General features: G+C 50.3%; 2 protein-coding genes and 1 pseudogene across 4 annotated transcripts; all 3 read right to left on the bottom strand.

Moving 5' to 3' along the window:
- Positions 1–32,259: 32,259 nt before the first annotated feature.
- Positions 32,260–44,796, bottom strand: OPTC (opticin). 3 transcript variants are annotated; one of them, XM_043923456.1, is made up of 8 exons: positions 41,929–44,796; positions 41,488–41,589; positions 39,779–40,010; positions 38,915–39,050; positions 36,073–36,231; positions 35,190–35,392; positions 33,433–33,528; positions 32,260–32,993 (listed from the first exon to the last, which is right to left on the bottom strand). In XM_043923456.1, exons 3-8 carry the CDS (start codon positions 40,001–40,003, stop codon positions 32,823–32,825), a joined length of 990 nt encoding a protein of 329 aa, XP_043779391.1. In that variant the 5' UTR covers positions 40,004–40,010; positions 41,488–41,589; positions 41,929–44,796; the 3' UTR covers positions 32,260–32,822. The 3 variants fall into 3 exon arrangements, 2 of the variants coding, with proteins under 2 accessions (XP_043779391.1, XP_043779390.1); XM_043923455.1 differs by having other exon boundaries at positions 41,488–44,796; XR_006344885.1 differs by having other exon boundaries at positions 32,941–32,993; positions 33,433–33,760; positions 41,488–44,796.
- LOC122708366 lies at positions 40,992–41,077 on the bottom strand (annotated as a pseudogene).
- A 150-nt stretch (positions 44,797–44,946) lies between the features above and the next one.
- On the bottom strand, positions 44,947–58,623 carry LOC122707687 (proline and arginine rich end leucine rich repeat protein). Its single transcript, XM_043923454.1, has 3 exons — positions 58,456–58,623; positions 50,207–51,189; positions 44,947–47,513 (listed from the first exon to the last, which is right to left on the bottom strand). Exons 2-3 carry the CDS (start codon positions 51,171–51,173, stop codon positions 47,338–47,340), a joined length of 1,143 nt encoding a protein of 380 aa, XP_043779389.1. The 5' UTR covers positions 51,174–51,189; positions 58,456–58,623; the 3' UTR covers positions 44,947–47,337.
- Positions 58,624–69,837: the final 11,214 nt, after the last annotated feature.

Genomic DNA, 69,837 nt, shown 5'->3' with positions numbered 1-69,837 from the left:
GAAGGATTTTGAGCACAACTTTGCTAGTGTGAGTGCAAACATGTGGTAAGTTTGAACATTCTTTGGCATTGCCCTTTTTTGGGATTGGAATGAAAACTGACCATTTCCAGTCCTATGGCCACTGCTGACTGAGTTTTCCAAATTTGCTGACATATTGCATGTAGCAGTTTAATAGCATCATCTTTTAGGATCTGAAATAGCTCAGCTGGGATTCAATCACCTCCACTAGCTTTGTTCATAGTGATGCTTCCTAAGTCCCACTTGACTTCACACTCCAGGATGTCTGGGTCTAAGTGAGTGACCACACCATTGTGGTTATCCAGGTCATAAAGACTTTTCTTGTACAGTTCTTCTGTGTATTCTTGCCACCTTTTCTTAATATCTTCTGCTTCTGTTAGGTCCTCACCATTTCTGTCCTTTATCATGCCCATCTTTGCATGAAATCCTCATTTGATATCTTTAATTTTCTTAACAAAATCTCTAGTCTTTCCCATTTTATTGTTTTCCTATATTTCTTTGCATTGTTCACTTAAGATGGCTTTCTTAGCTCTCCCTCCTAGTCTCTGGAACTCTGCATTCAGGTGGGTATATCTTTCCTTTTCTCCTTTGCCTTTTGTTTCTCTTCTTTTCTCATCTATTTGTAAGACATCCTCAGACAACCATTTCGCCTTCTTGCATTTCTTTTTCCTTGGGATGGTTTTAGTCACTCCCTCTGTACAATGTTATGAACCTCCATCCATAGTTCTTCAGGTACTTTGTCTATCAGATCTAATCCTTTGAATCTATTTGTCATTTTCACAGTATAATCATAAGGGATTTGATTTAGGTCATACATGAATGCCCTAGTGGTTTTCCCTACTTTCTTCGATTTAATGCCTAATCTTTGACAATCACAGCGCTAGGATCAAAATGTATAGACTAAAATGTCCACGATGTATATTCTCAGTCCTTGACAAGTTCATAGTCTTCTCAGAGAAAAACGTATAGACAAACAAATTACAAATGCAACGTGGCAAACAGGGTAGTGGAAGCATGTGGGTGGTGGAGGCTTCAGCTGAATGTCTTGGACAGCCTATTTGTAAAATGAGGTCAATGCTCTCTTTACTGGTTTTGTGAATTTTGGAAATAATGTATTTAAAATACTAAATATAGTAAGTAGCACCTTGTTGGCACTCAATAAATCATAACTGTTAATAAGAGGCATTTAAAATTTTATTAATCTATTTATACTTGGGCTTCCCTTGCAGCTCAGTTGGTAAAGAATCTGCCTACAATGCCGGAGACCTGGGTTTGATCCCTGGGTTGGGAAGATCCCCTGGAGAAGGAAATGGCAACCCACTCCAGTATTCTTGTCTGGAGAATCCCGTGGACTGTAGCCTGCCAGGCTCCTCTGTCTATGGGGTCACAAGAGTGGACACGACTTAGCGACTAAACCATCACCATTTATACTTAGCTACAATAAATAACTCATGATAGAATTGCCCTTTGTAATGTATAAGGCACTTTCAATCCATTATCTCAACACTGGGAAGGAGTTATTTTTGGCTCTCATTCACCGATGAGGAATCTGGGGCTTAGCAAGGTGAGATACCTTGGCCAAGGTCCATAGTTCATGCAGAAATGCTGAGCGAGAATCACTTTTGGTTAAGACAGAGAGTACTGACGTTTTCAAGCCCAAGTGCTAAGAAGAGGGACCACTAGAAGGAAAGAAATTGGTGTGGCCTTTGCTAATGTAGGGCTTGTTGGAAGGTGGTAGAGGTCACATAGCCCACTTAGGGTGATATAATCAGAGGGTGGGAGCAAGTGGAGTCCTTACCTTTTCTTGCAATTTCAGAAAAAACCTTTAGACAGGAGAGGTCAAGTCTGTATAAATGGCCACAGACTTGGGAATTTTTGTCACTTTCCCTTGTTTGATGGTATTATCTCCTGCCCATCCATTCTCCTGAACCGTGAGCAATAAAATCCTAAGAAGAAAAATCATCTATCTGCATATTTTGGAGGCAGCAAAGAAACAGGAACTACATAGAAAAAGAAGAACCCCAAAGGATATGTGGCTAATGGCAGTTTTTCAGGGGGAAAGACTGAATCTTCAGGACATAGCGGAGGCTGGGAAAAAGTGAGAAGATCACAGGTGCTTCCGAGTGGGCATGGGGCCCACCAGGAGTCCTGGGATTTTACGGGGGAACAGCCAGCCGCCTGGGCTCACCTGGAGCCAGACTGCGGAGCTAGGCCACGTCACCACACCGGACGTGCCACAGAAATGCTGCGGCTCCCAGACTCAGCCTCAGGTGAGGAGGGGCTCAGTGGCAGAAGACCGGGAGCTCTCAGAGAACTTCTGAGGAGGGTCAGGTAGTCGGCCATTGGCTGCCTCTGCTGCCAGAGTGAGAGAGGAGGGAAGGCAGGGGAGATGGCTTCGAGTTTGTTCAGCTTGAAGTCTCCCTGAGGTGCGTGCAGCAGTTCCTCTCCAGCAAGAAGACTTGGGAAGAGCCGCAGCCTGCACCCTGGGTCCTGCCCCAATCACCGTCACTAACTCAGCTGTGCTGATTTTTCACACAACTCCCCAGGCCACCATGTCTTCACTTGTAAAACAGAGACAAATAATTCTAACTTTAACCACTTCATAGCACTCTGAACAAGAACCAGTTGAAGTTAATAGATATAAAAAAAAACTGAAAATTGTAACAAATTCTGAAGGACTAGAAGAGAATTTTGTGTGTTCTCATTTCTAATTAATGAATTTGAAAGCACCATCTAATCCACTAGTGTGGTGATGTGACATTGATTACTGACTGGGAGCTCTCTGATCTGGGTGCTCCAGGTGTATGCAGGCATCCAGACTGTAGGGCACAGGGGAGCAGCCAGTTTCCATGTCAGGACAGAATGGTACACGATTTGTTTGCAGCAACATGGATTTGGCTAGACTTTAGATAGATTAAGTTAACTGGAAGGCCCAGGGAAAGTAAAAGGAGAGACTGTGTGAAGTTTTGAGAATTTTCTTCTAAGATTTTTTTTTTTTTTTGGATTTTTTTTTCGGAAGCATTTTACAGTAGATTAAAGATATTATGATTTTTCATTCCTAGTTACTTCAGTTTGATGGTTTTTGATGATGAAGGTGGATTTTGTATGTGTGTGTGCAAGTGCAGGCAGCTCTTTTTGAGAGGGTTTGGGCACCCCTGCACTCAGAGTCAGGAGAATGGACTATATATATTCTCCTCACATCCCTCCTGGATTTTAGCAGCTGCCATCTCATGCTCAGCCTGGGTGTCCTGAAGCTCTCAGGGAAGGGAGGTGCCTGGAGCCGAAGAGAGGAGCAGACAGGGCAAGGTGACTCAAGAGAAATTCCTGTTTCTCTGTCTCCCATCACAGCCTTTCCCAGAGGCACTAAGTATCCAAAGCCAGTGACTCTATAATAATCTCTCACTGAGAAAACAGAACAAAACTGAGGGCTGAGTGTGGTACCCAAATTGCAAATCAATGAAGTCTGAATTAAATATTGATTTTCCCCCATTTTCTTTCAGGAAAGCTTCTTTAGAGTAATCGCCTTGCTGGTTTTGTTTTTTACTTTTAAATTTTCATCCTGCTTTTTAATCACTCCAGTGCTGAAAGACTAATAATCCTGTAAGGAAAAGCTCCATCCTCCCCACTTTCCTTTCACCTTCCTCCCAGCCCTCCTTCCTCCTCGCCTGGTAACTTTCCTCTCCAAAAATGGAATGTCAGGAAGTGGGAGATGTAGCTCATAACCTAGGACTGAGCACATCAGCCCACAAAGCTGTGCAGGGTGAAGGGCAGTCAGCCCCACCCCCAGGGCCCCTGTATGGACGCCTTGTCCCAAAAGGAAGAGCAAGGTATCGTCTCCTTAGTGTTTAAGATCTAATACATAAACTCTAAAATCCTCTAGCATAACTGACCATACATATATCAAAAGCATAAATATGTTTAGGCTATTTTTTCCTCCAGTAAGTCTCAATTTTTGACAATTAAACCCAAGATAGTAATCCTAAACACACACACACACACACAAGCTTGTGGCACAAGCAAGAGCAAGGCATTATCACCAAGGCCAAATAAGAGATGAAGACTAAGCATCACAGGGACTTGACTTCAGTGGCATTCACCTAGACTCTTTTCTTCACACTCTTCTTCAGAAAGTCTTCCCTGGTCTGCCTCTCCTAAAACCTAGGGCTTTTTTCCTTGGATATGGGCCTGCCAGAGTTGGAGGAAAATATTTAAGAAGTCTTGAGCCGTAAAAAGAGTCTGGTGCTTTCTCAACTGCGCCAACATCCTCATATAGCAGAAAATTAAACATAAGTTAAGGCAAGAATCTCCAAAATAGCTCTGACTCTCCCATAATGATGACTAGAATGTCAAGTAGGAAGTCACTCGAACTGTTTCTGTGTGCCTGCTTTGTTGAGTGTCCAATAAGTGGTGGAGCGCTAGGTGTGGTGAGAGGGTCCATTTCTGAGAGGCTGGAGTCTGCCTGGTGGCCTGTGATTCTCCCCGCCACCCCCCCCTCCCTCCAGGAGAAGCTGTCACTCCCAGGCTCTAGGCAACAAGGAAAGCACCCCATCCCCGACCTGCTTTCTCTCCCCCTGTGTGCCAGCAGCTTCTGGGCCTCTAGCATGTCCAGTCAGCCACTGGCTCTAGGCTGCAGAAAAAGAAAACAGTCTGGTCTCTATTCCCAGAGGACCAGACTGGAGGCAAGAATGTTCCGGGATGAGCTTGTTAGCAGAGAAATTTAATTATTCCCCTCTCACCAGACCAAAGGCTCTGTGTTTCCACAATGCCTCCCTCTTGAGCTCTCCAGTGCTGGTTACGAGCAGGTCTGTAAGTGTCAAGGTGCAAGTGTGGAGAACAGGAAGATAGTGTAGGCCCAGGGGATTTCAGAGTTCCTCCAGGAGGAGAATCGTCTATGTGCTTCCTTCTGCCCTGCTTCATTCACTTTTGCTGGAAATTCCTCAGACTTCAGAATGAGCCAAATCTGGGTTTGCATGGCAGCAAATGCATTCATTCACTGAACACTTATTGAGACCTACTGTGAACCAGGACTCAGGTAAAGAAGTATGGAGATAAAAATCACAACCTGTGATCTTAAAGACCCCTTTCTAGGGAGACAGACACATATGCAATTATAATATAGCTTGGTAAGGCCTGTGATAGGTATATCCACAAACACATGTAAGAGGGACATCTAAAGTCTATTAAATGAGACCAAGTGGGATCAGTTTTATGGGAGTTTGGGATGGTAATGAATAAATGAGATGATCTGTATAAAATGCTTCCCCTTCAGGGATCACAGTGTAATTATGGAAAAGGGGCTTTTGTAACTCAATGAGGCTATGAGCCATGCCATGCAGGGCTACCCAAGATAGATGGGTCATAGTGAAGAGTTCTGACAAAATGTGGTCCACAAGAGGAGGGAACGGCAAACCACTCCAGTATTCTTGTGTGAGAACCCCATGAAAAGTATGAAAAGGAAAAAATATATGACACCGAAAGGTGAGCCCCCCAGATTGGAAGGTGTCAATTATGCTACTGGGGATAAGTGGAGGGCAGTTGTTAACACTAACAGCTCCAGAAAGAATGAAGTGTCTGGGCCAAAGCCACTATGGATGTGTCTGGTGGTGAAAGTGAAGTTCAGTGCTGTAAAGAACAATATTGCATAACAACCTGGAATGTTAGGTCCATGAATCAAGGTAAATTGGATGCAGTCAAGCAGGAGATGGTAAGAGTGAATACTGACATCTTAGGAATCAGTGAAATAAAATAGATGGGAATGGGTAAATTTAATTCAGATGACCATTACATCTACTACCATGGGCAAGAATCCCTTGGAAGAAATGCAGTAGCCCTCATAGTCAACAAAAGAGTCAAAAACACAGTACGTAGGAGCAATCTCAAAAACAACAGAATGACCTCGGTTTGTTTACAAGATAACTCATTTAACATTACAGTAATCCAAGTTTATGCCTAAACCACTAACGCTGAATAAGTTGAATTTGACCAGTTCTTTGAAGACTTACAAGACCTCCTAGAACTAACATCAAAAATAGATGTCCTTTTCATCATGGGAGATTGGAATGCAAAAGTAGGAAGTCAAGAGATACCTGGAGTAACAGGCAAGTTTGACCTTGGAGTACACAATGAAGCAGGGCAAGACTAACAGTTTTGTCAAGAGAATACACTGGTCAAAGCAAACACCATTTTCCAACCACACAAGAGGTGACTCTACATGTGGGCATCACCATGGTCAACACCGAAATCAGACTGGTTATGTTCTTTGCAGCCAAAGAAGGAGAAGCTGTATATAGTCAGCAAAAACAGGACAAGGAGCTGACTGTGGCTCAGAACATGAACTCCTCATTGCAAATTTCAGGCTCAAATAGAATAAAGTAGAGAAAACCACTAGCCCATTCAGTTCAGTTCAGTTCAGTCGTTCAGTCGTGTCTGACTCTTTGCGACTCCATGAATTGCAGCACACCAGGCCTCCCTGTCCATCACCAGCTCCTGGAGTTTACTCAAACTCATGTCCATCGAGTTGGTGATGCCAACCAGCCATCTCATCCTCTGTCGTCCCCTTCTCCTCCTGCCCCCAGTCCCTCCCAGCATCAGGGTCTTTTCCAGTGAGTCAACTCTTCGCATGAGGTGGCCAAAGTATTGGAGTTTCAGCTTCAACATCAGTCCTTCCAATGAACAACCAGGACTGATCTCCTTGAGGATGGACTCGTTGGATCTCCTTGCAGGTATGACCTAAATCAAATCCCTCATAATTATATAGTGGAGGTGATGAATAGATTCAAGGGATTAGATTTGTAGACAGAAAGCCTGAGGAACTATGAACAGAGATTTGTAACATTGTACTGAAGACAGTGACCAAAACCATCCCAAAGAAAAAGAAATGCAATAAGGCAAAGTGGTTGTCTGAGGAGGCCTTACAAATAGCTGAGAAAAGAGACGTGAAAAGAAAGGGAGAAAAGGAAAGATATATCTGAATGCAGAGTTCCAGAGAATAGCAAGGAGAGAAAAGAAGGCCTTCTTAAATGAGCAATGCAAGAAATAGAGGAAGACAACAGAATGGAAAAGACTAAAGATCTCTTCAAGAAAATTGGAGATATCTAGAGAACATTTCTTGCAAAGATGGTCACATAAAAGGACAGAAATGGTGAGGACCTAACAGAAGCAGAAGAGATTAAGAAGTGGCATGAATAAACAGGAAAACTATACAAAAAAAGTCTTTACGACTTTGGCTCACTTAGAGCCAGACACCCTAGAGTGTGAAGTCAAGTGGGCCTTAGGAAGCATCACCATGAACAAAGTTAGTGGAGGTGATTGAATTTCAGCTGAGCTATTTCAGATCCTAAAAGATGATGCTGTTAAAGTGCTACACTCAATATGTCAGCAAATTTGGAAAACTCAGCAGTGTCCATAGGGCTGGAAAAGGTCAGTTTTCATTCCAATCCCAAAGAAGGACAATGCCAAAGAATGTTCAAGCTACCATACAATTGTGCTCATTTCACATGCTAGCAAGGTCATACTTAAAATCCTTCAAGCTAGGCTTTAGCAGTGTGTGAACCAAGAACTTCCAGATACACAAGCTGGGTTTAGAAAAGGCAGAGAAACCGGAGGTCAAATTGCCAACATTCGTTGCATCATAGAGAAATCAAGGAAATTTCAGAAAAGCATCTGAAATTGACTGCTTCATTTACTATGTTAAAGCCTTTGACTGTGTGGATCACAGCAAAGTGTGGAAAACTCTTAAAGAGGTGGGAATACCAGACCACGTTCACTTGTCTCCTGAGAAATCTGTATGCAGATCAAGAAATAACTGGACATAGAACAACAGACTGGATCAAAATTGGGAAAGAAGTATGAGCAGGCTATATACTGTGACCCTGCTTATTTAACTTATATGCAGAGTTCAATTCAATTCAGTTGCTCATTCATGTCTGACTCTTTGCTACCCCATAAACTGCAGCACTCCAGGCTTCCCTGTCCAATCACCAATTCCTGGAGCCTGCTCAAACTCATGTCCATCGAGTTGGTGATGCCATCCAAGCATCTCATCCAATGTCTTCCCCTTCTCCACCTGTGTTCAATCTTTCCCAGCATCAGAGTCTTTTCTAATGAGTCAGTTCTTTGCATAAGGGGGCCAAGGTATTGGAGCTTCAGCTTCAGTATTAGTCCTTCCAAAGAATATTCAGGGTTGATTTCCTTTCGGATTGACTGGTTTGATCTCCTTGCAGTCCAAGGGGTTCTCAAGAGTCTTCTCCAACACCGCAGTTCAAAAACATCAATTCTTTGGCATCCGGTCTTCTTTATGGTCCAACTCTCACATGCATACGTGACTACAGAAAAAACCATAGCTTTGAGTGTATGGACCTTTGTCAGCAAAGTAATGTCTCTGCTTTTTAATATGCTCTCTAGGTTTGTCATCTAGGTTTGTCAGATTGAAGGCAGGAGGAGAAGGGGACGACAGAGGATGAGATGGTAAGATGGCATCACCAACTCGATGGACATGAAATTGAGTAAACTTCAGGAGTTGGTGATGGACAGGGAAGCCTGGTGTGCTGCAGTCCATGGAGTCACAAAGAGTTGGACATGGCTGAGCAACTGAACTGAACTGAGGTTTGTCATAGCCTTTCTTCCAAGGAGCAAGCGTCTTAATTTCATGCCTTCAGTCACAATTTGCAATGATTTTGGAGCCTGAGAAAATAAAGTCTTTCACTGTTTTCATTGTTTCCCCATCTATTTGCCATGAAGTGATGGGACTGGGTGTCATGATCTGATCTTAGTTTTTTGAATGTACATCATGCAAAATGCTGGACTGGATGAATCACAGCTAGAATCAAGATTTCCAAGAGAAATAACAACCTAGATATGCAGATGATACCACTCTAAGAGCCTCTTGATGAGTGTAAAAGAGGAGAGAGAAAAAACTGGCTTGAAACTCAACATTAAAACCAAGATCAGGGCATCCAGTCCCATCACTTCATGGCAAATAGATGGGGGAAAAGTGGAAACAGTGACAGATTTTATTTTCTTGGGCTCCAGAATCACTGTGGATGGTGACTGCAACCATGAAATTAAAAGACACTTGCTCCTGGGAGGAAAAGCTACGACAAACCTAGAGTATATTAAAAAGCAAGAGACATTACTTTGTCGACAAAGGTCTGTCTAGTCAAAGCTATGGTTTTTCCAGTAGTCACGTATGCATATAAGAGTTGCACCATAAAGAAGGCCAAGCACCAAAGAATGGATGCTTTCAAACTGTGGTGCTGGAGAAGACTCTTGAGAGCCCCTTGGACTGCAAGGAGATCAAACCAGTCAATCCGAAAGGAAATCAACCCTGAATATTCATTGGAAGGACTGATGCTGAAGCTCCAGTAGTTTGGCCATGTGATGCAAAGAGCCAACTCATTAGAAAAGACCCTGATGCTGGGAAAGATTGAAGGCAAAAAGAGAAGGGGATGGCAGAGGGTGAAATGGTTAGGTAGCTTCACCACCTCAGTGGACATGTATTTGAGCAACCTCCAGGAGACAGTGAAAGACATGCTGCAGTCCACGGGGTTGCAAAGAGTCAGACACAACTTAGAACTGAACAACAACAATGATATAAAGTACGTAACACAATGTCTAGAATGTAATTACCATCTATATATTTTAGCTGCTATTATTACTGAGTCATATGACCTTGCAAAAGTTATTTAACTCTCATCTTTAGTTTTCACATATGTAAAAGGGAATTTAAAAATCTATTCAACTGTGAGCAGATAGAGGGCTTGTCCTCTTAACTTGGACCTCCCAGCTGCTAGGCAGTGCCTGGTACACAGATGCTGGTTTCTTATTTCTCTTCCTTCCCTTGGTTTTTCTTCTGCTAGCCCCACTTAGGGCCTAAACACTTGAAAACAGTGGCAGCTACTTTTTTTCTTTCAGTTCAGAGTCCATTTTGCTTTAAATTCACCTTCCAAAAATAGATCTGATTTTAAGTTCAGCCTTCTTTCCACTAAACTCTAGTTGCCATGACATATTTTTAATCTAACAATGACACAGAGATTTTTGCCTAACAAATTAGCAATGCATTAAAAAAAAAACAAACCCAGTGGAGGTAGGAATACAGAGAAACAGACACATGTATTCATTGCTGGCATAGTGTTTAAAATGTAATATATAAACTCTAAAATTATTTAGGATAAAAGACAATATATATCAAAAACATAAATATGTTTCAGCTGTTCTTTTCCCCAGTAATTCTCGATTTTGACAAACCCAAAGTAATAATCATAAATACAGACACACAAAAGCTAGTTGCACAATCGTATTTGTTGCTGCATTACTGTTGGGGAAAGACTGGAAACAATCTGTATGATTAATCCTAAGAGAACAGTTAAATTATGATAGAGCCATCTACCCAAACTTGTGCAATTATGAGGGTAGAAGAGCAGTCAAATTCACAGAGGCTGAAAGTAGAATGGCAGTTACTAGGAGTTGTGTGGGGGAGGGAATAAGCAGTTGTTAAATGGGTGTAGAGTTTTAATTTGGGAAGATGCAAAAAAAATCTAGAGATGAATGGTGCTGATGACTCAACAATGTGACTGTACTCATTGCTATTGAACTTTAAAAATGGTTAAACAGTCAGTCTTATGTTATGTGTGCCTTACACAGGGCTTCCCTGGTGGTTCAGATGGTAAAGAATCTACCTAGAATGCAGGAGACCCGGGTTCAATCTCTGGGCTGGGAAGATTCCCTGGAGAAGGGAATGGCAACTCACTCCGGTATTCTTGCTTGGAGAATTCCAAGCAGAGAGGAGCCTGGTAGGCTACAGTCCACAGGATCACAAAGAGCTGGACTCCACTGAGTGACTAACAGTTTCACTTTCACATACCTTATACAATAAAAAAAAGTGCATCAAAGAAAACTAAAAAGATATTAAAAATTCTCTTTCCTAAAATCCAATTAATTTAAACAGAATTTGTTAGGGTTTGGAATACGAGATAGTGAATGAGAACAAGAATACTTGTTCGTTCATTTGTTCATTCGTATCATGAAACACACACCTTTGCACCAGGAACTGTGCTTCTAACAGCATGCACAGTGGGACAAACACAACTGACCTGGATGCCGACCTATTTTTCTCCTCAATAATGATCAGAACTAGGGGAACTGCAGTTCTAGGGGAACCAGTTAAACTGTTGGAGATCATATAAACTGTGATGTCTTCTGTGCCCTGATTTTGCTTGTTCGGGCTGGAGAGGTGGCTAGGTCCCAGGTGGATGACGTGGATGACGTGGACATGGCCATTTCTAATTAAGTCCTCTGTACTGTCCCATCTCTAAGAAAACTCTGCCTCTGGAAGATAGCAGCTTCCAGCTCACTTAGCTTTAGGCTTCTGAGAGAATGAAGAGCCTAGCATGTACTGGGTTGGCCAAAAATTTCATTTGGATTTTTCTGAAACATCATATGGAAAAACTTGAATAAAGTTTCTGGCCAACCCGTAACTCCAGGTGGCTTCTGGGTGAGTGTATGGCCCCACAGCAATGAGGAGGGAATGGCGTGTTTTCATGACTTAGCCAGAGTTGAGGAGCAGGGATGCGAGCATGCTCTCCCACAGGCCTGGTTCATGCTTACCAATGCTGCTGGAAAATGTTTTAGAACACATCCAAGCTCTGGAACAGGGTTAGAAACAATAAAAGTGTGCGTGAATAGTGCTAAATATCATAACTGGGATGGACTAGGGGTAGCATATTAAAAAGCAGAGACATTACTTTGCCAACAAAGGTCTATCTGGTCAAGGCTATGGTTTTTCCAGTGGTCATCTATGGACGTGAGAGTTGGACTGTGAAGAAAGCTGAGCGCCGAAAAATTGATGTTTTTGAACTGTGGTGTTGGAGAAGACTCTTGAGAGTCCCTTGGCTTGCAAGGAGATCCAACCAGTCCATCCTGAAGGAGATCAGTCCTGGGTGTTCATTGGAAGGACTGATGCTGAAGCTGAAACTCCAGTACTTTGGCCACCTCATGAGAAGAGTTGACTCATTGGAAAAGACCCTGATGCTGGGACAGATTGGGGGCAGGAGGAGAAGGGGATGACAGAGGATGAGATGGCTGGATGGCATCGCCGACTTGATGGGCATGAGTTTGAGTAAGCTCCGGGAGCTGGTGATGGACAGGGAGGCCTGGTGTGCTGCGATCCATGGGGTCGCAGAGTCGGACATGACTGAGCGACTGAACTGAACTGAACTGACTGAGGGGCAGCTTAGTGTTCCAGACAGCCAGTGAGTTTGGTAAGTGTCTGCTATGTGTCAGACAGGCGTCCCTGGTGGCTCAAATGGTAAAGAATCTGCCTGCAATTAGGGAGACCTAGATGCAATCCCTGGGTGGGGAAGATTCCCCGGAGTTGGCATGGCAACCCCCTCCAGTATTCTTGCCTGGAGAATTCCCATGGACAGAAGAGCCTGGCGGGCTTCAGTCCATGTGGTTGCACAGTCAGATATGAGTGAGCGACTAAGCACAGCACAGCACGCGTGTCAGACACAAGGGTTACAGGCTACAAGAAAAGGAGTTCAGGGCACAGACAGTAAAGCTGTGCCACCTGGTTCTACGGGCTTCCCTGAGAGCTCAGTTGGTGAAGAATTCGCCTGCAGTGCAGGAGACCCTGGTTTGATTCCTGGATCGGGGAGATCCCCTGGAGAATGGATAGGCCACCCACTCCAGTATTCTTGGGCTTCCCTTGTGGCTCAGATGGTAAAGAATCCACCTATAATGCAGGAGACCTGGGTTTGATCCCTGGGTTGGGAAGATCCCCTGGAGAAGGGAAAGGCTACCCACTCCAGTATTCTGGCCTGGAGAATTCCATGGACCAGTCCATGGGGTTGCAAAGAGTTGGACACGACTGAGTGACTTTCCCTTTCACTTTCAACCTAGTTCAAGTCCTGGATCTGCCCCTTCAGGCTTAGTTACCTTAGGCAAATTATTTAACCGGCTCTGTGACTCACTTTCCTCATCTACAAAGTGAGAACAGTAAGAACATTTACTTTGTGTGTTGTTATGACACACACAGCTACCAGGTGGCTCTGTGGTAAAGAATCTGCCTGCCAGGCAGGAATCGTAGGTTCGATCCCTGGGTTGGGAAGATCCCCTGAAGGAAGAAGTGGCAACCCACTCTTGCCTCGGAAATCTCATGGACAGAGAGGAGCCTGGCGGGCTGTGGTCCATGGGGTCACAAAGAGTTGGACACAACTTAGCGACTGAGTACGGAGCTCTTCAGGTCCTCTGTCCCCTCCTCCCATTCGGGCAGGGAACTTCCCTACAGACGAGTGAGTGAGGTGGCGTTGGGGCTGCGGATCCCACGGAGGCTGGGAGCAGGGTCAGGCCGGGCTGCCTGCTTTGGCAGCCAGCTCTGTCCCTCCAGACGGGCTCCAGGCACGGGCGTGCCAGCAGCAGGCAGACGCAGATCGAGATGGAGTCAGATTAATATCATCGCTGTATGACCAGCCCTACTCATTCCCCCACGCTTTCCCTAAATGGTGATTATTATACTTATTAGGGGCTCAGCTGCCAATGGTTATTGATTTTCCCTGCTGCAGTGTTTTAATCAGGGATCTGCATCTATTGTAACACAAGCCTCTGAGGACCCCAGGACAGAGGCTGAGCTGGGCATCGGGACCTTGTCAAGCACCCAGACGGGGTCCCTGGGGCTCCAGAGGTATACAGCACGCTTGACCCAGAAACACCCTGCCTCAGTCTGGTGTCTGGGAAGCGGGCTCCTGTCACAGATGCTGGATTCACATTCCAGCTCGGGGCCCTGATCAGGGTGCTTTCTCTCCCCCGCCTCCCTCCTTGGCCATCCCGCTTCCTCAGCCACACCTCTCCCAGAGGGTGGTGGGGGTGGACTCAGTAGTGTTTGGGTGTCTGCAGAGCCCGGAAGAGGCCATGGACGGGGTGGACACCTTGACCGTCTTCCAGAGTCAGGGGTGTGCGTGAGAGCGGATGTGCGTCTTTTTTACCGCCACTACGTGTCAGGCACAGTGCTGGGAGTTTTGCCCATGATATTCCCTCTAATGTCACACTGGCCTCTTCAATGGTGCATTATTCCCACATTATTTATAGAGGAAACTAAAGCTCAGAGAATTATAGTGACTTGCGAAAGGTCACTCAGCTAGAAGAGGCAGAGCTGGGATTGGACTCAGGTCTTGGATCTGCGGTTGAGAAAGACTCCATTTCAGAGAATGGTGGTGGCAGAACCTTCTAGATCTCTGCTGATGTCGGTCCTGCGCAACCCAGCCCTGCTTTGTCCAGGCACAGAGGGTGCTCAGTGAGCTTTAGAGGCATCATGTACTTGAGCCCAGGAGAGTGAAACCTATACCATGGGAGGCCACCAGTGTGGGCAACGGCCCTGAGCTGCGGGAAGAGCCCCTGTGGCCACCGCCCTGGCTTCAGCTCTGACTTCTGCTGTGCCTTCCAGGTCCCCGCCTCCACTGGAGTGCTGATGGGAAGCCCATGCTGGTGGGCCGAAGCCCGTGTTCATCACTGCTTTGGAGCCCTGTGGTCCTAGGGCCTGCCGCAGGCTGGCACCTGGCACTGTTCCATCAGCCAGGATGCCATCGTCTCTCCTGCTGAATTTGTGCAAACGGTGGCCCTGCTCTGTGAAGCTCTTGCAGCAAGTGCAGGGGAGTAGAGTGGCCAATAAAAGTCAAGTGAAAATCCAATAAATCAAAAAATATTAAACATAGATTTCCTACTTCCACAAACAAATGGATGTGTAATGTGAATATTTTTCAGTTCTGCTGAAAATATTAAGTGGCTCAGGTGTTAGCAGTTACAGAGGATGGCAGGTCTTTGGTTGATGCTGGTGAATTCTAGGTCCTTCTGGGAGACCATCCATTGGCCTGTTTGTGGCAGAGGGGCCAGGAAGACAGTATCACAGACCCTCTGCTGCTGACTGCCTGTACTGGAAGCGTCACTGGAATCTTATAACTGGGCTTTGTCCCTGCACAGAGCTGTGCTCTACTGATCTTCTGACCCGCAGGCCCCATACTTTCAGAGAGGGCCGGATAGGCAGGCAGCGTGAGCTCCTCCAGGGGCACTCCTCCCACCTCACCTTGGCCTCATCTACGTCACCCTAAGCTTCAGGCCTCAGTTCCCGCTTCCCACCCCCAGGATGTGGTGTCTTTGGGTCCATACGCCTCTGTGGCTCCTGATGTACCCTGAGACATGGAGAATGAGTCATGGCAGTTGATAGCATGGAAAATGAGAGAAGCCAGCATTATGATCTCAATATGATCATGGCATCATGGAGCTTGGAAATGAGTCAGAGAGGCCGGCTGCCCCATCCTGGCCCTCACCAGCTGGGGCTCTGACAAAAAGGGTCTCTGTTAACTGCCCTCTACCCAGACCTGCTGCTCCTGGGCTGTTCCTGTGGTGCCACGGGGAGGCTTGGAGGTCTCCTGGGAAGGGAGCCTTTCAGGAAATGGGGAGTCTGGGATCCAGGCTCCAGGAATTGTCCTGCAGTCTCTCAGAGGCCCCAAAGTAGTCTTGGTCACTATGACTGATTCTTGGGCCCTAAGGGAGCTGAAAGAAGGAGGATTTAGAGCCCGTCATACTTCTTTTAAAACACAATAGCAATCACTTCTGTTTATCAAGCTCTATGTGTTAAATAATGGTAAGCATTATGTGTGTGTATGCTATTTAAGTTAACCCTCATAACAACCCCGGAAGCAGTGGTATTCCCACTTCACAGATGAAAAACGTGAAGAGCAAGAAAAACATCCTGTAGTAGAACTAAGATTCAAACCCAGATTCGTCTCTAAGATAACCAGACTGGGCCTTGTTCTGGGACTGTTGTCAACACATCTTTTTTCCCTATTTCCTGCTGGTGAGGAGAGCAGGAGCGAAATATGCACTTGTGGGGCTGCAGCAGAAACGAGACGGTGTGTGCACCAAGGTGGGGTTGCAGGAGACCAGGGAGAGAGGGTGAGACACCCTGAAGGGCCGGGGAGAGCCATCCGGAGACTTGGAGAGAGCGGCGGCTGCAGGCGGCTGCGGGGAGTGGGGCTGACCGAGGACGGGGGGGGGGGGGCTGCACTGTCCTCCGCTACCGGGTCCCCAAGAGCTGGTCCCCCCGGAGCCTGACGTCCAGGCACCTGGCTGGTGCAGGTTTAGAAATCAGCCTTCCAGGCACAGAGCTCAGAGCAGGCAGAGCAGCGGGGAAGGCAGGAGATGGGGAGAAGGGCAAATGGAGGCTGGTCACTGCAGGCTGCTTCTGGAACTTTCTGAGAGATGGGCACTGCCTGACGCTCTCGGAGCCTGGCGAGGGTTGGGCTGGGGAAGTCGACAGTGCTGTTTGGCCTGCATCTAGGGCAGTGGCTTTTACCTGATGTCCCGGGTATGAGAGCCACCGGGGAATGCACCCATTCCTGCCCCCAGGGGCCCTGGGGATGCTCCAGGTTTGAACAGGGGCCTCCCTGGAGGGAGCCAAGCAGAGATGGGGAGGAGTCCTGGAGAAGATGCACCTTGGAAGGGAGGAGTGGGAGCGAGGGAGTGGCGAAGGCCAGCTACCCGGTCATGCTTCTTACCTTTAGAGGTACACGCTCAGCGCCAGCAGCCTTTTCTTCTCTCTGTAACTGTGTGCTGTGGACTGTGTAAGGCCTGTCCTTGCCACGTAGCGGTGGTACTAAACAGCTGTCTCTGTGGGAATGAGGAGGGGCGTCAGTTCACACACCACCTCCTCCGTGCAGGCCTCCAGCTGAGCTCCACCCCGTGGCACCCTCCCTGAGCTTCCTTCTGCATCTTATGCTGTTAGCATAACTGCCTCGGCTACGGACTCCAGGGTAAATGCCCCAGGACAGGCTCATGTTTGATTTGCCAACACAACCCTACTCCTAGAAGTCAGGGAAGTACCAGGCATGGAGCAAACATTAGAGATGCTCTAATGTTAGAGGTTTGGAGAAGGAAATGGCAACCCACTCCAGTACCCTTGCCTGGAAAATCCCATGGATGGGGGAGCCCAGTAGGCTACAGTCCACGGGGTCGCAAAAAGTCGGACACAACTGAGCGACTTCGCTTTCACTTATGTTAGAGGTTAGAGATGCTCTATAATTCTTGCTGCCCTGTGCTCACCTCTAGAAAAGAGAGACGTGGGGCACAGCCCCAGACCCTGCCCCTGTACCCAGAATCCTCTCACATTAGCTGCCTGCAAGGGTGGCTCCCACTGCCTTCTGTTTGTGTGATTCCCACCCCCACCCCCTTATCCAGCAGCTGCTGGAGAGCCAGAGGGCAGGTGTAACCTGCCAGCATCCTTTCTGATCTGGGTACACACGGGCGGGATGGAGCACAGCCCAGAGGTCTGGACAAGTGGAAGGCAAGGGCTGGAGGAGAGTAGGCTGAGGCCCTGCTCGTCACATCTATGGATTGTGGAGCCTGCCGGGCAGCTTAAAAGGCTGATTCAGCTCCCAGAGAGATTGGCTGCAATCCTACTGTACCTTGGGCCCTGGGATGGAGTCCTGATTGGACTGAGTCCTAGAAGATGTGCGTTTCCCTCGGCTAGCTGCTGGCCCCGGCATCTCCTTGTGTCTAGAGGAGTGAGGTTGAACGGGAGTTGAATCTCTGCCAGGAGAGACTGGGCCTGGCCCATTTCTGGGGCACTAGGGCACTGGGGCAGGGACCAGCCTTGACTGCTGGGTGAGCCACTCCACAGCCAAGAGCCTTCCAAACCCATGATCTCAAAGGGAATAGATGAGCCTTTGTACCCTTGATTTTTCTCCTTCCCCTGTCAGCGGACCCCAGGCTTTCTGTGTCATTTGTGTCATAGAACTTAGGACCTGGTGGGAGAGGCAGGTGGGTGACTGGGTGCGTCTGAGGGAAGGGCCTAGCTCCCTACCACTGCCATCCAGCCCGAGTGTCTCTCAGTTGCTTGGCCATATTTCTCTCCCTGCTCAACCCCACTAGTCTCAGCGACCCCGAGCAGCTCTTGCCTCCTCATCCATCTTCCTGACTGCAGGGCACCAGAGTACATCTCCCAGGGAAACCTGCCTGCCCTAGGCCTCCGAGGAGAGAGAGCCTCCGCTGTCAGAGAAGAGAGTGGTTTCCAAAGGGGTCAGAGCCCTAGGCCCTGCAGGGCTGACGGGCTGTGAATTCTGGACGTCCTGCCCCAGTCAGCCCGCGGGGTGTCCCTGCCTGCCTTCCGGAGTCAGCCTCTTCTCCCAGGCGTCCCTTCAGCACGCGTTCACTGACTTTAGGTGCAGTTCTGATTGATAGCACTTTGTTGGCTGCTTTTGTACTGGATGGAGACTTTGTGCACACACAAGCTCCCCCACTAGACCAGGGGCCTTCTGAGCAAGAGTGCTGTGCCTGTGTGTCCCCTTTGATGACAGCCTGTAGAAGGCCGGCCTGCTAACTGATGCTCAGCAGTCACTGTGATGGATGGTGGGGTTGCCTCCAGGAAGGCCTCAGAGGCAAGGGGAGCGGCAGCAGTGAGCCCAGGCTGCTCGCACAGGTGTGCCTGGGGCCAGCGTCCTCCCACTGCAGGACTGAGCAGTGCTCGCCTCCTCCCTGCTTCCCCCTCCTGCCCGCCTTCCGTCTGGGTCACTGGTTTCTCCCGCTGCTCTCTCAGGCTCCTCTTTGGCCTGTACCTGCAGGCCTGGGGCTCCTCCCGCCGGGCGTGCTTGCCAGGCCCTGGCTGCCCTTCTCACGGCTCTGTACTTAGTGATCATCCCAACCCTCTCCTGGATTCTCACCCAAACTACTGCAGGCTCGGTCTTGAATGGCTCCTGGGACATCTTCACTCAGAACTCACTTCTGGTGCTCGTGCCATTGGCCTCCTGACCAGGCTCCCTCCCCGAACCCGGCTTGTCCTCAAAGCCACCTTTCTGAAACCCCAGCCTGTCATTACTCAGAACTTCTGAAACCCCAGCCTGAGCCTTCCAGTCCCCGGCCGGCTGGAGTACAGCCCAGCAAGGGTTCCCTTCATGAGTCTCTCCAGCCCCCTCACCACCCCCCCCCGCCACTCTCACCGCCCCCCCAGCCCTGGACCCCAGGGGCCGCTGGGACCCAGGCCCCCTGCCCCGCATCACCGCCTCCCGCCAGCTCCGCCACTCGGGCCTCTGTGTCACGGCTGCCCGTTACCGCTTTGCACTATAGTGGTTTCCTCTGTGCCCCGCACCCCACCCCGCTCTCCCATGTGTCTCCTACCCCAGCGCCTGGAGGCCCTGAAAGCAAGGACTGTAAATTGCTGAAGGAGTGAGGTGACCTGAATGAAGGAACGGGTAGGAGCGGATGGGTCCTGTGGGCCCGGGCTCAGTGGGGAGGATCAAGAGAATGGGGTGCCCGAGGCAGGTCAGAGGAGCAGGCTTTGAGGAAAACGCTGTGCCTGACTCAGCCACGGGCATGGGGCTGAGGGAAGGTGGGGAAGGACAGACGGATGCTCTGAATACACAGGACACCCTTTACCTAGCTGTTCCTGTCAGCGCCTTCTCTAAGTGAGAAAAAGAGAGCTGTTTTCCTTATGACAAAGCCTCATTTGATGATAAACCCGCTCAGTTTCTCAGGAGGTGGCAGCGGCTCTGAGGGCTGCGGAGGAGCCGGAGAAAGTGGGAGGAGGGGGGAGGGGAGGGGGAAGGAGGTGGGGAGGGGAGGAGCAGGAGAAGGTGGGAGGGGGGAGAGGGAGGGGAGGAGGGGAGGGGAGGGGGTAGCAGGAGAAGGCGGGAGGAGGGGGGAGGGAGGGGGAGGAGGGGGGAGGGAGGGGGAGGGGGAGGGGAGGGGAGGGGGCAGTGGAGGAGGGGCTCTGGTTCCCACGCTGATTACTAAGACAGTGGAGAGCCGTGTGTCTTTGCAGGAAGGCTTTCTGTGCTGAAGGAAGCAGGCCGTCTGCTAGAGCAGCTTTGCCCAGGCTCCTGGGGCTGAGCTAGAGGAAGCAGCCAGGAAAGAGCGGACTGACCAAGGTGTGGAGACTCTGCTTGGCCCTGAGTGGGAGAAGGGGCCTAAACTGTTGACCACCAGGCTACCCCAGGCCTCTGCAGAAGCAGGCAGGGCTCTTCTGCTCCCCAGGGGGTATCTCACCCACTGAGGTCAGAGCTACCTTCCTTGGGGAGAGGTGTACATGGTCTACCTTGCCAGGGGTGGCATCCAACCCAGTCCTGGCATGGAAAGACAGGCGCTGATGGAAGCTTCTGAGAGTCCTCGTCCCTGAGGGAGGTCAGCTCCTTGGAGAAGACTGGACCTGAGGAGTGTGTGTGGGTGTTAGGGAGAGGATGGGCCCCTAAAACTGTCCTCCCTTGGTGCCAAAGGCAGCAGACTGGCCTGCTTTAGGGGTGAGGCCGCCTTCTGGAGGTCAGTTCAGTTCAGTTCAGTTGCTCAGTCATGTCCAACTCTTTGCGACCCCATGGACTGCAGCACGCCAGGCCTCCCTGGCCACCACCAACTCCCGGGGCTTGCTCAAACTCTTGTCTGTTGAGTCAGTGATGCCATCCAAACATCTCATTCTCTGTCGTCCCCTTCTCCTCCTGCCTTCAATCTTTCCCCACATCAGGGTCTTTTCCAATGAGTCAGTTCTTCGCATCAGGTGGCCAAAGTATTGGAGTTTCAGCTTTAACACCAGTCCTTCCAATGAATATTCAGGACTGATCTCCTTTAGGATGGACTGGTTGGATCTCCCTGCTGATCTTCTCAAGTCTCTGTTAAGAAAATGGATGAACCTGTGGCATCTTGGAGTCCCAGACTGTTTGCACCTTGGAGATGAGGTAACTCAGTCGTCTCAGATCCAGAGGAAGGGAACAGAGAAGTGACTGGCATGAGGCCACACATTCACAGCAAGTGAGTGTCCCAGCAGGGGCCTTTTCACCTGTGCCCCAGTCTCAGAGTGTACTTAGTACTGGGCCTCTCCTGAGGCCCACTTCAAGCTAGAGACTTACCCCAAAGGAGCAGACATTAGTCTCTAAAAGCTTTGAGACATAGTACAACTATTAACACAAGGCCTTCTTAAGAGGATGACCAAGGGAAATTAAACTGCACGAAAACCCAACTTTCTTAAATCCTCTGTCCCCCTCATCAAAGCGCCCTGGCTCCTGGGGGCTGTTCAGGCCCTTCGCTCTGTAAGCTCCCTGAGTAAGACCTGCTCTCAACCCTTGCTCAGCTCCTGGTGTCTCTCTTCTCACTCGGCTTCTGTTCCCATTTCCCCGCATGATACTCCCCAGGCCTGAGAGCCAAGCAACAGACCCTTCCTCCCTGGAAGGATGCACTGGCTCTGGTCACTGTTATCCCTAGTGAATCAAGCTTCCTTCCCCTCCTTCCTTGTGTTTTTAGTTTAGCATCACTAACAGAGAGACAAGGGGGTAATAGTGTTTGAGTTCCTTGGAAAAGGACTCATCCCATTTATAGTAAATCCTGTAAGATCTTTGTGTTCAGGGTCTGCTGCCTCCCACCTACCTCACACCAGCTCTGACTGCTTGCATAGGTCTCCTCTCTCCTTTTTAAGTTTGCTTGTTTCTGCTTAGGGCCTTCGTTTCTTCTCTCCCCTCTGCTTGGAGAGCACTCCCCTCAAATTTGGAATGGCTGTTGCCTTCCTGTCATGAAAGTCCAAGCTCAACATCACCACCTTCAACAGGCTTTCCTTAATTCCCCTTTCTAACATTGCAGGCATTATCACCAGTCTGTTACATCATCTTCATTTCCTTGCATGTCTGAATTATATTGTTGATCTGTTGCTGTTCACTTATTTCATTACCACTTACCTCTCCCACTGAGAACGGGGACCTTGTCTGTCTATTTATTATAATGTCCCTGATGCTTGGTACTTAATAAAGCGTTGTTCAAAGATTCAATGGAGGACACTGGAGATGGTTTAGGTTGAGGGAGGGCCTGGTTGTATGTGAATCTCTTGGTAAATGGGCCCTTGCAGATTCAGGGGCTCCTTCTCCATCCTTCTCAGAAAACGAGACTCAGGATCTGTGTGAGTAAAGAATTAACGTATCTCTGTCAGGAGGGGCGGCCGTGAGAAGATACCCCTCCTCCAAGGTAAGGAGCAGTGGCTGTGCTTTGCTGGAGCAGCCGTGAAGAGATACCCCACGTCCAAGGTAAGAGAAACCCAAGTAAGATGGTAGGTGTTGCAAGAAGGCATCAGAGGGCAGACACAATAAAACCATAATCACAGAAAACTAGCCAATCTGATCACATGGACCACAGCCTTGTCTAACTCAATGAAACTAAGCCATGCCGTGTGGGGCCGCCCAAGACAGCCGGGTCATGGTGGAGAGGTCTGACAGAATGTGGTCCACTGGAGAAGGGAATGGCAAACCACTTCAGTATTCGTGCCTTGAGAACCCCATGAACAGTATGAGAAGGCAAAATGATAGGATATTGAAAGAGGAACTCCCCAGGTCGGTAAGTGCCCAGCATGCTACTGGAGATCAGTGGAGAAATAACTCCAGAAAGAATGAAGGGATGGAGCCAAAGCAAAAACAATACCCAGTTGTGGATGTGACTGGTGATAGAAGCAAGGTCCGATGCTGTAGAGAGCAATATTGCATAGGAACCTGGAATGTTAGGTCCATGAATCAAGGCAAATTGGAAGTGGTCAAACAGGAGACGGCAAGAGTGAATGTCAACATTCTAGGAATCATTGGACTGGAATGGGTGAATTTAACTCAGATGACCATTATATCTACTACTGTGGGCAGGAATCCCTTAGAAGAAATGGCGTAGCTATCATAGTCAACAAAAGAGTCCAAAATGCAGTACTTAGATGCAATCTCAAAAACGACAGAATGATCTCTGTTCATTTCCAAGGCAAACCATTCAATATCACGGTAATCCAAGCCTATGCCCCAACCAGTAATGCTGAAGAAGCTGAAGTTGAACGGTTCTATGAAGACCTACAAAACCTTTTAGAACTAACACCCAAAACAGATGTCCTTTTCATTATAGGGGACTGGAATGCAAAAGTAGGAAGTCAAGAAACACCTGGAGTAACAGGCAAATTTGGCCTTGGAGTACAGAATGAAGCAGGACAAAGGCTAATAGAGTTTTGCCAAGAGAACGCACTGGCCATAGCAAACACCCTCTTCCAACAACACAAGAGAAGACTCTACACATGGACATCACCAGATGGCCAACACTGAAATCAGATTGATTATATTCTGTGCAGCCAAAGATGGAGAAGCTCTATACAGTCAGCAAAAACAAGACCAGGAGCTGACTGTGGCTCAGATCATGAACTCCTTATTGCCAAATTCAGACTTAAACTGAAGAAAGTAGGGAAAACCACTAGACCATTCAGGTATGACCTGAATGGTCATATCCCTTATGATTATACAGTGGAAGTGAGAAATAGATTTAAGGGACTAGATCTGATAGACAGAGAGCCTGATGAACTATGGACGGAGGTTTGTGACATTGTACAGGAGACAGGGATCAAGACCATCCCCATGGAAAAGAAATGCAAAAAGGCAAAATAGTTGTCTGAGGAGGCCTTACAAATAGACGAAAAGAAGAGAAGCGAAAAGCAAAGGAAAAAAGGAAAGATATTCCCATTTGAATGTAGAGTTCCAAAGAATAGCAAGGAGAGATAAGAAAGCCTTCCTCAGCGATCAATGCAAAGAAATAGAGGAAAACAACAGAATGGGAAAGGCTAGAGATCTCTTCAAGAAAATTAGAGATATCAAGGGAACATTTCAGGCAAAGATGGGTTCGATAAAGGACAGAAATGGTATGGACCTAACAGAAGCAGAAGATATTAAGAAGAGGTGGAAAGAGTACACAGAAGAACTGTACAAAAAAGATCTTCATGACCCAGATAATCACAATGGTGTGATCACTCACCTAGAGCCAGACATCCTGGAATGTGAAGTCAAATGGATCTTAGAGAGCATCACTATGAACAAAGTTAGTGGAGGTGATGGAATTCCAGTTGAGCTATTTCAAATCCTGAAAGATGATGCTGTGAAAGTGCTGCACTCAATATGCCAGCAAATTTGGAAAACTCAGCAGTGGCCACAAGACTGGAAAAGGTCAGTTTTCATTCCAATCCCTAAGAAAGGCAATGCTAAAGAATGCTCAAACTACCGCACAATTGCACTCATCTCACACGATAGTACGGTAATGCTCAAAATTCTCCAAGCCAGGCTTCAGCAATACGCGAACCGAGAACTTCCAGATGTTCAAGCTGGTTTTAGAAAAGGCAGAGGAACCAGAGATTAAATCGCCAATATCCACTGGATCATCGAAAAAGCAAGAGAGTTCCAGAAAAACATCTATTTCTGCTTTATTGACTACGCCAAAGCCTTCAACTGTGTGGATCACAATAAACAGACTGTGGAAAATTCTGAAAGAGATGGGAATACCAGACCACCTGACCTGCCTCTTGAGAAACCTGTATGCAGGTCAGGAAGCAACAGTTAGAACTGGACATGGAACAACAGACTGGTTCCAAATAGGAAAAGGTGTACGTCAAGGCTGTATATTGTCACCCTGCTTATTTAACTTATATGCAGAGTACATCATGAGAAATGCTGGGCTGGAAGAAGCACAAGCTGGAATCAAGATTGCTGGGAGAAATATCAATAACCTCAGATATGCAGATGACACCACCCTTATGGCAGAAAGTGAAGAGGAACTGAAAAGCCTCTTGATGAAAGTGAAAGAGGAGAGTGAAAAAGTTGGCTTAAAGCTTAACATTCAGAAAACTAAGATCATGGCATCTGGTCCCATCACCTCATGGGAAGTAGATGGGGAGACAGTGGAAACAGTGTCAGACTTTATTTTTTTGGGCTCCAAAATCACTGCAGACGGTTACTGCAGCCATGAAATTAAAAGACGCTTACTCCTTGGAAGGAAAGTTATGACCAATCTAGATAGCATATTAAAAAAGCAGAGACATTACTTTGCCAACAAAGGTCCGTCTAGTCAAGGCTATTTTTTTTTTCCAGTGGTCATGTATGGATGTGAGAGTTTGGCGGTGAAGAAAGCTGAGCACTGAAAAATTGATGCTTTTGAACTGTGGTGTTGGAGAAGACTCTTGAGAGTCCCTTTCTTGGACTGAAAGGAGATCCAACCAGTCCATCCTAAAGGAGATCAGTCCTGGGTGTTCATTGGAAGGACTGATGCTGAAGCTGAAACTCCAGTACTTTGGCCACCTCATGCGAAGAGTTGACTCATTGGAAAAATCCCTGATGCTGGGAGGGATTGGGGGCAGGAGGAGAAGGGGACAACAGGGGATGAGATGACTGGATGGCATCACCAACTCGATGGTCATGAGTTTGAGTAAAGTCCAGGAGTTGGTGATGGATAGGGAGGCCTGGCATGCTGCGATTCATGGGGTCGCAAAGAGTCGGACACGACTGAGCGACTGAACTGAACTGAAATGTCAGGTAGTTAGAATAGGAAACAGGAGTCCAAAATGGCGGTGACTAAAAGATAAGGAAGGGAAAAGCCCGCGAAAATAGAACAAAGGAAGGTCTGAGGACAGGAGTGAGAACCTCAGGTAGAGCAAACAGCACCCCTGGCTAAGCCAATTTACAGAGGGCAGGCCCAGGGGGAGGGAAAAACATATAAAAAGAGGAGCCAAAGGGCCAGGGCTCTCTCTTCTCTTCACATCTTTGGGTAGGCATGCCCTCGCACCTCGAGGATATATTTTCCTGCTATTTTCTAAATAAAATTGAGCTGTAACACGGAGCTGTAACACTGATCTGTTTAAGGGCTGTAACACGGTTTGTCTGAGACCTGAGAGCTATAACACGGTCTGTCTGAGAGCTATGACATGCCGAGGGCTCTAATGTCCGTTGCTTTAAGTTTTTGTTGAGATAGAACTGAGGAAAATACACTCGCCTGACATCCCCAACGTGATGGAGGAGCTGTGGCTGCCTGCTCTGTTCAGGTGGGTGTGTCTCCCTTTTTGGGCGTTGGTGTCTCTGCCTTGTTTATTGCTGCTTCTCCGCCAGCTGTCATGGAGGTTACTTGGAAAACAAAATTCTTCCACCCATCAGATCTCAGCCTGGGTGTAGGGTGGTGGGAACTTTCTCAGTGATGGCAACAAACACTTTCCCATTCCTCTTCCGAAATTTCAGGCAGGAGCAGTTCCTGGGCTCTGAGTTAAAAAAACAGGCAGTACATTTGGTGCCGTACTTCTTGCCTCTAAGTTGCAGTGTGCAAAAATGGCAGGGGCAGAGAGGCAGGCATGGCCAGGCTGGGCCAGCTTGCTAGGAAGTCATCTCTGTTAGGAAGACCTAATGGCAGGAGGGCTCCTTGAGGAGCTGAAACCCGGTCAGGAACACACCGCCCTCGAGTGCTGTCATTCTTTTTACCAGTGCAAGGGAAGGAGCCGATTGTATTCAGGGTGAAAGAAGCGGAAAGAATTTGGTGAATAGAAGATCAGGAGCCAAGAAGTTGAGTTCAGAGACAATGGGTAGGAAGGGAAGTTGTGTGGGAAGGGAGATCTAGTCTGGAAACGCTTGGAGGAGAGAGTCAGGTGTGTGGGTGCCACCACTGGGGTAGAGAGGGGGCAGAAAAGATGCTGTTTATGCTCACATTTCTGCGGAAGTCTGCCTACCCCTTGCCATGGAGCTGACCACATGGTGCTTATTGGGTGTGTTCCCTCAGCAAGGCTCCTGTAGGAAGTGTGAGGTTACCAGGAATGTCAGACACCCAGCATCAATCCAAGAGGGCCAGAGGGCTTTGCAGCCAGGCCAAGTTTGAATTTCCATTCAGACTTGCCTCTTACTTGCTGAGTGACCTTAGACAAGGAACTTAACATCTCAGAGTTCTACAAAATTGAGACAGTGCCCACTTGATCGAGCTACTTTGGAGATTAACTGTAACCATGCAAGCAATGCTAAGGACTGGTCAAGGCCAGGCAACAGTGTCCTACAAATGGTGGCTGGGTAGCTTTGGGTAGCCTGGAGCTCTGGCTCTTACTTAAAACCAGGGGAAGCCACCTTGTGCACTAGATAAAGTACTGCCTAGACGTGGGGGCTTGGACTAAAGAGCTCTGAGGAATTTCGAAGCCTTTGGAAGATTGGATTTCTCCCCATCTTTCTCTGCTGCTGCTGCTAAGTCGCTTCAGTTGTGTCTGACTCTGTGCGACCCCATAGACGGCAGCCCACCAGGCTCCCCCGTCCCTGGGATTCTCCAGGCAAGAACACTGGAGTGGGTTGCCATTTCCTTCTCCAATGCATGAAAGTGAAAAGTGAATGTGAAGTCACTCAGTCGTGTCAGACTCTTAGCGACCCCATGGACTGAAGCCTGCCAGGCTCCTCCATCCGTGGGATTTTCCAGGCAAAAGAGTACTGGAGTGGGGTGCCATTGCCATCTTTCTCTACCTCCCATAATCTCTGCAGAGATCATGCCCTGATCTGCTGACTTTAAAATGGACCCTATTTTTCAGACTGATTTGTTCAAAGGGTTACCAGAATCCATATGGGCAAGGTGACTTTAACCCATCTATACAGATGATCTGGAAGATGTGAATCCTTAAAGCCCACACTGTTACCCTCTTCTGAGGGTGCTTTAGCTTGAACCATCTGTGTAACTGCTTAATACCTTCCTACTTTGCAGAGCGTTTCCGGCATGGGGACCATGGGCATCCCTTTGTCCTGGCATTTTTATGCATGGCCAGGGTCCTATCTCTCCTCTGCTCATGCCAATCTCCACTTCCTGCAGCACTTTGCTCAAGGCCACAAGCTCACCTGCCATTGCTTGTCTCCCAGGACATGGCTTTCTGGGGGTTCCTAGGGTCCCCAAGAGATGTGCTGCACCTTTAGCAGGCCCTGGACTCCAGGAGCCCATCCTGGGATGCAGTTTCCTCCCTGGGGGAGGGGAGCACTTCCCGTGAGATTCTAAGCCAGTTATTCTTTGGTGGGTGGCTACTGATCATGTGCAATGTGCAACTCAAGAGTTGTCTCTCATGTCAAGAGGGGTCAGGACGGATGTCCATGTCCCAGGTTCCTGGGAGAGTTTGGTCTTTGTTCCTAGACGAGAAAAATAATGAGGATGGGGAGAGACACCTCGTCCACCAGGCTTGTTTATGCCTTGAGCCACAGAATTAGGTTGAGCAGCCCCAAGCAGGAGGCAGACAGGGCATGGTGCTGGCAAGACTTGCCACACGTCACATAGCACGTCAGGGCTTGGGCTGGTCAGACTCCGGGCTCTGGAGTCTCATACCATGCTCTTCCCAGAAGCATTGCTCCTTTGCAGGTGGCTTCAGCACCGAACGCTTTGCGTTTCCTCCTGTGTGTGAATTGTGTGTTAGACACACACCAGAGATGAGGGTTCTGGGCAGTGGGGCTGGGACCCGCGTTGCCAGAAGGTTAAGCACTGTTTGTTCCAGGGCCTGGGGCGCAGCAGGGGCTTCAGGAAAGGGGCCAGATGCAGAGGGGAAGAGAGAGCCAGTGTAGCACGCTTTGCAGGGTGTGCACACATATGTCCCAGTCATAGGTGTGGCCATGCCCGGGAGGGATGAACAGGCCGGTCTGAAGATGAGAAGCAGGTCTGAGTTGGGGAGGCTGAGCAGTGAGACAGTCAGGACGTGGTCGCTCGGCTGCGTTATCACCTTGGAAGAGCAGGGAGACACGGAAGCTGTGGGGAAAGAAGCAGCCCCCCTCCACATGCAGACCCTCTTCAAGCTGCCAGCAGCCGCAGGAGGGAGTCTGTGAGATGGTGGCTCCGGGGGATGGGAAGCTGGACCAGCTGAGAGAGACGACCTTGAAAGAGGGGAGAGGCCTAACCAGCTGGTGTCTAGTGTGTGGAGCTGGGAGGGGCAGGCCTGGGGGAGGAGAGAGGGAGAGAGCCAGACAGCAGGGGGGGTGGGCGGGCCCACATCTGCTGGCCCTCCCTCCTTCAGGCTTGAAGCAGGGACACAGGAGCACGTGGGTGCTGGGCTGTCCGCACACCTGCTGGGTGGGATGCAGCGTGTCCTTGAGGCCTGGAGGTTTCCGAGCTGAGATCCGCGGAAGCCATCTCCTTCTCATCACCTCCGGTGCAGCATCCGTGTGCAGGCCGGCAGCTCTGCAGGTGGCAGGCACTTTGCCAGTCTGGGAAATGCTCTCTTTGCTTTTCAGAGAGCTCTTGGGGAGTGGGGAGGGGGACACGATCCATGGTTCCAGTAGGTGGGGCTGGGATTTCCATTTCTTCTGCAGGAATTCCCAAGTGAAGGTTGTCTCCCCCACTCCCCCTTGTGTTCCCATCTGTTAAGTCAACTTGCTCTTGAGCAAATCACTTAGCTTCCATTTTCTGTCTGTAAAGCAGAGATAATAATACCATCTGCACAGAGTTATAGGGACTATAAATTCAACCCCATATGTCAAAGAGATCTGCAAAGTGCCAATTTACAACATAACCATAAGAGATTATTATTCAGGGAGGAAATTTAAGGGAAAACAAGCTTCAGGGCAAGGTCAGGGTGAGGAAACCCTCTCTGGCTCTAGCCCCTCAAGCATGCCTGCCTCCTTCCGTTCCCCACCCATCCCTTCCCAGCCCGGGCTGGCTGTGGAGTTGAGGACAGGCGGGCCGACAGGGCGGTCACTGCAAACGCTCCCTCTTCGCTCTGCCTCTTCCCACAATAGTCACAGAACTGGTCAGGGCGCCTGCCTGGAGCTAGAACTGTCCTGAAGGCCACGGGGGTGTTGCGGGGGGCGGTGGCGTGGGTGCTCCCCTTTGCTCAGGGCTGGCAGGAGGGCTACCAGGAGCCTCCCATGAGCATGGGTCCTTGCCAAGTGTGCCACGGTGGAGCACGGTGCTGCCTGCCACCGAGGACCTGCACAAGGGAGGCTAGGAAAGACCGGCTCTTGGAAGAGGTGGATCTAAAGCCAACACAGCCCTGTCCATCGGCGTCAGCAGTGAGGTGCCTCCCTGCCTGACTGGACCTCCTGCAGTCCCCTCCTCTCTGTTCTCCCTTTCCTGAAGTGGGGGCTCATTCCCATCGTCTTTCCATTCTTCAGGACAGGAGACCCTCAGTCTGGATAAAAAGACACCCTCTCTTTCCCCTGCCAGGCTCCAACCCTAGCTTCTCTAGGTCCTGGAGAAGAGCCCCCAGCTCCTTCAGTCAAGATGCAACAGCTGCTGGGATTTCTCCTCCCTCCCTGCTCCCTGGGTCACGGGAGGGCCCAAAGATGCACTGTTTAGAATTTCTGTGGGGGAGGGGGGGCGGCCAACAAGGGCATGTTTTCTGTTCCTTGGGTTTCCCTAGCCAAAAATAGGGGATTAGTTAGGAGGCAGCTGCAGAGGCAGCAGGCCCCTGGGAAATTCTACCCCGCACAGCAGGCTGAGCCTCAGGGAGGAAACTGCCTGCTGGGCTGGCCTCGACAGACAGCAGTGCCTGCGCTGTGTGCTGTGAGAACAAGACTCCCTGTGCTTAGAGGGCCCCAGGTCTGAATCCTGGCCCTGCCACTTATGAGCTGTGTGGATGTGGGTACCTCCCTTCCATAAGCTTGTTTTGCCGTCCACAGTATGGAGATCAACATCTCTATTAACTAGAGTGTGGCTTGGGGCTAAGTGAGTTGATGTGCATAAAAACTCCTAATACACATCTGGCAGATTCCAGGAGTCCAGAAACCCTTAGTCCACTTCTGCTACATGAGAACAGGGGTCAGATGCCTTTCTTTACTTAGCACGGATTAACCTCAGAGTGTAAGGGTATGATGTAGTTTCTGGTACCTGAGAGCCCCACTTCTGGAAGATTTCTTTGGTTCTTTTTACTGGATTATTTCAAATCAGGGTTTCTTGCACCCAGGGATCTTGTGGTTTCTAGCTGCTGCATGCCAAGGCCTTGTCATAATCAAATAGTGTGGGATAGGGAGAGGATGCGACTGGGGGATGAGAGAGAGAGGTCCTTGGGTCCTGGAATCCTCGGATCCCCAGGGAGAGAGAGGGCAGACAGCAGCGACTAAACTGGGTCCCTTCCCACCCACTCACAGTTTGCAGCTTGTGTGTGGAGTCTGCTCTAGTTCTCAGAGTCTTCATCTGAAGAATGTGAATAATAGTCCCTGACTGGTCTGCTTACAGCACTGGCCTGAGCATCCACAGTGCTTGCAGAAGTGCTAGACAGAGGCGGAGGAGGCAGACAGATGGGTCCCCTCCCATGTGGACCACAAGACACACCCATTCATCCAGACGTGAGGATCACCTGGGGGCATTGAGTGGTTGCTTGGCTGGCTCCTAGTCCTTCAGCTTTCAGCTTAGACATTGATTCTTCAAGGTCTCTTGGACCCTTAACCTGTGTCCCCCTTCTGTAAGTTCTCATAGCATTTTGTATATTCCTTTTACAGTATTTATCATGAGTTGAATAGTGTGGTTACTTGTGTGATTATCTGTCCAACACGTGTCTTCCACACTCAACTCTAAGTTCCATGAAGAAAAGGAATATGTCTGCTGCATATCATCTGCACATAGCAGGTAGGTGCCCAATAAAACCCTTGCTTGAATGAATACATGCGCTGCCTGTCTCACCAGGTGGCTCAGTGGTTAAGAACCCACCTGTCAATGCAGGAGATGCAAGAGATGTGGGTTTGATCCCTGGGTGGGGAAGATCCCCTGCAGAAGGAAATGGCAACCCACTCCAGTATTCTTGCCTGGAGAATCCCACGGACAGAGGAGCCTGGAGGGCTACAGTCCATGGAGTTGCAAAGAGTCAGACACGACTGAGCGACTGAGCACATACACCCCTCTTCTATGCTCCAATGAATACCTGATGCCAAGCACTCATCTATTACCACCCCCTTGCCCACAAAGTCCTTATAAGAAGAAAGATGACATCTCTCCTACCATTATAATTCAAGGAGTAAGTTGGTCAGGTCGTAGTTGCCCTTCTTCCCATTCTCCCAGCACAGTGGGCCCCGCCCTGAATCCAGGAAAGCTGCAGATGAGTAATTGCTGTATTTATTTATTTATCTTTGTACAAGGCTGCCATCTGGTGGCTAAACATGGAAAGGCTCCCTCCATGTCTAACAGCAAGCTTCGGCATAGGAAAAGCAAGGAACTTTCAAAAGCCCCAGAAACCCCACCCTACCCCCAGTGGGGTGGCCTGGAGATAGGGGGAGGCTAGTTCAAACAGCTGTTTTCGTCCTCAGCGGTGCTGGCAAAGGCTTAAGAACAGGCTGATAAAATCCTAATATGTAGTATTTACTAATTCTGTGGTATAAATACTCCCACCATGGCCAATTTCAAACTACCAGTGTGATGTCACTAAAAGCATGTCATTATATAGTATTTCCACTACAGATACCACAGACATAAATAAGTTCAAGAACATGGTTAATAGTATAACATAGTAAAATAATTGGGAAGTGATGAGTTTGAGTATTTATTGCATTTGTTTTCAACATAAAATATTTAATTGTGAGCTTATATGATTTAGTTTTTAATAATGACTGCATTTAACAACTGGCTTGAAAAATTCTGGAAAATTTAATAATCAGTTCTTGCAAGCCTAGTAGTAAAAACTGGTTCCAGCACATGACTGCTTATTCCCCTTCCTCTTCTCTTTCTGTTCCTCCTCTGCTTCTTACATGATTCTTTTGTCCTTCTGTGTGGGTAGGAAGAATGTGGAATATGGGAAAGAGCTTTGCTGCAGACATCTCTGTTCTTTGATCCAGGAGCCATAAGGTGTTAAGGAAAGAGGATGGAGAGATGTAAATTTGGCTCCTGGAGGACATTTCAGTGTGTGTGCGTGCATGCGTGCGTGCATGTGTGTATGTGTGCACGCATGTGCACACATGTGCATGTGCATGCGCATGTGTGTGCGTGTGTGTGTGTGGGTGTGTTGAGGGAGGGGAAGCAGTGGGTTTTTGCCACTGGATCTTGAGGCTGACTAACGCCTGGATGAAAGGTCGCTGTTTAGGAGGCAGGCAGACTTAGACAAAGCGGCCAGTGGGGAGCCGAGGCAGGCAGAAGTAAGCGCTGGGGAAGAGGCTCAGGTTGATGGGATTGCCGTCCAGGCGGACGTCTTCCAGCTGCCTCCTGGTGTGTCTGTGCTCCTCGGCGTCACAGAAGACGTCGCTCTGCATGGTCTCTATCATGTTATTCTGGAGAGAACACAGCTGTGACGCTTCTCTGCCTGGTGAGTCTGCCCTCAGGCCGCACGGAGGCGGGCTCAGGCCTCTCCCTACCAGCGCACCTCCTCCCCTTTGCAACTGGAGACACCGAGGCCCAGAGGCCGGGGCCACATCCAAGGAAGGAGGCCAGGGACCCACTGAGGACGGAGAAGGGGGGAGGGAGAGGGGGAGGGGAGCAGGGGTGAGCACTGCGTGAGGTGGGATAAGAACGTGGAGGGGAAGTGTTTTAAAGGGCAGGAAGGGGAAGGAATGAGACAGAGGCTGTAGACAGTGGCCTGAGTGAGATGCACCAACTCTGGTCTCCGAGCTCTCAGTGACGGAGACCCACCACTGCTGAAGGGGGCTCCCTGCAATCTGACCTCCACCTTCTGTGCCGTTCAACACCCTTGTTCCCGGAGCAGCCGCTCACCTGCAGGTGTAGCGAGCGCAGGCTCAGGGGCAGGGACCGGGGGATGGCGTCCAGCAGGTTATCGGCCAGGTAGAGGAACTGCAGCTTCTCCAGTGCCTGGGGAGGAGGCAAAGGACGCGGGGGGCTGGTGGGCTCTGTGGGGCCCTAGGAGTGAGGGGTGCTGAGGTGACCCCATTCCTTCACTCCTGGGCCCGTCTCCTGGGCCTCAGGCAGGTGCCGGGTCCTAAGCTGGGTGCTTCAGGGACGGCTCATCTCCTCCCACTGGATGCAGAAAGAACAGCTGCTGTAGCTGAGCGCCATGAAGTGGCTCAGCAGTGTCAGGGGGACTCTGGAAGGAGCAAGCAAGGGGCAAGGACGGCTGGGAAGCAGGCCAGCAGGACATTCTGGCCCAGCTTCAACACCCCTGCTATCAGAAGGGACTTTCCCAAGTGAAAAGTCTCCAGAAAAGAAAAACAATCTCCAGATGCTAAATCTGGACCAAATATGGAGAGCACGGCTGGAAGATACTCGGACCAGCGTGAGGAGAGTCACAGGCACGATGGAGAAAGTTGTGCGTGTGAGTGTGACAGCTGGAGTGTCAGCCTCACTCACAGCTCTCTCTGTCCCCCACTGGGACTGCCCCAGGGCTCCCTGGACCGCTGAATGGGCAGCCCAGGGGGCCGTATCCGTGCCATGCGGTTAGCCCTTCCTGTTGAAACTGGCCAGCCAGGGACCAACCAGATTGTCTCTCTTGAGAAATTGCTCCTAGAAGGACAATGGTTGGTCAGTTAGTGGTGGGTTCTGAAAACAAAAAGATACGCAGAGTGAGAGCAGGAATCAGTACAATTCCAAGTCAAGTCACATGTCAGTCCAAGTGTTTGGGGAGCAGAATGTGAGTGTGTGGAGAACACTGGGGCACAGGGAGGTGAATGAGCAGGTGCACAGAAAGAACCCAAGAGGCCAGGTGCCCCAACAGGGAGAGGGGGAGTTGCTGATGGCGTAGATGAAGAAAATGGGGCTTGGCTTTTCTGGTAAGTGGCCTGAGGTGAGCTCTAAAAACAGTTCTCTATCCACCTGACCCAGAAAACCCCACAAAATCATGCAAATCAAGAGGTTTAAATCTTCTTGTTCACTTTAAGAACTTATGTGAAACTGCCTAGGTCATTAAGGGTATGCATATCTGAAAGGCTACCAAGTTATCTGAAAGATGTCACTTTACAGAAGCAATATGGGCCACCATTCCATTGTTACAATGGTGGAACTGGTAGGTGTGCCCAGTCCAAGGGGTGGGGCTGGATGCAGGGTTGGTGGCCCAAAAAATGCTGAATTTTTACTGCATGTGCTCAGAAATGCAGAGAGTAATGCTGGACTGAAAGGCTTAGATCCCTGGTCACTCAGCATCTCATGGGAACAAAGCCCCGAAGATGCAGCTCGGGACTTGGATCAACCCAGAAATGAGCTCCCCCTGCCACGTTGAGATGACCCTTACTGAAAAAGAACAGATTGTTCCTAAACCAGAAGAGGAAGTTTGCACAGAAGAAAAAGATATCCTTTCAGAAGAAACCGAAGAAACAAAAACTGATGGCCTGGGAATAAATGCCACAAAAAATAAATGCAAATAAAAGCAAAAGATTAAAAAAAAAAAAGAAAATGACATTTGACTTTCATGCCCCAGAGCAGGATTGGGACAGAGATATTCCATGAGGGCCAGGTGCATGTCTGTGTCGTTGTGGGCACGGGTGGCATGCAGTAGACGGGGATGCAAGGCCTTGGCTCACCCTGAAGGCTTCAGGCTGTATCCCTGAGCTCTGGAGCCGATTCATGCGGACGTCCAGGACCTCGATACTGGTGGGCAGCGCAGGCAGTGCTGCGAGCTTGTTCTCAGGGAGGATCAGATCCCGCAGAGCAGGCAGCAGGCGGAGGGCCTTGTCATCAATGGAGGAGATGGAATTGCCAGAGAGATCAATCCTCTTCAGTTTTGCTAAGAGGTGCAGAGCAGAACACAGGGACACACCATCTCCCCTTGCTCCTGCTGGAGCTGCCCACACCCTTCTCCTGTCTCAGCACAGGGGAGGCGAGCCAGGGCTCCACTTGCGCCAGGGTCAAACCAGAAGGAAGACCTTGATAAACCTGGGAGATTCCATGATACCTTCCCCTGGAGTGTTCTGTCCTGTGTGGACTGGCTTGGAAAAAAGCTTCCAAGGGTAAGACCCAACAGGTGCAGGAATTCCTGGATCCATCCTACTTCTACCTGTTAGTTTACACAAACTAACAAAAGAATCCAAAAGAACTCTGAGGCCCGGGAAGCCTGTCAGCAATTAGCGGTAGAATCTGGGTTAGAGACCAGCTTTAGCCTGGTTTTGTCCAGAGGCCAGGAGGGCAGAGAGCTACAGCTGCTAGGACAGCCTGAAAACATAAGCTTGCTCATAGCTTTGCTTCCCCAGCTTCCCAGAGCTTTGTGGAGCAAAAACAAGAACAGGTCACTTCTGCCATAGAAAAACCTTCAAGGCCAGGAATTAGACTAATTTCCAAGCTGGAGAGACTGAAAGCCACAGGGAAGGGCCGACACGGGTGGGGCACTCTAATGACTGTTCAGTGTGGCTGAGTGGCAAGGGAAAGAACCTGCCCACCCACTCTTTTCTTTGCCAGGATGTTACATACTCAGCCCTTTGAAGTCTCCAGCCCGAATATGGCTGATGCGGTTGAACCGAGCGTATAAGTAGGCAGTCGTCTGGGGAAGGGGAGGGATGTTCTCCAGGTCCGTGTCGTCACAGTACACAGAGGAACCGAGGCACACGCAGATCAGACAGGTTGGCAGGCCTGGTCCAGGTGGAGGATAGACAAAGGGAGACCCCCCACACATACCCGTGAGACTCCCTCAGCCTCTGGGATCAATGGGAGCCCCCCCAACACCCCTGTGAGACTCCCTCAGCCTCTGAGACCAATGGGAGTGCCCCCCCCCACACACACACCCCTGTGAGACTCCCTCAGCCTCTGAGACCAATGGGAGTGCCCCCCCCCACACACACTCGTGAGACTCTCTCAGCCTCTGAGACCAATGGGAGCGCCCCCCCACACACACCCGTGAGACTCCCTCAGCCTCTGGGATCAATGGGAGCCCCCCCAACACCCCTGTGAGATTCCCTCAGCCTCTGAGACCAATGGGAGTGCCCCCCCCACACCCCTGTGAGATTCCCTCAGCCTCTGAGACCAATGGGAGTGCCCCCCTCCACACCCCTGTGAGATTCCCTCAGCCTCTGAGACCAATGGGAGTGCCCCCCCCACACCCCTGTGAGACTCCCTCAGCCTCTGAGACCAATGGGAGTGCCCCCCCCACACACACCCGTGAGACTCCCTCAGCCTCTGGGATCAATGGGAGCGCACCCCCCCCCCCCACACACACACCCGTGAGACTCCCTCAGCCTCTGAGACCAATGGGAGCACCCCCCACACCCCTGTGAGATTCCCTCAGCCTCTGAGACCAATGGGAGTGCCCCCCCCCCACACCCCTGTGAGACTCCCTCAGCCTCTGAGACCAATGGGAGTGCCCCCCCCCCACACCCCTGTGAGATTCCCTCAGCCTCTGAGACCAATGGGAGTGAGTGCCCCCCCCCCACACACACACCTGTGAGACTCTCTCAGCCTCTGAGACCAATGGGAGCGCCCCCCCACACACCCCTGTGAGATTCCCTCAGCCTCTGAGACCAATGGGAGCACCCCCCACACACACCTGTGAGACTCCCTCAGCCTCTGAGACCAATGGGAGTGCCCCCCCCACACACACACCCGTGAGACTCCCTCAGCCTCTGAGACCAATGGGAGTGCACCCCCGCCGCCTCCACACACACCCATGAGACTCCCTCAGCCTCTGGGATCAATGGGAGTGCCCCCCCACACACACACACCCGTGAGGCTCCCTCAGCCTCTGAGACCAATGGGAGACACCGCCTCCCCCACACCCCCCAAACACACACACATCCCTGTGAGATGCCCTTGGCCTCTGGGGCCAATGGGAGACACCTCCCCACACACACCTCCGTGAGACTCCCTCAGCCTCTGGGACCAAGGGCCCTGGCCAGGGAGTGTCTGAGCCGAGGTCACCTGTGTCTTCTCGGGTTGCCACCCAGACCGACTGTCACAGTGCCCCCGGAAGTGCTGCTGGCTGCTTAGGTCTGGCACTCAGCCTTTGACTGAGAGAAGCAGAGCCTCCCTCAATTATTACCATTACAATCCAAGCCCTTAGTGCCTCCATCAGACCCGGGTCCTGTGTAGATTTTTCCGGGCCTATGTGGGTATTTCTAGGACATTTAGATGCAACCACAGAGGTGGGTGTATTAGTCTCCTTTCCATGGGGCTTCTCTCTGGCCCCCAAAAGTGCACTGCAGATGATACAAAGCCAGCGCAATGGCCAATGGCTGCTGACTCTGACACCTGCCTTGTGGGCGAGGAATTAGGTTCTAGGTGGCTCCAAAAAGTGTAATAAAGTCAAGGTGGAGTGGACACTGACTGCCTAGGATTCATTTCCCCTTCTTACGATATCAGCATCTCAGTTTTCTGTTGGGAAACATCCCTCCCCTCTTCTCAGTCTATGACCAGTGGTCATGAGACTTAAGGCCACTGAGCTCAGACTGGCTTTAACAAGTTGGGAAGGTTTTATTGAATACTGCAGAAAGTTTCTATCTCTTGCTCTTAGAAAGGACAGAGGTTACTAAAGATCACTGCTAGTCTAGCTCGAACAGGAACTCTGTTGGTAGTGACACAGACTCAAGATTAAGAGACAGCTTTTCCTCACCAGCCATGATAGACAGTGTACTTATCCCCAGGCCTTGGATGGCAGGTCCAGCTGAGGCCCTTTAAGCCTGGGAGGTCATAGATTCCTGCCTGAAGTGTTTTCTCTAATGATGCCTCATTACCCTGTACCCACTCAAGACAAACATCTCAAGAGAAGAATAGGAACTGAGAACAAGCAATTCCGGAATTAACTGCATCCTCCTGTGCCTCAGTTCTGAACCCCAGCAGAGTGCCAACCCCCTACTGATGGATATGCCAGCATCTGAGTCTCCAGGAGGGCCTCAGGGAGTGGGGGAGAAGATGCTAGGGAGGGAATACAAGCTAAAAAGCAAAATAAATTCTTCATTTGCCCCCATGCCAAATGACAGCCACAAAGTTATTTATTCTTCTGTACAGGTTTTTAATTGTCTCTAATCTAATTACCACTCAACCTGCTCCCCCAGCGATGCCGTTAATTAAGGTAGGTGGCTTTGCTAGGCACAGGGGAGTTCTTGCTTTCTTTGCCTTCCATCCAGGTTGTGCATTCAGGCAGAAGCATCAGGAACAGTCAGCCTCTCCCTCTGTTTCCCACGTTCCACCCCATGGCCGTTTCCCCTTCTCTCCCTGACCCTCTGCTCTCCACCCGACGACCTCCTCTTTGGCACCCCTGGTGTTCAGTCGTGGCTACCCAGTCTGTGACCTGTGGCTACTGAGACTGTGCCTGTGAACTTACCAAGGTCGGTCGGGGCAGCCAGCAGGCCTAGTGTTGGAGGCCTGCCCATCGTGGGGTTTGAAGGGAGTGTCCTTGCAACCTCTGTGCTCTGAGTAAAACGTGTCCTGGTGAGAGAAGCCAGGCCGGTCCCTTTAACCTGGAGACACAGCAAGCAGTCAGTCAGTTTTTGCCTGAGAGGAATTTCGCTTTGTAGTCTGGGAACTTCAGCAACCAATTCCAAGCTTACAGAGAGGCCCTGTGGAGAAGGGGGCGGGACGGGCAGAAAGTGTGACAAGCAAGGACTTTCTGAGCGTCTGGTCTCTCATCACGCTATGGAGGCAGAAACGGAGGTCCAGACAGGGAGGGCCTGAGCTCAGGGGGCCAGCAGGCGGCCAAGCTGGTGGGAGAGCTGGGACCGATCTCCAGACCCCCTGACCCAGGACCTTCCCTTGCCTATGGGATCAGCTCACACAGCAAATGAATGCAATCTTCATGTCAGCCCCTGCAAAGGCAGGCAGGGCTGAGGAATGGACCTCGGAATGGAAGGCAGTCTAGGACAAGCTGTGGCGCTCCTTTTTTCTAGGAGAATGTGAGGACACTGCTGATGTTCCAGTGAGATATACTTTATGGTCTCACTTGAAGACGCAGTGAGGGAGGGATGTGTGACTTCCAAGGGAAGGCTCACAATTTTTGCTAAAAATGTGAAGTTTTGTGTCTTCTTTCTTAGCATTATGTAAGTGACAGTTTCCTGTGGAGGAACAACAATTTCCACTTCCCAGGGAAAGATGGCAGCTTGAGACAGCTGATTACGAGGTAGAGAGGGACCAGGCCTCTGGTTCCCAGTTTCTTTCAGAGAATGCAGTGAGTCTGCTGCATGGCCCTCACCTGGGGGAGCTGATCCCCGTAGTCTGTGAGCTTGTCATAGTTGCTTGGATCAATGACCTCATCATAGTTGTCCAGGCTCAGGACATAGTCCCCCAGATGCAGAACGGCATAGGAATCGCCTTCCCCATACGGCTGGTCTTCTTCCCTCTCCTCCTTTGAGAGAGATGCTGTCCCTGCTTCCTGCAGCATCAGGATCAGAAGGCTCAGTAAGGCCAGGAGCTTCATGGGGGTCCTGGCAGGTGAGGAATGGAATGAGAAGGGAGCCGAATCACTAAGGTGTCCAGTCCTGGGGGAACAGCTCACAAACTCATCCCACTTCCCACCCCCATGCTTGCAGACCCTTAAGCCGTTCGTCACACACTTAGGGTCTTCATTGCAAGTGCAGGCTCCCTCTGGGCTGGGGCTATATCCCAGGGGATGTCTCCTGTCAGCCCCCGCTTTAGTCTCGGCCACACACTGATATTCATTCACGCGTGCAGGAATGTGCAGGCACCTGGCAAAATCTCATTTACTCATCTCAGCACACACACTCATGCGTGTCCCCTTGTCTACATAACTCCCTACTAACTAGGCATACACAGATGCGCTCTCTTATACAGTCACCCACTCAGAGTACAACAATTAGCCACTACACTAGATTTAGAGAAACTTCACCATTAAGGAAACCTGTGGTTTTTAAGAGGATCATTCATTCATTCGTGCCTTTGCCTGACAGACATTTATGAGCTTTCTTAATAGTCCCAGGCCCTGGATTTGTCTCTGGGGGCACAGAAATAAGTAGGGCAAGCCTAGTTCCAGGAATGCCTAATCCATTTAGGGAACATAAGCTTAAAAATTGATTCCAGTTAGAATTGATTACAGAAAAGAATGTTAGCTTTAAAATATATTTATGAATGCAGTTTTTTAGAAACAAAAGATTACAGAAACAAAAGAACTCTTTGTGTATGGTTTTACACACCCAGAAAGTTCTATAGGTATCTCAGTACAGATGAGTTCAAATGTTCATGCATGTTCATCCACATATGCACAGATGGGTCAAGGAATGTGTGTCGTGTGGGTATGAAGTACCTGGTGTATTTCTGATAACACACCTTTCCCCAAAGCCAGCTGCACGAGTCTAGGAGACTCTTTTTTTTTCCTTCAATTTTTAAGATTGTAGTTGATTTACAGTGTTGGGCCAATCTTTGCTGTATAGCAAAGTGATTCAGTTATAAAAAATATGGAATGCTTTATGAATTTGCATGTTATCCTTGTGCAGGGACCATGCTAATCTTCTGTATCATTCCAATTTTATTTTGTTTTTTATTTTTTAATCGGATGATAATTGCTTTACAATGTTGTGTTGGTTTCTGCCATACAACTCGAATCAGTCATAATCACACTGATAAATGTGTGTGTGTGTGTGTAGCATATATATATGTATATGCTGCTGAAATGAACACTTTCCCTCTTTCTTAATTTTAGCTGGGCAAGGGAGTAAGCCCCATCTGTAGCAAGAGCTGTCTCTTCAACTAACCTCCCATACCTTACTCCAAACCAAATTATATAATCAAAAAAATCTTGAAGAAGAAAGCCCTAAATAAGAGTTACTGCCTCCCTCCAACCTCAAAGCCAACACCCCACCCCGCTGAGCCCAGTGCTCCCCTCCGCCCTCACTCGCCCTCATTTGCGCACCAACAGGCCTAATACCTTAAAGCCTGTAACCTTACCCTGTGGACTCTGGGTTCCAAATGGAGCCTCACAGCTTCTAGACAGGCAGGAACTCTGATGGAGAAGTTTTGACCCTCCGAGGGGCCTGGGTAGAAGGTTGCCTGGGGAGGGCGGGAGCGAGTCAAGCCAATGACTTCTCTCTTTCCTGACGCCCAGCCGTTTCTTCTCCTCTTTCCTCAGCGGGTCCCTCACGTCACTCATCTGCTTGGTTGGAAAGACTCTCTCTCTCCCTCCCCCCAGCCCTCCCCTCCCAGCCCCACACGGACCCCTCCCACCTCCCACCTCATCCTTTCCTCTCTCTGTCTGCCATCTGTCTCTTTTCCTGGCCCACTCTCTTTGAGGGGGCAAGTGGCTACCACCCCTACAGGGGACACCCACCCCTCAGATCCTGAGCTCTCCAAGAAGGCAGCCGTGGGGCTTTGTGGAGGGATGGAGCTCACCTTTCCCGCTGTCTTCTCCAGCCTGAGAGTGAGGCGGCTTTGGTTTCAGAGATGAAATTCAAATATTTAAAGAGGCTCAGCTGAGGTACTCTGACCAGCACCACTACCTGCCACCTGAACCTCTAATATGGGACTATCAGTGCACAAAAATCACCACAGGGAGAAAGATTCAAAGAGGAGATGGACAGGGGATACAGTAGAATTTGAAAGCCAGCTTCAAGCTCTCAGACAATGATGGAGAGGAAGATATAGGAAACTCTCTGGACCTACAAGGCTGGGCCCTAGAAAAGCATTTCCTGATCATAAATACCAGAAAGCATCGTGTGGGGCCCTCAGGTGTCTGAGGAGAATCTCCCCACTCCGGGGTCCTTACCAAAGACTCACTTCTCGGGAGACACTCTTCTTTCCCTGGCGCCTTAGGCAAGCCCCTGCTGAAGGTGGTGGGAAGGAGCTCAGACACCCTCCTCCTGATTCTGCCAGCCTGTGTACACGGTTTGCCCAGGTTCTTACATAATGCGCCTCTCTCTGCTTCCTCCTGCTAATCATGTACTGAATCCCAGCTGCATGGGTCTCAGGATCATTAATTAATCATTAGGATCATTTAATCCAAATCTTTTATAGTACAGGTGGAGAGTCAGAGGCCCAGCAAAGAGAGGTGACTTGCCCAAGATCACACAGAGCCAGAGTCAGGGCCTAAATCCTTAATTCATATGCCTTCTTTTGGAGAAGGAAATCGGCAACCCACTCCAGTGTTCTTGCTTGGAAAATCCCAGGGACAGAGGAGCCTGGTGGGTTGCCGTCTATGGGGTTGCACAGAGTCGGATACAATGATACAGCTGACTTGGCAGCAGCAGCTGCCTTCTTTGCCTCACCCTAGAAGTCCTGAGGCCATGCGTCTCTGTGCCCTCAGAACAGATGGCCCTGGCAGAACTCGTCTCTGCCCTGGCAATATACCTGAAGGGGCAGAGCTAATAGTCTGGCCCAAGGGGCAGAGCCTGGCTTGCAGTGTTCCTGGGCACCAGCTGGAATGGAGGGGTCTTTCCCAGCCCAGGAACCTTGTCTCCAGAGCAAAATCTGTTCCTGATCCCCCGGCAGCCTCTGGCACGAGGAGAGACACAGAGGGCTCTGCAGGTGGAGAGTCCTGGAGCCCGGAAGGTGCCCAGGAAGTGGGCGGCGCATGCGGTGGGCGGTCCTCAACCTTCTCCACAGCCGAGGCTCTGCGTTCAGATTCACCGGCCCACTCCAGTCAGCGGGGCGTCACCCGTCCACTGCCGCACCGCTTGTTCCCTGAGAAGAAAGCGGTGTGACTGCTCCTTCCTCTCCCCTGCAGTCGGCCCCGCTCCCCCGGGCCGCACCGCCAGCGCTTCTGGTCTCTGGTCGTTGCCTGTGGCCCCTGCAAGCCCTGCTCCCGCTCTCGGCCGCTTCTGGTCCTGCCGCGCATGCGCCAGTTCCCTGCTCCGCAGGCCCCGGCTGAGCCGCTTCTGATTCAGGCTTCAAGTTCTAGACGCTCAACCCCTTCTACTCTCGGCTTCACACACACACCCGACATGCTGTCTGGTTACCATGGATTTCAGGGAGGGTCCATGGTGTGTGTGTGTGTCTATGGTGTGTGTGTGCGTGTGTGTGGGGGTCCATGGTGTGTGTGCGTGCGTGTTTATGAGGGCCTGTGGGGTGTGTGTGAATGATCTGCATGGGAACCCTCTAACTGTCCTGCTGTTGTTCCAGGCAGCTCAGCCCCGGAGAGCCGCTCTAATCCGAGCCTCATTAGGAGAAGCAGGAGGCGTGATGATGGAGTGGAGGTGGCAGGCCCTGGGGACAGAGGTCTGGGGCAGGGTGATCCTGTTGCTTCCCTGTTCCTGGGCACAGAGAGAGGCAGAGGTGGAAGTTTCTGGAACTCCCCTGCTTTTTGATAGCAGGGGTCTATTTCCTGCTGAGGGCTTGTAGCCACATAAATCCATGACTGCAAATCATTCCTCTTCTCTCAGACACACACACACACACAAACACAGACACACCACCCCAACCCCCCCCCTGCCCCCCTCCACGGTAGACTCCATGTCTTCTGATCTTTTTCTCAAGCTGGTTCCCTTCTTTCCTGCTTCTGTGCTTCTTCCTCCTTCTCCCACCTGGCAAAATCTGATTCAAATCTTAAGATCCAGCGCAAATGATAGGAACCATTCTGGTTTCTCCCAGGCAGAAGAAGAGACCCTCTCCACAATGCTTTTTGTACCCAGCATTATTGCAGACACTTAAGACATGCAATTACTAATTCGTGGATTTTCCCTTTATGAATTCCTCAAGGGCAAGGGGGTATATATTACCTGTGCTTGAATTCTTAGCCGGAAACCTTGCACACAGTTGATACACGCTGAATACTTGCTGAATGGAACTGAGGCAGAAATTTAGGAGGCAAGGTAGCAGGAGTGGGACAGTATCTGGCAGTTCTTTATCCAAAAGAAGGTAGTGTGGTCCGGGAGGATTACAAGGTTGGTTCTGAAACAAACCCTTCACCTGAAGAGAGGTTCCAGGGCATCCTGATCTTGCCCCTCTGTGAGTATCTGCATGGCCTATAGACCATTCCAGATGAAGTGGTTGGCCCTTTGCCTACTGCGCTTGATATACCTCTGCCACACTGTTCTGTGCATCTTATACTACCGGTCCTCAACTAGTCTGTAAGTTTTGTCTGGTTAGGAATGGAGTCTGGTTTGTGTCTCTCTGTGTCTGTCTCAGTACTGAGCATTTGGGAGACCCTCAACCATCTAGTAGTGTCTGTGGGTTGAAAAGAACTTGGAGTTTTGGGCTTCACATGTAGCTGCCAGATTTTTTTATCTGAGTTTAGGAATGGGGGAAGTTCACCAAGAAAAGGTTTCAGAATCATTTCCCTAGAGTTTCTTAGGAATAGGATCCTATCTCTACCAGTCTTCTCAGAGGTAGTAAGGTTGGAGGCAGGGGGAGAGGGTGGCAAGATGAATTTAAGGTACTATTCTCACCTGTTTACATTGTCAAATTCAAGCAGGACATTTTTCATATCACTTTATTTTCTCTGCTGTGAAGCGTGATGGAATGTGAAAGTTGTTTCACAAAGTTGTTATGATCTTCAAGAAAGAATAGATGTAGGTACAGAGTACACATACACACCTACTTACACATCTGTATGTGCCTATGCCAACAGCACTGAGAGAATGAAGTTGTATATGGAGGAGGCAGCCTCCTGAAACCCAGGGGACCCCAGCGTGTTGTGTGTGTGTGTGATTCTACAGGCAATTCATTTCCTCTGGCTTACAGCTGCAGGGAGCTATAGAGGAAGCCGGCATATGCTCGACAGGGCAATGGGATGATGGTGATTTTGTTGCTACTGAAACAAAACAGTTCAGGTTTGCAGGAGCAGGGGAATGACCCCTCCTCCCTGAGGAGGCCTAGGTGCTGTGCTGATTATCAGAGGGGCTGAGGGTGCAAGGTGGGAGTAAGACACACAAGGGGGCTTATCCAAGCCGTAGCACCTTGGCTACAATTTATCTTGACTTTAAGCAAGAGCTTTGGAGAAACCAGCTGCAGCTGCAAAGAATGAAGCAGTTGGATGGGAACATGGGGAGGAACTTGATGAAACGGGCCTATTTTCTGTAAATTAGCAAAAGAGAAAAATTACAATAAAATGGAGATTTCTTGAAGTTAGGGAGCTGGCTTCATCCAATTTCTTAAATACCTCTGGAACTTTTCTCAACCTAACTTGAGAGTGGGCACTGTGTCCTATTCATTTCTAGGACACACCCTCACCCCCAGTCCCACCAACGTACACTTGGGGGCGGTAGGGGGGCAGCTCCACCCACTAGAGGGAGGAAGGGGGAGATGAAGGCCAGTTGGCTCTGCGGGACTCAGGCTTCCCTTAGAGGCCTTTCACACACTGCTCCCCCCGGGCCAGATTGGGGGGCAGTGAGTGTGAAAACTTTGGGGGAAGGATAGTCCATACAGGGAATAAATTATTGCGAAGGAAGGGGATAATATTTAGGACTTGTCCTGCCTTAGAACATGGTCTAGAGGGTGGAGCTGCGTGGGGAACATGAGCTCCAGAGGGTCCTTGGAGGGGTACCGTAGCCACCTCCTCAGTCTACCACCTGAAAGCAGAGAGCAGAAGGGACCCGCAAGGTGAGAGGGCAGAGGGGAACAAGCCATATCCTCTTCTGGGTTCCTGAAGTTTCCCTCTTGGGTTCGCTCATATGGGAACCAGTTCCCCTATCTTGGTGCCTCTATACCTGAGTGCCCTATAGACCCCAGAGGACAGAGACCATGCGTATCGCCCACAGCTTTTCAAGTGGGAACTTGAGGCCAACTTCTGACCTTGGCAGATCGCCCCAGAGTGATGATGAGGACACAGGGGCCAGCTCTACAGTAGACCTACAGATGTACCGGGCGGTGCCGCCACCAGATGTCACTACAGTGCCTGGCTGAGAGGGGAGGCCGCTGCACAGGCAGAAGTGGGCTCTGGGAGGTTTCTGGCTCCCCGCCCCTTCTCGAGCAGCTTCTCAGGAGCCGCTTCCAGCAACGGAGGGACAGGAGCGCACGGCAGGGCAGGGCTGGTGGCTCTGTGCCCTCCCCGCGGATGCTGCTCCTCAGGCGTTGGGCCTCTTGTCCAGCGGCCACGGGGCCATCTGCACCCACACGGGCCATCCTGGGCTCTGACCCTCTCCCACTGGCTGGTTCCTAGGTTTTGGGGCCTTTCTTCTCCTGGAATGTTCCTCCCTGCTCTTACTGTTGGCACAGAGCCTCAGCCAGGAGGCTGCATGCCAAGAAGGGGCCCGTCTCACCCTGTGAAGGAGCAGTGGGTCCCCGTGCGCATCTCTGAGCCTGTGCCCATCTTCAGCCGTTCCCTTGCACTTCCTTTCCAGAACCCAAGCTGGTAGAGGGTGGGTGCCCGTCTGGTGCCCGTGAACGGGGCAGGGCAGTCAAGGAAGATGGGATCCTTGACCTAGGAGACCTGAGTTCCTCAGTCTGTTTGGGTCAGAGCTGCCCACAGTAGAGGAGTTTCCAGCAGAACTTTCCAAACTTCATGTCTAGGCTGCCCCTGATCATTCTCTGCTTGCTTTGGCCAGGACGAGAACCAGATTTCAGTCCATGGCCCAGGCTAACCCAGGAGTGATGAGGGGAGGAAGAGAGTGGGACGTCTTTAGACATACACCTATGCTTCTGGGAAAAGAAGTTGGGGTGCACAGTGGGTGTCTTTGAACTGGGTGGACCAAATCAAGCCTTTGGAAATCTTGTTCTAGAAGCTGCAGGGGCAGCAGAGTATGTGGCTTGTCTCTGACTCAGGAAGGTGGGGTAAGAAAGGCAGAGCTGGGAGGAAGAAAAGGAGACAGAGCAAACAAACTGTGGGCATTCAGTGAGGCTGGAGGAGCTCCAGGGGCACAGGAGGGCCTAGATGACCACGGACTGCAGCAGGCGGAAGCACATCATGAGGTCCAGCGGGATGGGCGGCTTCAGGTAGTTCCCATCCAGCCGCAGGTAGCGGAGGTGTGGCACGTGCTCCAGATCCGAGGAGAAGTCGTGGAAGGCAACTAGATTGTTGGGGCAAATTTGGGTTCCATTGATTTCTGTGGAGAAAGAAAAGGAGAAGTCAGCAGGAGAGGTGGGCAGGGGGTCAGGCCACATAGGGCTAGAGGTCAAAACGTGGAGGGAGAAGAGGGTGGACAAGGATAAGGACCCTAGAGATTACTTCTCTGGAACTGTCTCACCAGTTCTCGGGAACATGCGACCATGAGTGATTGACCCTAACCTCCAGGCTTGGCTTACCCATTTGTAAAATGAACTAAGTCGGAACTGATCAACAACTGTTATTGTAAACTCACTCTAAAGAGTCATGGAGGAAGTGAACTTTGAGCTGACCCTTCAAAGATAGGACTAACACGTAGAGACCTGGGGATGGTGTTCTGATGCTGTGACCTATTTGAATGATGTTGTGGAGGGCAAAAAGCTCGTGGCAGAGTTTGGAACCAGTAAACAGTACAACATGGTATACTAAGTAGAGTAAACTGGAGGGGCTCCAGTTTTGGCCACCAATTATAGAAGACTTTCAGATATTTCACTAAGGATGGGGTCTCTGATTTCTAGTCTGAGGAACGTCACTGAGCAGGACTGCTGTTATGAGAGGGATGGTGGAATATACGAACTCGTGTCCCGGGTGGCGGGGGGGGGGAGCTAAATCTGGAAGGGCCCTACGATCAAGTTTATACTGTAGAGAGATGAATCTGGCTACATGTGGAGAAACAGTGGAGGGAACCAAGATCTGAAGCCAGCAGGGGATGGATTACCCTGGAGGTTTTCCTATAAATAGGATTTGAGGCTTGAGGGTGGGCAGAAGATGGCTACATTTCTGAACTAGGGATGACACGAAGAGAAAGGGGGACCAGGGAGGGGCATGGGGCCCCAGGGCGTGGCGGAGCCGTTGGTGCTGGAGTGATGACTGACTCTGGGGAAAGTGAGCTAGAAAGGTAAGAGATGGGCAAATGGAGGTAGGTTTTCAAATGGAAGATGGGTTTCCGTTTTCCCCTTCACCTTTTGTTAGATGACGTGAGTTATACCCTCTTCTAAATGAAGCTTTCTATCCTCCCCAAGCCTTGCTTCTTTTATCTTCTGCGGGTGGGTGGTTGGTTGCTGTTCATCTCCTTCATCCTCTTCTTCATCTTCCCTCTCTCCGCTTTCTTCTCTCTTCAGCATTGCAGTAGCAGAAAGAGCCCTGACATAGATGAATTTTCTTCCTATGACCTTTGTGGCTTTGGACTTTACCCCCCTGATGCGCTGTTCTGAAATCTGTGAAATGGTGAGAGTGGGTGAAATCTTTCTGTCTTCAACCTCAGAAGGTTGGATAACCGCCCCCCTCCCGCTGCGGCCTGTTTTTATCCACAATCTGGTAGAAACTTGTCAACCATTTATTAATCAAGGTATCCTTTCTGTCTAGATTTTTGGCCTATACAGCCTCATGGGAGTAATGTGTTCCATCAGTTTGCTACCTGCAGGGTAAAATGAGACAGTTTTGCCTTTTTCTGAATTTCTTTCTTGCAAGATTTAAGAAGCCTTCCCCTACCTTTGTGTAATTATCTCAGAGGAGCCTGTTCTATCATCCACTTGTTTCAAGATTATAGAAATTAAAAAATCTCCCTCTCATCCTTTGGCTTGAAAGCTAAGGATTCCTAATATCATCTTAGGGTTCTTCTCTTTCTCCTTGGTCTCCATTCCTACAGCTGCTGCATTCGTCTTGTGGATATAGCCTGATTTTGTCCAGGAGCCAGAGAATATTCTCGCTTTTGTTTTTAAATTGCTCTGTTGATGCTCTACTCAGATCTGATGTTTTTGATTGGGCAAAACTGTCACTTCCAGTCTTTTTTATGACCTACAATTTTTATCCAAAACCCAGGACCCTGTAAATGTAGCTTAGGCAAATTCTGCGTTGAGTGTACTGACTTTTATGACCAAATCTTTTAGCCTTCCAGGTAGATTCAGAAAGCATCGACATACAGACATGTTCTTCTGACTGCCACGTCTTTCCCAGTCGAATGCTGTTAAGTGTGGGGTTTCCCTGGTGGCTCAATTGGTAAAAGAATTCGCCTGTGATGCAGGAGACCCAGGTTTGATCCCTGGGTGGGGAAGATCCCCTAGAGAAGGAAATGGCAACCTACTCCAGCATTCTTGCTGGAAAATTCCATGGACAGAGGAGCCTGGCAGGCTACAGTCCACAGGGCTGCAAAGAGTCAGACACAACTTAGCGACTAAACCACCAGCCACTCATAGTATACACAGAACTGCCTCTCTGTGTATGTTTTTACAGACTCTTTAAAACCTAGGCTCAGGCTTGGGAGGAAGCCTCTTTTCCCACAGCTGCAGTAGACAGATCCAGGACATTCCAGAGTCAGCATTTAAATGTCACCATTCTTTAGGAGAATGTCCAGGACTGTATTTCACATCTCCCTTACCTACAGGTCTGGAGGGCAAAGGAGCAGGGGCTGGTGAGAAGGGCTGGAGGCAGAAAAGCTGTTACCCTCCAAGCATGGTATTCTGGGCACTTTATCCGTACTAAACTAGTAAATCTTCGTATACATTTTGAGCCATTTTAGAAATGAGGAGACTTCCCAGAGAGGTCACGTGGGCTGCAAGTGGAAAGACTAAGGTTTGAGGATGTGCCGGACTGGGTGCTTCTGCGTCCTCAGGCACGAGGCCCGCGTGGAAGCGCCGAGGTGGGAGAGCCGGCCGCCCGCCCCCCGCCCCGTGCCGCCCCCGGCCCTGCACTCACTCTCGATGCTGTTGTTGTTGAGGTACAGGTGCTCCAGTCTGCTGCTGATGGTGGGCACGCTGCTGATCCTGTTGTGCGACAGGTGGAGCACCAGCAGGTTGGAGATGTTGAACGAGTTCTTGGGGAGGCCCCGGTCCGAGAGCTGGTTGTAGTTGAGGCGGATGAAGGCCAGGTTGGGGAAGCCCTTGAAGTACCCGCTGGGGATGGCCTCGATTCTGTTGCTGTCCAGGTAGAGCTGGTGGATGGCGGCGGGCACCTTGGGGGGCATCTTCCTCAAGGTGTTGTGGGCCAGATTGAGCTGCATGAGGTTCTTGAGGCCCTGAAAGGTGTCGGGCTTAAAGACGCCGTCGCTCAGCTTGTTGTGCTGCAAGTCCAGCAGCAGCAGGTTCTCCAGCTTGCTGAAGACCCCGGGCGGGATCCTGGAGATCTGGTTCTGGCTCAGCCTCAGCTGCTCCAAGTTCCGGGGCAGTGCCGCGGGCACCTCTTCGAGCTGGTTCTTCTCCATGTAGAGGAACACCAGGCTGGGGAGTTTCTCCAGCACCCTCTGGTCCAGCTTTCGAATCCGGTTGTTGTCCAGGTTGATCCACCTCAGGCCCGTGGCGTTCTTGAAGGACTCCACTGGGAGCTCAGTGATGAAGTTGTTCTGGAGATAGAGGTAATGGATGCGGGATGGGATGACAGGGACCTTTCGGAGGTTGCGACTGTCACAGTAGAGAGCGGATGGGAAGTCAGGGGGGCAGTAGCACTCCCGGGGACAGTCAGGAAAGACGGATGGGGGGCCTGGGGGGAGCGGGGGAGGCAGGTCTGTAGGCTCCGTTGGCTCATCGGGCTGCGGAAAGCTGGGTGTGGGCCTGAGTCTGGGTCTGGGCCGGGGCCTCGGTCTGGGTCTCGGTCGTCTTGTTGGCTGGCCTTGGGCCGCTGAGGCCAAGATGAGAAGTGTGATGAGCCAGCAGAGGGATGACCTCATGATCCAGGCGACGCACCTGTGGGGAGGAACGCAGAAGGTCATCGACCTGCTGGGCCTCGGTAAAAAGAGCACGTGTCTTTGCAGCTGGAACCGGCCGGGATGGCCCGGGCAGCTGCGGGGGGGACCTGTGGAAGCATCTCCTTCCTGGCCTGTGTCCAGCAGGTGAGAAAGCAGCAGGGGTTTGAGTGTCTGGCTCCCAGTCACAGAGGCCCAGCCGCTGATGTGCTAGGGTGTCAGCCGTCTTGGCAGAATGCACTCTGAGCTATGAATCAGGAGCCCCAGGGTTTCCTGGAGAATACCCTTAGCCACTCTAGTCCTCACATGAGAAAATCATCTCTCCCCTTATAGGAGGGATGTGAGGATATGTGAGCCGTAGAGTCCTGGGGTATTACATCTGGAAGGGTCCTTACTGGTTCCATAGCTCAGTGGTTTTCAAACTGTGCCCCATTTCTGTGGAGTCCACCTGAGGGAGGGAGACTAAGGGGATGGCCTTGGGGGACCCCCCCAACTCACCCTTGTGCCAACCTGAGAAGCTCTGTGGTTTTAAAATCTGCTACACATATTAAGGGTTAGCTGAAGCATTCATTTGAAAAAAAAAAAATGTAGCATTGCTAAAACTGTTTTGAAATTCACAAAGTCCAGACTCAACTATTTATAAAAATTGAGTACTGGAGGGGAGCAGTAGCTTGTCAAGGCCAGGAAGCTATATAACAGCAGACCCAGGACAAAGCCCTACATCTCCGTGGGCTCAGCAAGCTCTTGGGAAGGAAGTGCTGTGGTCCCCTTGCGTCTGCCCCCGCTCACCCCTCCTCCCCAGGGCTCAGCTCAGAGAATGCTGGTCTTTGCCAGCTGGACAGACACTAAGAATTTCTCCCCAGATGTGGAGGCTCCTGGGGAAATAAACAAGGAAACAACTGAAAGCTGTGGGGGAATACAACAAACTAGTGAGTGTAACAAAAAAAAAGAAGATTCATAGGTATAGAGAACAAACCAGTTGTTACTAGTGGAGAGGGGCAATATAGGGAGGGATAGGGGATTAAGAGGTATAGACTATTATGTATAAAATAAGCTAGGATATATTGCACCACACAGGAAATATAGCCAATATTTTATAATAACTATAAATGGAGTGTAACCTTTAAATATTGTAAACCACTGTATTGTACACCTGTAACTTAGATAATATTGTACATCAACTATATTTCAATTTTTAAAAAAGCTGCAGGGAAACCACTTTCATTTCTTCTGATCTGGTATTGCTGCTTCCCATATGCATTGGAGTTGATGGTATCGGGGTGGATGTAAAGAACTTCCCGCCCGCCTCAGAGACATAGTGGAATAGGTTGCTGAAGGATGCTCTGGGGTTGCCCTTCCCTTTGGTTCTGATGATGCTTCAGATAGGGCCACGTGGTTTGAGTCAAATTAAGCTGAGGAAACTGTGGTAGACCCAAGGCTGCAGACAAAAACTGGCGTCTCTCTCAGACTTCCCGCCCTAGCTTGTCGGGTTGCCTTTCCTTTCCCCTCCCCAGGTCCCTGTGGCAGCCCCTCTGGTCTCCTTCAGGATCTGTTTCTACATTGCTTCCAATGGCCCTCTTTGCTGCTTCTTCACAACTTGCGGTGGCCTGCCCCTCCCCTTCCTAGGGCCCGGGACACTTTGGAGATGCAGGTTTCTCGGGGCTCCTTGAGAGAGAGGGGGCTGGATCTCAGCTGCATCTGGACCCTGTGATCACTGCCCCTGCTCCAGGCTTTCCCCCTCTTTCTTTGGAGCCCACATCGGCTCAGCTCTTCCCTTGTGTGACCCAGTACTGGCTTCCTGCTAGCTTTCAAAGCTAGCTCAGTAGAAGCCCCTCACCAGATGTTTAGCCTGAGTCTGTTCCTTGGAAGGAGCCGAGTGTGACAAGAAACAGGGACGAGGGCAGGGCTTACCCTGGAGGGGCGAGGGAGTCCACCTAGGCCTGTTACATCCCTGCCCTGGACACCCAGCCCACACACGCCGCACAGACACTCCTCTCCCTGTGCCAGACGTGTGAGCAGGGGCACGCGCCCCTCCTCGGTGTGCGTGTGTGGGCCCTCATGGGGGAAAGCGTGGAAAGGAAGGAGGGAAGGGGGAGGAGGCCGCCCTGCAGCTTCTCTCCTTCTCCTCCTCCTTCTAAGGTGGCCTCTTGCCGGGCAGACCTCTTCAAGGGGGCCCAGGGGCCATTTCCCCTGGCCTCCTATCACAAAGGATGCTGCACTTAGATTCTTGGCTTTATCTCCAGTTGCCCATGTAACAATCTTGGGGACACACCACAAAGACTGAGGTGAAAAACTAATTGTAAAACTAAACTAATTTAAAACTAAAAACTAATTGTAAAACTAAACCTGAGTCTTGTTGCCAGACCCCACACCACTTGTAATTGGTGAACTATCAATGAAAATGTTAGAAGTTGTGTAATTTTCTTGAAAATAGCACAACAGTATTGCACAGATATTTTAAATGGGGTTAAAGCATTACATTAGTGTGCTAAAACCAAACATTTTTAAAAGCCTCAGTTTTTGTGACCTTGAATATTTTTTGCTTTGGCACTTTTTACTTCTTGACCAGCTGGGAGCCTGACAATAAGCAAGAGGTCTCTTGTGGAGTGAGAAGCCCCAGCAAGGCTTCCCAGCCAGGCGGAGCCCTGTCCCCTTCGCTGCCTTGGTCAGCAGGAGCATTTACCAGGCCCTGGGCCCTGAGTGGAGCAAGTCATGTCCGTGCGGAGCTGCCGCTGTGACGCAGGCAGCTGGCCCTGGCGCGGGGTGCTTCCTGGTGACTCGGGGCCCGGGCTGCACTTGGCTCAGGCGTGTCAGAGCCGCCGGTCAGTCATAGCTCCACCCGACGGGCGTGCCTCCCACCCCTGCCATCCCCGTGAACAGAGGCTGTGCTTGTCGCCATCTCCTGTGCCAGACCCTTTGGGAACTTCCCTTATCTCCCCACCCACCCTCTGATCTGTCTATGCTCCAGACCTCTGGGGGCTGGCCAAGCTCCTTTCAGAACTGAGAGAAGGTTCTGGAGGAGAAGCTCCTGGGCCTGTTCCTTGGAGAAACGAGGTCTGTTGAATTCCCCTGCTCTTAGCCCTGGGGTGAACCATTCTGAGTGTGTGTGCACACGCTCCTTCCTTGAGGAAGCAGTGCTCATCTCTAAGGCTTTTCTCATGCGACAGTGCTCCTTCCTGATGGAGTCTGGGCTGGCCCCACAGTCTAAGTCTCCAAACCAGAATCTGGGACAGACAGAAGTCCCTGGACTCCAAAGGGAGCTATAGTCTCTCGCACAAAGCCCGAAGTCACACCTTCCTGTCTTCCAGAACCTTCTGTCCAGTCATAAGTTCCCTTAGGCTGGATTGTAAGTGTATGTGATTTTAAAATTTCTTATGCTTTCACAAGCACACCTCCCCACTTTCTGCTGGGCCGAGCTCACTGCTTGATCAATGAATGCATGTGGACCACTTATAACCACTGACCTCCTGTAACACCATTCACCAACACCTGTTCTCAAAAAGCTGCTCATTTGTGAGCGGAAAGCAATTGCTTTGACCAACCCAAAATTCACTCTCCCATTTGAGAAGATTTCCTAAGAGAGTTTTAAATTCAAATTTCAGTCTCAAGTATTAGAGACTTAAGCTTGAATCCTGGCTCTGACCCACCTCCTCAGGCCCAGGGCCCTCAACTGTGTGAGGATCAAATGGGATCATCCACATGAAGGCATGTCATAGAGCATAAAATCTCTGCAAATGGCAGGGGTTTCATTTATTCATGTATTTGTTTGCAAAAGAACATATCCTCTCAAGAGACTCTGATTTTTAAAGTGAGATAGCCCTGTCCCTGTTTAGCTCATAAATTCATTCATTTAAGGTTCAGACTCCCAGGACCCTTGCATTGTTTAGCATCAGGGCAGGGTTGGGTTGAGGCCCACATGGGTTTACCAAATCCTAGGTAATAGGCTTTGTATGGAGAGAGCCTGGGATTGGGGTTGAGCTGAGAGTGAGGTTGGGTGTGTCTCCTTGGGTTAAAGAAAGATGACTCCACACTACTTCATGTGTTCTTGTCAGATTTCATATCTAACTTATTACCCCTGAGCCTCCGTGGCTTAACCCAGGTAGTGACCCTACCATTGGAACGGGGCTGCCCCTGCCAGAGCCGTGCCCATGGACGTTGGGATGACCCTCTTTTTTGGTTTCCTTCCTTCTGTCCAAAACTCAGACTTCTGAAAGCCATTCTGTTCTCTGTGTCTTCCTGAAGCCCACCAGGGAGTTGGAAGCCAGGAGAATCAGGTACTCGGCACAGCTGCCCACAGAGGAGTGAGGCAGGCCTACCTCAGCTGCCTGAGACTCTTCAAGGCCTCCAAGTAGGCGCTGTGGGGTCTGAGGAAAGGGCTAGCATGGAGGCACGGTGAATTCAGCAAGTCACTGACTCACTGTCCCTTTCTTGGGGAGTGATATCAGAATAGGAGTAAGGCTGACTGGGGCAAAGGTGAAGAGAGCATCATGGTGCAAACTAGACAGAGGGTGTGGGGTCCCCGCCCAGCCACCACTGCCTACAGTGACATGACCCTGTTTTCAGCCTCACTTCCCTTACCTGTAAAGCACAGATAAAGAAATCTTCCCTGCCCCTCTGTTCCTCATCGGGTTAATTTCAGAAGTAAACGTGATAAGCGACTTTAAAATGTGCTGCAGATCAAAAAGAGCTAAAAATAAATCTAACACTCTAACGGAGAAACCATCTGTCTCCCCAGTGTCTACCACAAGGCAACGTGTAAACACAGTGTTTTTTGGCCTCAGGCCACTAGTCCAGAAGAACAAGTTTTCCATTCTAAAGGCAAGGGGAAGAATTTAGGGTGGGATGGCTCTGTCCTCTCATGGCCTGGCTCCTCACTGTGTCCTTCTCTCTGCCTCAATTCCCTGGCTTCACCATGTGAAGAAAGCCTACAAGAATCTGTCTGATGTGTTGAGTGCTTCAGCTGTTTAGCTGGGTATTCTTGGGAAATCTCTTACCTCTACTAAGCTTCAGTTTCCTCATCTGTAAAATGGGTGTACTAACATATTTTTATCAGATTATTTTGAAGGTTAAGTGAGTAAATGTGCAAAAAGCAAGTGCTCGGTGAATGTTAAGCTATTATGGACATTATTTCAAAGTAATGGGGTCTCTGTCCCTTCAGCTTGGCCAGAGAACAGCCGTTCCCTCCACTGAATGCTGGTCCTTGCAGATGGTTACTTGGATTTCCACCAGCTCTCCTACCCAGAGCAAGTTCCTCCCATTCAGGCCTATGAGACCACACTTAGGTCTCGGAATCAAATAATTAGGGAAGCCATAGATGCCCCCAGCCACTTGGGGAATGTTCACTCTGTCCCTCCCCCTCACTAACACCCGCTCCCATCCCTGAGCCTTTCTGCAGCAGCTGCTGACCAGGGACACTGCAGGCTGCTGTCCTCAGCTGGCTGTGGAATCCCGCTGTGACTCATGACTTCCCCTCCCAACCTTGGGTACCTATCCCTTCCAGCTTCCCCCAGAGGCCCAAGAGGTGGGGTTGCCCCCAGGGAGGTGAAGAGGGAATGCAGACCTTGTGGTTCCGCGGTCCTCTGTGCGGTCCCGCCAGAGCAGGCAGTTATTGGGCAGGAGGGGGGAGTCTAAAAGGGGTGGGGAGGAGCCCTGCACAGTGCCCCTGGGGGCCCAGGCAGGCAGATTAGCAGGTAGGAGGAAGCCTAAGCTCTTTGGAGCTACCTTGGGGGAAATTGCTTTCTGGAATGTTCCCTCATTACACAGCTCCCAGTGCTTACAAGAAGAGAAGCGGAGAGCTCACAGGAGGTCTTCCCTGTTCCCTCAGGTGCTTGCTTCTACTCTGCAGAAGAGGGTGGCCCTCTTGAGACACTCTGAAGCTGCTCCATCAGACAGTCCTTGTCCGGGAAGCCACGCAGCCCATCTGCCCAGCTAACACTGCCAGAGTCCTGGGCTCCTCAGTCCCACACACGTCTCCCTCAGGCCTCTGGTTCAGATTCTCAAACCCTAGCTGCCTCTCATGTCCTGAAACAATAGCAGATTCTTGGGTCTTGATCCCGTGGGTCTAAAGCAAAGGGTCCAGATGTCTGTATTTCTAGTGAGCACCTCTCACCCTCCCCTGCCACCCAGGTGATTTCGAAGACCAACCATACTTGGAGACTCTCTCTTAGACCATGACCTTCTTGCCTTGGGATAGCACTCTGCATAATTGAAGAGGAATGAGCTGGGGAAATGGAGAGGGTCCACCCTATTTAAAAAATTCAGTTTCCCACTTCAGTTTTCCCCTCCCTTGACTGATTAAGGAACTACTTCTTTTTTCCTCTCCCATAGGGAGCCCTTGCCAAAGTGGGATTATGTTGAAGTGGCTTTAAAGAGAATTCTTTTCTGGCTGCCTGCCGAAAACAGAAATGAATACCCCCAGTGCTGGGAGTTAGTACCTCTAAGGCTTCGGAGTAGGGTTGCTTTCTTCTCTCTCTTTCCAAAAGAAAAGTGGTTTGGACTAGCGAGGCAGAGAAAGTCAGAGCTAGTGGGAATACACTGTGCAGGTTGGAAAGCTGCTTTTTCTCTCTCCCACCCAATTAAGTTCTAAAGAACGAAGAAATCTTTCCAGCCCCTGCTGTTGTTCATCCTGTTCCTGCTCTGCATGCACTCAGGACACATGATTTCTTTGGCTCTGCCACCTCGGGGGGAAGACGCACTTTCTCTCTTCTCTTAGGTGCGGTGTGTGTGCGCGTGCCTGTGTGTGTTCCGGCCAGGGTCTTGTCACTGTGTGCTCTATCTCTGCATACCAAATGCCGTCAGAATGGGGGTGAATGGACAGGATGCCTTCACACTGTGTGTGCATGTGCGTGTGTGTGAAGTGAAAGTGCAGCATCTGTGTGGCACGTGTGTGTGCCTGTGACAGCGTGTGACAAAACATCAAAGGAGCAGCAAAATGGGTTCTAGAGCGGAGTTTCTATGGGAACCTGATGTTGAGAAATACTGCGTGCCTCGTAACTCTGTGCTACAGTACACATCTGTACCAAGAAAGTTTAACTTTTGCAACAAGCCAATACATGGGTGCAGAATGATGAAGAGAAGGGAGAGGCTGGAGACAAAATGAGGAAGACTGATTTGAGCTCCTTTGAAAGGAGACAGGAAGGAGGGATGGAAGGAAGGAGGGGTGGAAGGAAGGAGAGCACAGAGCCTAGAGCAGTAACCTGGCGTGAATGGGGCGGGAAGGAGCTGGCTGGAGACCGGAGCCTTCCTCCTCCAGACGGCTTAGGCTTACCTGAACCACCTGCCTCTCCTCTCAGCTCTGGTTTGTCTCCGGCGAGGCGAGACTGCCTCTGCTCCCCCCACCCGCAGTGGAGCTGTAGCAGCAGAGAGCCAGCCAGAGGTTCTGGTCTCCCAGTGGTGTGTGCGTGCTTGTGTTTGCCTGACTCTTCCTCCACGAGATCCTATTGGGGTAGGGAGGTTAGGTTAGGGGAGGGCCAGGCCGATTGTAAGTAGGGAGGGGAGGAGGAAGGGAGGGAGGAAGGGAGGAAGGGAGGGAGGAGGGAAGAAGGGAGGAGGGAAGAGAGGGAGGAGGGAAGAGAGGGAGGGAGCTTGGGAGAGGAGGGATGACAACAATAAAGTCTTTATTTGGCAGCCAAAATCCCAAAGACTCCATCCACACACCATGCCCACTAACGGACCCGTTTTTAATAACATTTCCTTCTGCTGCTGCTGCTTCTGGGAGGAGGGTTGTTTGACCCATGTTTGGAAAACAGGCCAAATTAACAGAAGAAAAGGAATGAAAGCAACCTCTGTGCAGGCGAGAACTGGATGGCTGGATCCAGCACCAGTCTTGCATTCCTCCTCCTGACAACTGCCTTGCTTCTGATGCCCCTCACTCCTCTGCTCTTGAATTCCCAAATGTAGGGGGTGGGGATGTGTTTTCTAAACAGGGATGGTCCTTCCCTAGGTCACCTTCTCTAGGATGTTGCTAGGGGGATGGAGTCCTGCTCTGGGTGAGCTGGCATGGAAGATAGCCGTGGTCTGGCTGCCAGGTTCTCTGAGAACCGGAGAGGGAAAAGTCAGGCCTGGGACTGCACTGCCAAGTAAGGCAGAATAAAGATTTTATGTGAGACCTAAAGTCACTGTCCGTGCAGACAACGTCAGTGTCTTCTTTCAGCTTCTCCATGTATATCACACTTAGGAGAGATTTGGGTGCTGTATGGTCATCAAACATGGTAAATGGGGAAACCCAAATTTCCCCTGTCCATGTCTTCCCAGGAGACACATTCAGGTAAGACCTTCACCTCTAAGAATTTTTCTCAATTAAAAAACTGTAGCACACCTGCAGTTAAGTGTTAAGTAGCAACCCATCAAAACTTCCTGCCACAGTTGACGACTGAGAAAACTTGCTTATGTTTACATTTTCTATCATCAGGTCCATGGAGAACAGCTTCATTGGAAGCATTGAGAGGGAGGGAGAGCATTTTGTGATTCACTGACTTCATACAGCTAGACCCTTAGCCTTTTCCAGAAAGAGGTAGCTCCTCCAGAAAGGGGCTTCCCTGGTGGCTCAGATGATAAAGAATCTGCCTGCAATGTGCGGGACCCAAGTTTGATCCCTGGGTCAGGAAGACCCCCTGGAGAAGGGAATGGCTGGCTACCCACTCCAGTATTCTTGCCTGGAGAATTCCATGGACACTTGTACTTTTCCTCCGGAAAGAGCTTCCCTTTCTTGAATCTTGGGGACAACAATTGGTGTAGCTTGACCCCGAGGGAGGTATTTGTCTCTTCCTGGTGTATCAAGGACAATATGAAGCTACCGCTGGGGAGAATGGTGGGAAGTCAAGACACCGGGGTTGCTGCTGCTGCCGCCTGCTCCTAGGAAGTGCAGTCAAGGGGGCAGAATGTGGGGGCAGGAAAGTGCAGGAAGGGCAATGTGGGAGGGAGGGGGCTCCCCGATGTGGTAGATCACAGACACATTTCCAGAGTCAGGACCTGCTCACACTTCCCACCCAGGCTGAAATCTCATCTCCGGGGCTCAATGCTTATTTGATCTGCTCAGCGACTGCTGCTTGATTATAAGCAATGAGTGCTTAAAGCAAGGGAAGAAAGGGTGTGATTGTGTACAATCCTCTCCACAGGGAGGTGGCTCAGGCTCCCACCTCTCCACAGCCCTGCCTGGAGACTCTGCTGGGAAGTTGCCGTGTGGCCTGGGGCAGTTTTGGCTCAGACTGGCTCCTGGTGGTCAGGCCCACTAGGGCTGGATCTGGGGCAGACCCTCACCTCTCACCAACTGAGGCTCCCAGCCTAGGGTGGCTGGGGGTCTGGGCAAATGCACGACAGGGAAGAGCTGTGGGAGACCTGTGGTTGCTTATCCCACCGCCCAGCCTGGGGGGTCTGGGTCACCTGGGGTGAGTGGCTCCTGGTGGGTAGAGGCAGCATCTTGCTCGTCATGGTATAAGCCGCAGCACCCACCCGGGGCTTGGCACACCCTCGGTGCTCAGTAGAAGTCTGTTTCATCACATTTAAAAGGGTTGAACAAGGAAATTCTCTGTCACTCTCTTTTAAAAAAACGCTTGAAAAGCTAATACTGTCTCTTGATTCAGATTCCAAACAGTACAAGAGATTGCAGCAGAGAAAAGTCTTCTCCCCTCTGTCTCTCCATCATCCAGTTTTCTTCAGGACACAATCGGCATACCAGCTTCTTGTGTCTTGCCAGGTTTATTTAATGCACATGTAAGCAATAAGTACAAGCAACTATGCATTTTTATTTTTGCTCTGTAGGATAGCTCGCGGATCACTCATGTTGGTACCTAAGGCTCTCCCTCACTCTCTGCCCCATAGTTATCTGAGCGGCCCCTCCTGATGGACATTTGGGCTTGTTGCCCGCTCCTGACCCATTTTTAAGGTAATGGACTTGGAGTCTCACACACTTGGGTCCAGCTGTGGCTGCCTCCTTTCCATGCTGGCTAAGTGGCCTGAGGCTACTCATCTGCCCTTTCTGAGCCTCAGTTTTCTCATCTGCACGTGGCAGGTGTCGTTTGCCGTCTATTGATCGGATAGTTCAATTATTCTATAACTTAAACTTTCTTTTAAAAGTTAACTTCCTTTCTGAATCTGAGTACTCCTATCACTGGTACAGTGGAAAACTCCATCTCAGTTCTTGGTTGTCCCTCCCCCGGGGCTGTTCAGTCAGTAGGCAGTTAGCGTTTCCCCTCCAGTTCTGCAGGACACTCCCTTTGTCCTGGAAGGCCCCTCTAGCCTAGCAGACCTCTGACACTTTCTAAGGCTGTGTGCCCAGAACAGAAACCTTCCACAGGGCGGTCATTTCCTTTCTGGAGACACGCTGGCTCCTGGCTCGTTGCCAGGGGCTCAGGCCCTGCAGGCCCCGCAGACCCCACATTCTCCCCTGGCTTGGCGCCAACCAGGGCTCATTTCTTCTCAGAGAAGAAGCTTCCTAGTCCTCCTTATTTCTGGCCATGACCCTGTATGTATGTTCAGAAACTCCCCAGGGCTCTGGTTTGTAGAAAACGAAGCCAAGGAACTCATAGGCTCTTTCCCTTCCCTGCCTCCCCTAGCACAGACCTGCCCTCACCTGTCAACCAAAGGGAGGGGAAAGACTGGGAGGGGAGGAGTGAGCCGTGTCTGCAGCCACACGGGGAGCACAGCGGTGCTAGAGGAGCCTGACGCTCCTTTCCGCTCACCGTCCGTGATCCTGTCTGGAGGATGTGTGGGCCAGCTAAGCAGTCTTGCTACATCATCAGCTGGTGTGAGCAGACAGTACCAGCCGGGGGGCTGCTCAATCAGCATCACCTCCAGAGTTCTTCAGGTCCTCAAGAAGCCAGGTTCAGGAGAGTGGTAATTGCATTCTGCCTTCCAAGGAGGGGTTCTCGAAGGCTCTGGGATGCCAACCCTCCAACTGCATCATCCTGGAATTCCAGTCTCAGTTCAGTTCAGTTTAGTTTCTCAGTCATGTCTGACTCTTTGCAACCCCATGGACTGCAGCACGCCAGGCCTCCCTGTCCATCACCAGCTCCCGGAGTTTACTCAAACTCATGTCCATTGAGTCAGTGATGCCATCCAGCCATCTCATCCTCTGTTGTCCCCTTCTCCTTCCGCCTTCAATCCCTCCCAGCATCAGGGTCTCTTCCAATGAGTCAGCTCTTTGCATCAGGTGGCCAAAGTATTGGAGCTTCAGCTTCAGCATCAGTCCTTCCAATGAACACCCAGGACTGATCTCCTTTAGGATGGACTGGTTGGATCTCCTTGCAGTCCAAGGGACTCTCAAGAGCCTTCTCCAATACCACAGTTCAAAAGCATCAATTCTTTGCAGCTTAGCTTTCTTTATAGTCCAACCCTCACATTCACACATGACTACTGGAAAAACCATAGCCTCGACTAGACGGACCTTTTTTGGCAAAGTAATGTCTCTGCTTTTTAATAGGCTGTCGAGGTTGGTCATAGCTTTCCTTCCAAGGAGTAAACGTTTTTTAGTTTCATGGCTGCAGTCACCATCTGCAGTGATTTTGGAGCCCCAAAATATAAAGTCTGCCACTGTTTCCACTGTTTCCCCATCTATTTCCCATGAAATGATGGGACCGGATGCCATGATCTTAGTTTTCTGAATGTTGAGCTTTAAGCCAACTTTTTCACTCTCCTCTTTCACTTTCATCAAGAGGCTCTTTAGTTCTTCTTCACTTTCTGCCATAAAGGTGGTGACATCTGCATATCTGAGGTTATTGATATTTCTCCTGGCAATCTTGATTCCAGCTTTTGCTTCCTCCAGCCCAGCATTTCTCATGATGTACTCTGCATATAAGTTAAATAAGCAGAGTGACAATATACAGCCTTGACGTACTCCTTTTCCTATTTGGAACCAGTCTGTTGTTCCATGTCCAGTTCTAACTGTTGCTTCCTGACCTGCATACAGGTTTCTCAAGAGGCAGGTCAGGTGGTCTGGTATTCCAGCCTAACTTAATACTTATGTAAAATTGCATTTTGCAAGTCACAACACCTGGATCTAACATCTTGCTTTCAGGTATGATTCTGATAAGGCACCAATGGCATCCTGCTCCATGCAATAGTATATTGGTATATTGGGTAATAACATTGCCTTACATAGGCATAGTCACACTGCAGCCATGTGATTATGACATGTGGACATATGTGGTTAATTTTGTGCCATGTTGCAAAGTTCAAAAGGACAGGAGCAACTCAGGCCAACCTGGTACTACCGCACATGACCTTGGGCGTCCTTACATCCACATGTGATCCTTGGGCGTCCTTACATCCACATGTGATCCTTGGGCGTCCTTACATCCACATGTGATCCTTGGGCGTCCTTACATCCACATCCACACATCTTCTTTAACCTGAATAACAGTAGTAGTAATAGCTAAAGCTCACTGAGGTGATTATATGTCAGCCTTCTTCCCAGTCTTCGACTTGAACAACTCTTCAGTCCTCATACAACTCCATGATGTGGTACTGCTGAAATAACCATCTAACAGGTGAGTAACAGAGGCATAGGTAGTTCATGTGCCCAAGGTCACACAGCTATAATGGCAGTGGTAAGACTGGAATAAACTGTGGAAAATTCTGAAAAAGATGGTAATTCCAGACCACCTGACCCACCTCTTGAGAAACCTGTATGCAGGTCAGGAAGCAACAGTTAGAACTGGGCATGGAACAACAGACTGGTTCCAAATAGGAAAAGGAGTATGTCAAGGCTGTATATTGTCACCCTGCTTATTTAACTTATATGCAGAGTACATCATGAGAAACGCTGGGCTGGAGGAAGCAAAAGCTGGAATCAAGATTGCCAGGAGAAATATCAATAACCTCAGATATGCAGATGACACAACCCTTATGGCAGAAAGTGAAGAGGAACTAAAAAGCCTCTTGAGGAAAGTGAAAGAGGAGAGTGAACCAGTTGGCTTAAAGCTCAACATTCAGAAAACTAAGATCATGGCATCTGGTCCCATCACTTCATGGGAAATAGATGGGGAAACAGTGGAAGCAGTGTCAGACTTTTTTTGGGGGGGCTCCAAAATCACTGCAGATGGTGATTGCAGTCATGAAATTAAAAAATGCTTACTCCTTGGAGGGAAAGTTATGACCAACCTCAACAGCATATTAAAAAGCAGAGACCTTACTTTGCCAACAAAGGTTCGTCTAGTCAAGGCTATGGTTTTTCCAGTGGTCATGTATGGATGTGAGAGCTGGACTGTGAAGAAAGCTGAGCACCGAAGAATTGATGCTTTTGAACTGTGGTGTTGAAGAAGATTCTTGAGAGTTCCTTGGACTGCAAGGAGATCCAACCAGTCCATCCTAAAGGAGAACAGTCCTGGGTGTTCATTGGAAGGACTGATGCTGAAGCTGAAGCTCCAATACTTTGGCCACCTGATGCAAAGAGCTGACTCATTGGAAGAGACCCTGATGCTGGGAGGGATTGGGGGTAGGAGGAGAAGGGGATGACAGAGGATGAGATGGCTGGATGGCATCACCAACTCGATGGACATGAGTATGAGTAAACTCCGGGAGCTGGTGATGGACAGGGATGCCTGGCGTGCTGCAGTCCATGGGGTCACAAAGAGTCAGACACGACTGAGCGACTGAACTGAACTGAACTGAACTGAACTGAAGATTGGAATCCGGTTTGTTCTGCTTACAGTGTCCTTGTTCATGTTTATCTATGCTGTTGTGATGAACAAAATGAAAATTCTTTAAAATGATCTCTAAATCCATGTAGCTGGTGTTCTTAGGTAATTTCCATAAACGCAAGTTTAACTATCATCACTTTTTTTTTTGATGCTGAAAAGAAACGTTCAGACTTGAAACTGTTGAGAACCACGGATTTAGGCCCTGACTTCTCATTCCTAAAATACAGACTAACTCTCAGCTCCTCTCTTTCGCACCCTTCATTGTGAGATTGTAAGGACTCCTCAAGTTCTGTCAGTTCCATTTCCTTAATGGCTTTTGTAGCTTCCCCCCTCATCTGCCACGGCCCTGCACTACCACCAGAACTTCTGATTGAGTCTTCTGGCCTCGCCCCTCCAGCTGGATCTTCCTAAGGCACAGATCTGACCAGGTCACCTTTTGGTGGCTAACCCCAAAACTCTGGTCTTAGCCCATGGTACAGGTCAGATTCTCCAGCGAGTTCTTAAAAATGTCTGAGGCGCCCTCCTTCGACATGCTGATTTAAGTAGATCTGTATTTTTAAAGGCTGCTGCCACCAGAGATTTGGACCCACGCCCTTGGCGGAGCTCTGACTCCTTACCTCTCCAGCCCCATTTCTCAAGCTCTCGACCCCAGTCACGTGCTTGTCTCACAGCACCCAGAGATCCACCGGCAGACCTCGTCTCCACACCTCCGTTCTCTGCCCCCTGGAGCCGCAGCTGCTGCTCCTCTAGGACGCTCTCCTGACACCGCTTTCTCCTCCCCCCTGTGGGAAGCCAGGAGCACTCTGTCCTCATGTTCCAGCGACCCCCTGGTGTGTGCCCAGCCCAGAAAGTGTGCCACTTCCTTGCCCTCTGCCTGCTCTGCCAGCCCCCCAGAGGCCTGTGTCTGATCTGATCCCGACTTGCAGCCCTGAGGCCTGACACCCTCCTGACGCACAGTAGGTGTCAGTTCCCTGAACCCTGGCCTCAGTGATAATCTGGCAGCCGGCCAGAAGCACTAGAATCCTTTCTCCTCTTCTGTGTTTGCCAAGCCATGCAAAACACACCCAGTGTGTTTTTCAGCGGCCCTCTCACTTTCTAATCTATTTTCCATGATCCGTATTATTTTCCCAAACACAAACTTAATCATGTAATCCCTTTGCTTGACATTCTGTAGTGCCTCTCAGTTGTTTACAGAACAAAGTTCAAATGCCATAGCCTGAGGCTGAGGCCCTGCAGTTTGACCTGGCTTTGTCGCCATTGTGATTTCCTTCCATAATTCCTCAGAACTTGAGAGCCAGAGTCATGAGGTCATGTATTCCCGGGTTTTCACGTCTCTAAGCTCTTGCCCAGTCTATGTTCAAACGTCCTTCTTTCCTTATTCTCCATTTGGGGCACTCCTAATCACCCTGCAAGGCCCAAAGCAAAGGTCACCTCCTGTGTGATGTGCTCCCTGATTGCCACTGGCGGCGTGAGCCTGCTTGTGCTGGTTCACTACACTTACCGCACAGTGCAGTTACTGCTCCTTTCCCAGTCTACCTCTTTTGTGTGATTGGAGGGTCTCCAAGGTCGGAATTCAGCTCCTGACAAAGGACCTTGACAGAGGAGTAATAATGGCCAGAACAGCGAACCCTCACAAGAGCTCACTGTGTGCCTTGCATGCACTTTATAGTGCATGAGCTCAGTTAATCCTCATAACAACCACAGGAGTAGGTACTACTGTTACTATCCTCATTTTACAGAGCGGCTTAAACAGTAAAGAATCTGCCTGCAATGTCGGAGACCCAGGTTCGATGCCTGGGTAAGGAAGATCCCCCTGGCCTCGCTCACGCCAAATCACAGGGCTCCGGGGCTGGGCCGTGTGGCTGCCCACCGAGCTCCCTCCTGATTCTGATGCCACCAGAGGGGAAAGACCCAGCCAGAGGCAAAGACAAGCCATTGTTCTCAGTTCCAGAGTTCTCCTTTCTCAGCCCAAAACGTTCAGAAGTGCTACCAGGTGCTGCCGTGGGATGTCGCAGCACTGGGAACGTGAGGCTCCTACTGCCTCAGGGGTTGGTGACACAGCCAGCAGACTGATGCAGAGGGAGCGAGCACCTTTGCAGCTGACTTGGGCCTCAGCTTGCTTCTCCAGAGCGGACCCAGCACACTGCCCCGGAGCCTGTGTCAGAGCTCCCCATCTGCGGGACGGCGGCCTGCCCTGGAGCCCTTCTGTGCTGCATTTCCCCTTCCTTCTGTCTGCATGTGCCTGCCTGCCAGTGGTTTGTTCTTGGATCTCATTTCTCTGTTCTTCACATGGCGTGGTTCTGATGGTCTAACCGGCAGGTTGGATTGTCCCCCAGACAGGGGGTGTCTCCCCATCAGATCGGCATCTCCCAGTAGCAGTGTGAGAAGGTTCTCCCAGTCGATGGTGTAGGAAAGACGAGCCTTGACTGGCTTCATCCTTGTTCTCCCAGTCTGTGCCCAGGGAGGGTAGCTGGAGACCGTTGGGCCTATTTGAAGTGTTCCATGGACTCTCAGTCTAAAACAAACGATACACACACAGACAGGACAACCGGGGTACCAATGCCCATCGCAACTGTCTGAACCCAGAGATTCACAGTAAAGGATAAATACTTTTTGTGGCTGTAGCTCTTGAAACAGCATTGTGGAAGAATTCAGAACTTTGTTATGAAGTGTCCTTGCCAAGAGACACTGTGTTTCCTTTGTAATGTTTACACAGGCCTTGGCGGTCATCAACAGGATTTAGCCAAGGGAGCTCTGGGCTGAGGGTTGCAAATTGGGAAGAAATTCACTGGGCACAAATGATACCCCTTTGATCTAGTCACCTCCTGGCAGTAAGCTGATCGGGCCACTCAGGCCGGGTCTTAGAAGACCACTGTGGACGCTCTTTCTTGGAGGCACGCTGAGGGTGGTACTAGGGGCTCTACGGCAAGACCCCAGAGACTCCACACCGTGGCTTCTTGATGGTCCTTCCCCTGTGTGGCCCTGGAAGCCGCCCCTCATGGCTCTTGGGACCTCAGGGCCTGCTGTCCTACCCCATAAGGCTGTCCTGAGGACAGAACCCGGCTTTCAGGCTGGAAACAGTGATGTTAGTGGTGGAGCATTCCATCTTGGCCCACCCCAGGTGTGGGGAATTTTTAGGCCTAGTTGAGCCAAGCCACAATATGAAGGCAAAAAGGCAAAACATGTTTTGGAAGGTGGTTGGCAGCCCCTACTGTCTGCTCCATGGGCCAGGGCTCGGTGAGAGGCTGTGGAGTTAGCAAAGTGGTGTGGGCAGCTGTGGGGAGGCAGCCTGGGGTCGTGGTGGCTCTGCCTTCACTGCGTACCCCCAGAAATGAGGACTCTCCCCCACATCGTACCTTCACCCCCTCAGTCTCCATTAGCCTAGCACGTTAAGTTTCAATGACCTGGTGAGGAAGTTCTTCCTTCAGTCTACCTGGCCTCTCTCAGGCTTGAATTCAACCTCCTTTTTTGTGTTCAGGCAGACAAGTCTCCACCCACCTGAGCTGGAACTTAGATTTGAAGAGAGCCTTGGGTTCTGGAGATAGATGCTGGGTAAACAGTGGTGTCATTAGAACTATTATGTCATGAACATGGCTTGTCTGTCTGCTGCTTCTGAATATAGTAGCTCTCTGGGCAGGCCGCCACCTCCCTGCTATTTGTTCTGGGGAGAAGAGGAAAGAGGGGAGAAGGCGGCGTGGGGAGGAGGGGGTGGAGGGGGAAGGCAGGGCTCCCAGGGGGCCAGCTAGCCCCACCCTTAGCCTGCAGTTGGATGTTCCCCCGAAAGAGACTATGTCGCCCATCAGACTGGCCTTTATGAGCCTGACTTACGATGGTCGCCTCCCGTGGAGGCGCAGGAGTGATACCGGTCATCTGGCCCGTGGAGCCGCACAGTGGTTTTGTTGTCGGGAGGCCCTTTCCCTCCCTCCCATCTCCTTGGGCTCCCTCCCTTTCCCCCACCCAGCCTTCCCTCTGCCTTTCTTCTTCAGACGGCTCACTTTATTCTCCATCCTGCCTTGGCTTCTCCTTCTTTCCTCAAGCCTTAGGCCCCTCCTGTGGCTGAGTTCAGGGAGGGGATATGAAATTCATTAGCCTCCACATTGCTGCGGGATGAAGTCACCGTGGCCTCTCCCCTCCAGCAGCATTCTCCCCTTCACCAAGCCCTCCCAGAGCCTTGGCGCCCTGCAGCTGGCCAGGATTCTCCTGACCCTTCAGTGCGGGCTGGGCAGCCTTGACTCCACACTCCCTGTGACCCGGAGCTGGTCCCTCCCCTCCCCAGGCCCCTGCTGCCTGGGGGTGCAGGGGGCTCCGGCTGCTTTCTCTACAGCCTGGCTCTGGCAAGCTTCGCCCCCGCCCTCTGGCCCCCCTGCTGCCTTCTCTGCCCAGCACTGGGCCCTTTCTCCTGTGCCCCCACCCCAGCCCATCTCTGGTGTCCTTGCCGCCTCCCTGGCAGGGTTCCTGTGCCAGCCCTGTTGTCTTTCTCCATTTCCTGGTCTCTCTCTCCTCACTTTCGCCCCCTTGTCTGAAGCCTGCTGCTCTTGTGCATGCCTGCTAAGTCGCGCCTGACTCTTTGCAACCCTGTGGTCTGCAGCCTGCCTTACAAAGGTCTCAGAAATGCCCTCAGAGGGCTTAAGCTACTCCAGCCTCCCCTTGAGATGAAAAGTTCTATGAAGGCTTACAGTGTATACCAGCACCAGCCCAGGCCTGGCATTCATCCCGCACATGCTTATTGAGCACCTACGATGTGGCTGGCACTGTGCTAGGCTCAGAGAACACAGTTGTGAAGAAAACAGACTTGGTCCCTGCCCTCCTGGAGGGCTCAGTCTAGTGAAAGACATAGAAAATAAACAACCTTAAAAAAAAATCACATTGTGTAACCCAAATATATATAATTTTTATTTGTCAATCATACCTCAATAGAGCTGGGAAAAAATGAACACACACATAGATAAATCTAAGTATATCAAAATTAGGGGTAGTGCTATGAAGGGGGGTAGGCCCTTGATACATATTTA

Source organism: Cervus elaphus, chromosome 14 (assembly GCF_910594005.1).
Source record: "Cervus elaphus chromosome 14, mCerEla1.1, whole genome shotgun sequence".
NCBI classification, from domain to species: Eukaryota; Metazoa; Chordata; class Mammalia; order Artiodactyla; family Cervidae; genus Cervus; species Cervus elaphus.
This window is presented reverse-complemented; position numbering and strand designations above follow the sequence as displayed.

Coding starts and splice junctions, on each gene's coding strand:
- OPTC (XM_043923455.1), bottom strand. CDS start 40,003: ATGAAGCTCCTGGCCTTACTGAGCCTTCTGATCCTGATGCTGCAGGAA. Junction 36,232..38,914: donor GGCTGCCCCGACCGACCTTG/GTAAGTTCACAG, acceptor CACCTGGACCAG/GCCTGCCAACCTGTCTGATC. Junction 33,529..35,189: donor TACAGCCTGAAGCCTTCAGG/GTGAGCCAAGGC, acceptor CCTCCTCCCCAG/GCACTGGAGAAGCTGCAGTT.
- LOC122707687 (XM_043923454.1), bottom strand. CDS start 51,173: ATGAGGTCATCCCTCTGCTGGCTCATCACACTTCTCATCTTGGCCTCA. Junction 47,514..50,206: donor CAACAACAACAGCATCGAGA/GTGAGTGCAGGG, acceptor CTTTCTCCACAG/AAATCAATGGAACCCAAATT.